This window comes from Telmatherina bonti (genome assembly GCF_933228915.1).
Source record: "Telmatherina bonti genome assembly, chromosome: 14".
Classification (NCBI taxonomy): Eukaryota; Metazoa; Chordata; class Actinopteri; order Atheriniformes; family Telmatherinidae; genus Telmatherina; species Telmatherina bonti.
The window spans coordinates 2,976,313-3,048,401 of record NC_136612.1 but is presented as its reverse complement, the minus strand read 5'-3'; the positions used below and the strand labels follow the sequence as shown (position 1 = coordinate 3,048,401).

Here is a 72,089-nt window from a genome sequence, read left to right as displayed (position 1 = left end):
ACTAGTCCTGACCTGGGGTCTACTAGTCCTGACCTGGGTCTGCCAGTCCTGACTTCTGGTCTGCTAGTCCTGACCTGGGGTCTACTAGTCCTGACTTCTGGTCTGCTAGTCCAGACCTGGGGTCAACTAGTCCAGACCTGTGGTCTACTAGTCCTGACCTGGGGTCTACTAGTCCTGACCTGGGGTTTGCTAGTCCTGACGACTGGTCTACTAGTCCTGACCTGGAGTTTAGTAGTCCTGACCTGGGGTCTGCTACTCCTGACGACTGGTCTACTAGTCCTGACCTGGGGTCTGCTAGTCCTGACGACTGGTCTACTAGTCCTGACCTGGAGTTTACTAGTCCTGACCTGGGGTCTGCTAGTCCTGATGACTGATCTACTAGTCCTGACCTCGAGTTTACTAGTCCTGACCTGGGGTCTGCTAGTCCTGACGTGGGGTCTGCAAGTCCTGACCTGGGGTCTGCTAGTCCTGACCTGGGGTGTACTAGTCCTGACCTGGGGTCTGCTAGTCCTGACGATTGGTCTACTAGTCCTGACCTGGGGTCTGCTAGTCCTGACTTCCTGTCTGCTAGTCCTGACCTGGGGTTTACTAGTCCTTACCTGGCGTCTACTAGTCCAGACCTGTGGTCTACTAGTCCTGACCTGGGTCTACTAGTCCTGACCTGGGGTCTGCTAGTCCTGACTTTTTGTCTGCTAGTCCAGACCTGGGGTCTACTAGTCCAGACTTGGGGTCTACTAGTCCTGACCTGGAGTTTACTAGTCCTGACCTGGGGTCTGCTAGTCCTGACGACTGGTCTACTAGTCCTGACCTGGAGTTTACTAGTCCTGACATCTGGTCTGCTAGTCCTTACCTGGGGTCTGCTAGTCCAGACCTGGGGTCTACTAGTCCTAACATGGGGTTTACTGGTCCTGACTTCTGGTCTGCTAGTCCAGACCTGGGGTCTACTAGTCTTGACCTGGGGTCTGCTAGTCCTGACCTGGGGTCTGCTAGTCCTGACTTCCGGTCTACTAGTCCTGACCTGGGGTTTACTAGTCCTTACCTGGCGTCTACTAGTCCAGACCTGTGGTCTACTAGTCCTGAACTGGGGTTTACTAGTCCTGAATTCTGGTCTGCTAGTCCTGACTTCTGACCTGCTAGTCCTGACCTGGGGTCTGCTAGTCCTCACGACTGATCTACTAGTCCTGACCTGGGTTCACTAGTCCTGACCTGGGGTCTGCTAGTCCTGATGACTGATTTACTAGTCCTGACCTAGGGTCTGCTAGTCCTGACCTGGGGTTTACTAGTCCTGACGACTGGTCTACTAGTCCTGACCTGGGGTCTGCTAGTCATGACCTGGGGTCTACCAGTCCTGACCTGGGGTTTACTAGTCCTGACCTGGGGTCTGCTAGTCCTGACTTCTGGTCTGCTAGTCCAGACCTGGGGTCTACTAGTCCTGACGTGGGGTCTGCTAGTCCTGACCTGGGGTCTGCTAGTCCTGACCGGGGGTCTGCTAGTCCTGACTGGTCTACTAGTCCTGACCTGGAGTTTACTAGTCCTGACCTGGGGTCTGGTAGTCCTGACCTGGGGTCTACTAGTCCAGACCTGTGGTCTACTAGTCCACACGTGTGGTCTACTAGTCTTGACGTGGTCTACTAATCCAGACCTTTGGTCTAGTAGTCCAGACGTGTGGTCTGCTAGTCCTGACCTTGGGTCTGCTAGTCCTGACGACTGGTCTACTAGTCCTGACCTGGGGTTTACTAGTCCTTACCAGGCGTATATCAGTCCTGACCTGGGGTTTACTAGTCCTGACTTCCGGTCTGCTAGTCCTGACGACTGGTCTACTAGTCCTGACCTGGGTTCACTAGTCCTAACCAGGGGTCTGCTAGTCCTGACGACTGAACTAATAGTCCTGACCTGGGTTCACTAGTCCTGACCTGGGGTCTGCTAGTCCTGACGACTGGTCTACTAGTCCTGACCTTAAGCTTACTAGTCCTGACTTTTGGTCTGCTAGTCCTGACTTCTGACCTGGTAGTACTGACCTGGGGTTTACTAGTCCTTACCTGGGGTCTGCTAGTCCTGATGACTGGTCTACTAGTCCTGACCTGAAGTCTGCTAGTCCTGACTTCTGACCTGCTAGTCCTGACCTGGGGTCTGCTAGTCCTGACGACTGGTCTACTAGTCCTGACCTGGGTTTACTAGTCCTGACTTCTGGTCTACTAGTCCTGACCTGGGGTTTACTAGTCCTGACCTGGGGTCTGCTAGTCCTGACTGGTCTACTAGTCCTGACCTGGAGTTTACTAGTCCTGACCTGGGGTCTACTAGTCCAGACCTGTGGTCTACTAGTCCAGACCTGTGGTCTACTAGTCCAGACGTGTGGTCTACTAGTCCTGACGTGGTCTACTAGTCCAGACCTGTGGTGTACTAGTCCAGACGTGTGGTCTACTAGTCCTGACCTGGGGTTTACTAGTCCTGACCTGGGGTCTGCTAGTCCTGACGACTGGTCTACTAGTCCTGACCTGGGGTCTACTAGTCCAGACCTGTGGTCTACTAGTCCTGACTGGTCTACTAGTCCTGACCTGGAGTTTACTAGTCCTGACCTGGGGTCTACTAGTCCAGACCTGTGGTCTACTAGTCCAGACCTGTGGTCTACTAGTCCAGACGTGTGGTCTACTAGTCCTGACGTGGTCTACTAGTCCAGACCTGTGGTGTACTAGTCCAGACGTGTGGTCTACTAGTCCTGACCTGGGGTTTACTAGTCCTGACCTGGGGTCTGCTAGTCCTGACGACTGGTCTACTAGTCCTGACCTGGGGTCTACTAGTCCAGACCTGTGGTCTACTAGTCCTGACGTGGTCTACTAGTCCAGACGTGTGGTCTGCTAGTCCTGACCTTGGGTCTCCTAGTCCTGACCTGTTGTCTGCTAGTCCAGACGACTGGTCTACTAGTCCTGACCTGGAGTTTACTAGTCCTGACCTGGGGTCTGCTAGTCCTGACGACTGGTCTACTAGTCTTGACCTGGGGTCTTCTAGTCCTGACGACTGGTCTACTAGTCCTGACCTGGAGTTTACTAGTCCTGACCTGGGGTCTGCTAGTCCTGACGACTGGTCTACTAGTCCTGACCTGAAGTTTACTAGTCCTGACTTCTGGTCTGGCAGTCCTGACCTGGGGTTTGCTAGTCCTGACTTCTGGTCTGCTAGTCCAGACCTGGGGTCTACTAGTCCACACCTGGGGTCTACTAGTCTTGACCTGAGGTCTACTAGTCCTGACCTGGGGTCTGCTAGTCCTGACCTGGGGTGTACTAGTCCTGACCGGGGGTCTGCTAGTCCTGACGACTGGTCTACTAGCCCTGACCTGGAGTTTACTAGTCCTGACCGAGGGTATGCTAGTCCTGACGACTGGTCTACTAGTCCTGACCTGGAGTTTACTAGTCCTGACTTCTGGTCTGCTAGTCCTGACCTGGGGTCTACTTGTCCTAACATGGGGTTTACTAGTCCTGACTTCTGGTCTGCTAGTCCAGACTTTGGGTCTACTATTCCAGACCTGGGGTCTACTAGTCCAGAACTGGGGTCTGCTAGTCCTGACGACTGGTCTACTAGTCCTGACCTGGAGTTTACTAGTCCTGACCTGGGGTCTTCTAGTCCTGACGACTGGTCTACTAGTCCAGACCTGGATTTTACTAGTCCTGACCTGGGGTCTGCTAGTCCTGACGACTGGTCTACTAGTCCTGACCTGAAGGTTACTAGTCCTGACTTCTGACCTGCTAGTCCTGACCTGGGGTTTACTAATCCTGACGTCTGATCTGCTAGTCCTGACCTGGGATCTGCTAGTCCTGACCTGGGGTGTACTAGTCCTGACCTGGGGTCTACTAGTCCTGACAACTGGTCTACTAGTCTTGACCTGGGGTCTGCTAGTCCTGACGACTGGTCTACTAGTCCTGACCTGGAGTTTACTAGTCCTGACTTCTGGTCTGCTAGTCCTGACTTCTTACTTGCTTGTCCTGACGACTGGTCTACTAGTCCTGACCTGGGTTCACTAGTCCTGACCTGGGGTCTGCTAGTCCTGACGACTGATCTAATAGTCCTGACCTGGGTTCACTAGTCCTGACCTGGGGTCTGCTAGTCCTGACGACTGATCTACTAGTCCTGACCTGGGTTTACTAGTCCTGACCTAGGGTCTGCTAGTCCTGACTTCTGGTCTGCTAGTCCTGACCTGGGGTTTACTAGTCCTGACCTGGGGTCTGCTAGTCCTGATGACTGGTCTACTAGTCCTGACCTGTGGTCTGCTAGTCCTGACGACTGATCTACTAGTCCTGACCTGGGGTCTACCAGTCCTGACTTCTGGTATGCTAGTCCAGACCTGGGGTCTACTAGTCTTGACCTGGGGTCTGCTAGTCCTGACCTGGGGTGTACTAGTCCTCACGGGGGTCTGCTAGTCCTGACCTGAAGTTTACTAGTCCTGACCAGGGGTATGCTTGTCCTGACGACTGGTCTACTAGTCCTGACCTGGAGTTTACTAGTCCTGACTTCTGGTCTGCTAGTCCTTACCTGGGGTCTGCTAGTCCTGACCTGGGGTCTACTAGTCCTAATATGGGGTTTACTAGTCCTGACTTCTGGTCTGCTAGTCCAGACCTGGGGTCTACTAGTCTTGACCTGGGGTCTACTAGTCCTGACCTGGGGTTTACTAGTCCTGACCTGGGGTTTGCTAGTCCTGACCTGGGGTCTGCTAGTCGTGACTTCCGGTCTGCTAGTCCTGACCTGGGGTTTACTAGTCCTTACCAGGCGTATGCTAGTCCAGACCTGTGGTCTACTAGTCCAGACCTGGTGTCTGCTAGTCCTAACTACTGGTCTGCTAGTCCAGACCTGGGGTATACTAGTCCAGACCTGGGGTCTACTAGTCCTGACCTGGGGTCTACTAGTCCAGATCTGTGGTCTACTAGTCCTGACCTGGGGTCTGCTAGTCCTGACGACTGGTCTACTTGTCCTGACCTGGGGTCTGCTAGTTCTGACTTCCTGTCTGCTAGTCCTGACCTGGGGTTTACTAGTCCTGACCTGGGGTGTACTAGTCCTCACGGGGGTCTGCTAGTCCTGACCTGAAGTTTACTAGTCCTGACCGGGGGTTTGCTAGTCCTGACCTGGAGTTTACTAGTCCTGACCTGTGGTTTACTAGTCCTGACTTCGGGTCTGCTAGTCCTGACTTCTGACCTGCTAGTCCTGATCGGGGGTTTACTAGTCCTGACTTCTGGTCTGCTAGTCTAGACCTGGGGTCTACTAGTCCAGACCTGGGTCCACTATTCCTGACCTGGGGTCTGCTAGTCCTGACCTGGGGTGTACTAGTCCTGACCGGGGGTCTGCTAGTCCTGACGACTGGTCCACTAGTCCAGACCTGTGGTCTACTAGTCCAGACGTGTGGTCTGCTAGTCCTTATGACTGGTTTACTAGTCCTGACCTGGGGTCTGCTAGTCCTTACGACTGGTCTACTAGTCCTGACCTGGGGTCTGCTAGTCCTGACCTGGGATCTGCTAGTCCTGACCTGGGATCTGCTAGTCCTGACCACTGGTCTACTAGTCCTGACCTGGGGTCTGCTAGTCCTGACTGGTCTACTTGTCCTGACCTGGGGTCTGCTAGTCCCGACGACTGGTCTACTAGTCCTGAACTGGGGTCTGCTAGTCCTGACGACTGATCTACTAGTCCTGACCTGGGGTCTACCAGTCCTGACTTCTGGTATGCTAGTCCTGACCTGAAGTTTACTAGTCCTGACTTCTGGTTTGCTAGTCCTGACGACTGGTCTGCTAGTCCTGACCTGGGTTCACTAGTCCTAACCTGGGGTCTGCTAGTCCTGACGACTGATCTAATAGTCCTGACCTGGGTTCACTAGTCCTGACCTGGGGTCTGCTAGTCCTGACGACTGATCTACTAGTCCTGACCTGGGTTTACTAGTCCAGACCTGGGGTCTGCTAGTCCTGACGACTGGTCTACTAGTCCTGACCTTTGGTCTTCTAGTCCTGACGACTGATCTACTAGTCCTGACCTGGGGTCTACCAGTCCTGACTTCTGGTATGCTAGTCCTGACCTGGGGTTTACTAGTCCTGACTTCTGGTCTGCTAGTCAAGACCTGGGGTCTACTAGTCTTGACCTGGGGTCTACTAGTCCAGACCTGGGGTCTACTAGTCTTGATCTGGGGTCTACTAGTCCAGACCTGGGGTCTACTAGTCTTGACCCGGGGTCTACTAGTCCTGACCTGGGGTTTACTAGTCCTGACCTGGGGTTTGCTAGTCCTTACCTGGGGTCTGCTAGTCCTGACTTCCGGTCTGCTAGTCCTGACCTGGGGTTTACTAGTCCTTACCTGGCGTATACTAGTCCAGACCTGTGGTCTACTAGTCCAGACCTGGGGTCTGCTAGTCCTGACTTCTGGTCTGCTAGTCCAGACCTGGGGTCTACTAGTCCTGACCTGGGGTGTACTAGTCCAGACCTGTGGTCTACTAGTCCTGAGCTGGGGTCTGCTAGTCCTGACGACTGGTCTACTAGTCCTGACCTGGAGTTTACTAGTCCTGACCTGGGGTCTGCTAGTCCTGACGACTGGTCTACTAGTCCTGACCTGAAGTTTACTAGTCCTAACTTCTGGTCTGCTAGTCCAGACCTGGGGTCCACTAGTCCTGACCTGGGGTCTGCTAGTCCTGACCTGGGGTGTACTAGTCCTGACCGGGGGTCTGCTAGTCCTGACGACTGGTCTACTAGTCCTGACCTAGAGTTTACTAGTCCTGACCTGGGGTCTGCTAGTCCTGACCTGAAGTTTACTAGTCCTGACCGGGGGTATGCTAGTCCTGACGACTGGTCTACTAGTCCTGACCTGGAGTTTACTAGTCCTGACTTCTCGTCTGCTAGTCCTTACCTGGGGTCTGCTAGTCCTGACCTGGGGTTTACTAGTCCTGACTTCTGGTCTGCTTGTCCAGACCTGGGGTCTGCTAGTCCAGACCTGGAGTCTACTAGTCTTGACCTGGGGTCTACTAGTCCTGACTTGGGGTCTGCTAGTCCTGACCTGGGCTTTACTAGTCCTGACCTGGGGTCTGCTAGTCCTGACTTCCGGTCTGCTAGTTCTGACTTCCGGTCTGCTAGTTCTGACCTGGGGTTTACTAGTCCTTACCTGGCGTCTACTAGTCCAGACCTGTGGTCTACTAGTCCAGACCTGGGTCCACTAGTCCTGACCTTGGGTCTGCTAGTCCTGACTTCTGGTCTGCTAGTCCAGACCTGGGGTTTACTAGTCCAGACCTTGGGTCTGCTAGTCCTGACTTCTGGTCTGCTAGTCCAGACCTGGGGTCTACTAGTCCTGACCTGGGGTCTACTAGTCTTGACTTGGGGTCTACTTGTCCAGACCTGTGGTCTACTAGTCCTGACCTGGGGTCTGCTAGTCCTGACGACTGGTCTACTAGTCCTGACCTGGGGTCTGCTAGTTCTGACGACTGGTCTACTAGTCCTGACCTGAAGTTTACTAGTCCTGACTTCTGGTCTGCTAGTCCTGACTTCTGACCTGCTAGTCCTGGCGACTGGTCTACTAGTCCTGAACTGAAGTTTACTAGTCCTGACTTCTGACCTGCTAGTCCTGACCCGGGGTCTGCTACTCCTGACCTGGGGTTTACTAGTCCTGACCTGGGGTCTGCTAGTCCTGACCTGGAGTTTACTAGTCCTTACCTGGGGTCTGCTAGTCCTGACTGGTCTACTAGTCCTGACCTGGGGTCTGCTAGTCCTGACGACTGCTCTACTAGTCCTGACCTGGAGTTTACTTGTCCTGACCTGGGGTCTGCTAGTCCTGACCTGGGTTTTACTAGTCCTGACCTGGGGTTTACTAGTCCTGACCTGGGGTCTACTAGTCCTGAGCTGGGGTCTACTAGTCCTGACCTGGGTCTGCCAGTCCTGACTTCTGACCTGGTAGTCCTGACCTGGGGTTTACTAGTCCTGACCTGGGGTCTGCTAGTCCTGACGACTGATCTACTAGTCCTGACCTGGGGTCTACCAGTCCTGACCTGGGGTTTACTAGTCCTGACCTGGGGTCTCCTAGTCCTGACTTCTGGTCTGCTAGTCCAGACCTGGGGTCTACTAGTCCTGACGTGGGGTCTGCAAGTCCTGACCTGGGGTCTGCTAGTCCTGACCTGGGGTGTACTAGTCCTGACCTGGGGTCTGCTAGTCCTGACGATTGGTCTACTAGTCCTGACCTGGGGTCTGCTAGTCCTGACTTCCTGTCTGCTAGTCCTGACCTGGGGTTTACTAGTCCTTACCTGGCGTCTACTAGTCCTGACCTGGGGTCTACTAGTCCTGACCTGGGGTCTACTAGTCCTGACCTGGGTCTACTAGTCCTAGCTTCTGGTCTGCTAGTCAAGACCTGGGGTCTACTAGTCCTAGCTTCTGGTCTGCTAGTCAAGACCTGGGGTCTACTAGTCCAGACCTGGGGTCTACTAATCTTGACCTGGGGTCTACTAGTCCAGACCTGTGGTCTACTAGTCCTGACCTGGGGTCTACTAGTCCTGACCTGGGGTTTGCTAGTCCTGACGACTGGTCTACTAGTCCTGACCTGGAGTTTAGTAGTCCTGACCTGGGGTCTGCTACTCCTGACGACTGGTCTACTAGTCCTGACCTGGGGTCTGCTAGTCCTGACGACTGGTCTACTAGTCCTGACCTGGAGTTTACTAGTCCTGACCTGGGGTCTGCTAGTCCTGATGACTGATCTACTAGTCCTGACCTGGAGTTTACTAGTCCTGACCTGGGGTCTGCTAGTCCTGACGACTGATCTACTAGTCCTGACCTGGGGTCTACCAGTCCTGACCTGGGGTTTACTAGTCCTGACCTGGGGTCTGCTAGTCCTGACTTCTGCTCTGCTAGTCCAGACCTGGGGTCTACTAGTCCTGACGTGGGGTCTGCTAGTCCTGACCTGGGGTGTACTAGTCCTGACGATTGGTCTACTAGTCCTGACCTGGGGTCTGCTAGTCCTGACTTCCTGTCTGCTAGTCCTGACCTGGGGTTTACTAGTCCTTACCTGGCGTCTACTAGTCCAGACCTGTGGTCTACTAGTCCTGACCTGGGGTTTATTAGTCCTGACCTGGGGTCTGCTAGTCCTGACTTCTGGTCTGCTAGTCCAGACCTGGGGTCTACTAGTCTTGACTTGGGGTCTGCTAGCCCTGACGACTGGTCTACTAGTCCTGACCTGAAGTTTACTAGTCCTGACTTCTGACCTGCTAGTCCTGACCTGGGGTCTGCTAGTCCTGACGACTGGTCTACTAGTCCTGACCTGGAGTTTACTAGTCCTGACCTGCCGTCTGCTAGTCCTGACCTGAAGTTTACTAGTCCTGACCGGGGGTCTGCTAGTCCTGACTTCTGGTCTACTAGTCCAGACCTGGGGTCTACTAGTCTTGACTTGGGGTCTGCTAGTCCTGACGACTGGTCTACTAGTCCTGACCTGGAGTTTACTAGTCCTGACCTGGGGTCTGCTAGCCCTGACGACTGGTCTACTAGTCCTGACCTGAAGTTTACTAGTCCTGACTTCTGACCTGCTAGTCCTGACCTGGGGTTTGCTAGTCCTGACCTGGGGTCTGCTAGTCCTGACGACTGGTCTACTAGTCCTGACCTGGAGTTTAGTAGTCCTGACATCTGTTCTGCTAGTCCTTACCTGGGGTCTGCTAGTCCAGACCTGGGGTCTACTAGTCCTAACATGGGGTTTACTAGTCCTGACTTCTGGTCTGCTAGTCCAGACCTGGGGTCTACTAGTCCAGACCTGGGGTCTACTAGTCTTGACCTGGGGTCTACTAGTCCAGACCTGGGGTCTGCTAGTCCTGACCTGGGGTCTGCTAGTCCTGACTTCCGGTCTGCTAGTCCTGACCTGGGGTTTACTAGTCCTGAATTCTGGTCTGCTAGTCCTGACTTCTGACCTGCTAGTCCTGACCTGGGGTCTGCTAGTCCTCACGACTGATCTACTAGTCCTGACCTGGGTTCACTAGTCCTGACCTGGGGTCTGCTAGTCCTGATGACTGATTTACTAGTCCTGACCTGGGGTCTGCTAGTCCTGACGACTGATCTACTAGTCATTACCTGGGGTCTGCCAGTCCTGACCTGGGGTCTGCTAGTCCTGACTTCTAGTCTGCTAGTCCAGACCTGGGGTCTACTAGTCCTGACGTGGGGTCTGCTAGTCCTGACCTGGGGTCTGCTAGTCCTGAGCGGGGGTCTGCTAGTCCTGACTGGTCTACTAGTCCTGACCTAGAGTTTACTAGTCCTGACCTGGGGTCTGGTAGTCCTGACCTGTGAACTACTAGTCCAGACCTGTGGTCTACTAGTCCACACGTGTGGTCTACTAGTCCTGACGTGGTCTACTAATCCAGACCTGTGGTCTAGTAGTCCAGACGTGTGGTCTGCTAGTCCTGACCTTGGGTCTGCTAGTCCTGACGACTGGTCTACTAGTCCTGACCTGGGGTTTACTAGTCCTTACCAGGCGTATATCAGTCCTGACCTGGGGTTTACTAGTCCTGACCTGGGGTCTGCTAGTCCAGACCTGGGGTCTACTAGTCCTGACGTGGGGTCTGCTAGTCCTGACCTCTGGTCTACTAGTCCTGACCTGGAGTTTACTAGTCCTGACCTGGGGTCTGGTAGTCCTGACCTGTGGTCTACTAGTCCAGACCTGTGGTCTACTAGTCCTGACGTGGTCTACTAATCCAGACCTGTGGTCTAGTAGTCCAGACGTGTGGTCTGCTAGTCCTGACCTTGGGTCTGCTAGTCCTGACGACTGGTCTACTAGTATTGACCTGGGGTCTGCTAGTCCTGACCTGGGGTCTGCTAGTCCTGACGACTGGTCTGCTAGTCCTGACCTTAAGTTTACTAGTCCTGACTTCTGGTCTGCTAGTCCTGACTTCTGACCTGGTAGTCCTGACCTGGGGTTTACTAGTCCTTACCTGGGGTCTGCTAGTCCTGATGACTGGTCTACTAGTCCTGACCTTAAGTTTACTAGTCCTGACTTCTGGTCTGCTAGTCTTGACTTCTGACCTGGTAGTCCTGACCTGGGGTTTACTAGTCCTGACAACTGGTCTACTAGTCCTGACCTGAAGTTTACTAGTCCTGACTTTTGGTCTGCTAGTCCTGACCTCTGACCTGGTAGTCCTGACCTGGGGTTTACTAGTCCTTACCTGGGGTCTGCTAGTCCTGACCTTGGGTCTACTAGTCCTGACCTGGGGTTTACTAGTCCTGACCTGGGGTCTGCTAGTCCTGATGACTGGTCTACTAGTCCTGACCTGAAGTCTGCTAGTCCTGACTTCTGACCTGCTAGTCCTGACCTGGGGTCTGCTAGTCCTGACGACTGGTCTACTAGTCCTGACCTGGGGTCTACTAGTCCTGACCTGGGGTTTACTAGTCCTTACCTGGGGTCTGCTAGTCCTGACGACTGGTCTACTAGTCCTGACCTGGAGTTTACTAGTCTTGACCTGGGGTCTGCTAGTCCTGACGACTGGTCTACTAGTCCTGACCTTAAGTTTACTAGTCCTGACTTTTGGTCTGCTAGTCCTGACTTCTGACCTGGTAGTCCTGACCTGGGGTTTACTAGTCCTTACCTGGGGTCTGCTAGTCCTGATGACTGGTCTACTAGTCCTGACTTCTGGTCTGCTAGTCCTGACTTCTGGTCTGCTAGTCCTGACCTGGGGTCTGCTAGTCCTGACGACTGGTCTACTAGTCCTTACCTGGAGTTTACTAGTCCTGACCTGGGGTCTACTAGTCCAGACCTGTGGTCTACTAGTCCAGACCTGTGGTCTACTAGTCCAGACGTGTGGTCTACTAGTCCAGACCTGTGGTCTACTAGTCCAGACCTGTGGTCTACTAGTCCAGACGTGTGGTCTGCTAGAACTGACGACTGGTCTACTAGTCTTGACCTGGGGTCTGCTAGTCCTGACGACTGGTCTACTAGTCCTGACCTTAAGTTTACTAGTCCTGACTTCTGGTCTGCTAGTCCTGACTTCTGACCTGGTAGTCCTGACCTAGGGTTTGCTAGTCCTGACAACTGGTCTACTAGTCCTGACCTTAAGTTTACTAGTCCTGACTTTTGACCTGGTAGTCCTGACCTGGGGTTTACTAGTCCTTACCTGGGGTCTGCTAGTCCTGATGACTGGTCTACTAGTCCTGACCTGGGGTCTGCTAGTCCTGACGACTGGTCTACTAGTCCTGACCTGGGGTCTGCTAGTCCTGACTTCTGGTCTGCTAGTCCAGACCTGGGGTCTACTAGTCCTGACGTGGGGTCTGCTAGTCCTGACCGGGGGTCTGCTAGTCCTGTCTGGTCTACTAGTCCTGACCTGGAGTTTACTAGTCCTGACCTGGGGTCTGGTAGTCCTGACCTGTGGTCTACTAGTCCAGACCTGTGGTCTACTAGTCCACACGTGTGGTCTACTAGTCCTGACGTGGTCTACTAATCCAGACCTGTGGTCTAGTAGTCCAGACGTGTGGTCTGCTAGTCCTGACCTTGGGTCTGCTAGTCCTGACGACTGGTCTACTAGTCCTGACCTGGGGTTTACTAGTCCTTACCAGGCGTATACCAATCCTGACCTGGGGTTTACTAGTCCTGACCTGGGGTCTACTAGTCTTGACCTGGGGTCTGCTAGTCCTGACGACTGGTCTACTAGTCCTGACCTGGAGTTTACTAGTCCTGACGACTGGTCTACTAGTCCTGACCTTAAGTTTACTAGTCCTGACTTCTGGTCTGCTAGTCCTGACTTCTGACCTGGTAGTCCTGACCTGGGGTTTACTAGTCCTTACCTGGGGTCTGCTAGTCCTGATGACTGGTCTACTAGTCCTGACTTTTGGTCTGCTAGTCCTGACTTCTGACCTGGTAGTCCTGACGACTGGTCTACTAGTCCTGACCTGGGTTTACTAGTCCTGAACTAGGGTCTGCTAGTCCTGACCTGGGGTCTGCTTGTCCTGACGACTGGTCTACTAGTCCTGACCTGGAGTTTACTAGTCCTGACCTGGGGTCTACTAGTCCAGACCTGTGGTCTACTAGTCCAGACGTGTGGTCTACTAGTCCTGACGTGGTCTACTAGTCCAGACCTGTGGTCTACTAGTCCAGACGTGTGGTCTGCTAGTCCTGACCTGTGGTCTGCTAGTCCTGACGACTGGTCTACTAGTCCTGACCTGGGGTCTGCTAGTCCTGACGACTGGTCTACTAGTCCTGACCTGGGGTCTACTAGTCCTGACGTGGTCTACTAGTCCAGACCTGTGGTCTACTAGTCCAGACGTGTGGTCTACTAGTCCAGACGTGTGGTCTGCTAGTCCTGACGACTGGTCTACTAGTCCTGACCTGGAGTTTACTAGTCCTGACCTGGGGTCTGCTAGTCCTGACGACTGGTCTACTAGTCTTGACCTGGGGTCTGCTAGTCCTGACGACTGGTCTACTAGTCCTGACTTCTGGTCTGCTAGTCCTGACTTCTGACCTGGTAGTCCTGACCTGGGGTTTACTAGTCCTTACCTGGGGTCTGCTAGTCCTGACGACTGGTCTACTAGTCCTGACCTGGGGTCTGCTAGTCCTGACCTGGGATCTGCTAGTCCTGACCTGGGGTCTGCTAGTCCTGACCTGGGGTGTACTAGTTCTGACCGTGTGTCTGCTAGTCCTGACGACTGGTCTACTAGTCCTGACCTGGAGTTTACTAGTCCTGACTTCTGGTCTGCTAGTCCTGACCTGGGGTCTACTAGTCCTTAACTGGCGTCTACTAGTCCAGACCTGTGGTCTACTAGTCCAGACCTGGGTCTATTAGTCCTGACCTGGGGTTTACTAGTCCTGACTTCTGACCTGCTAGTCCTGACCTGGGGTTTACTAGTCCTGACTTCTGGTCTGCTAGTCTTGACGTCTGATCTGCTAGTCCTGACCTGGGGTCTGCTAGTCCTGACCGGGTGTCTGCTAGTCCTGACGACTGGTCTACTAGTCCTGACCTGGAGTTTACTAGTCCTGACTTCTGGTCTGCTAGTCCTGACTTCTGACCTGCTAGTCCTGACCTGGGGTTTACTAGTCCTGACTTCTGGTCTGCTAGTCCTGACTTCTGACCTGCTAGTCCTGACCTGGGGTTTACTAGTCCTGACCTGGAGTTTACTAGTCCTGACTTCTGGTCTGCTAGTCCTGACCTGGGGTCTACTAGTCCTGACTTCTGGTCTGCTAGTCCAGACCTGGGGTCTACTAGTCCTGACCTGGGGTCTGCTAGTCCTGACCTGAAGTTTACTAGTCCTGACTTCTGGTCTGCTAGTCCTGACTTCTGACCTGCTAGTCCTGACCTGGGGTCTGCTAGTCCTCACGACTGGTCTACTAGTCCTGACCTGAAGTTTACTAGTCCTGACTTCTGGTCTGCTAGTCCTGACTTCTGACCTGCTAGTCCTGACCTGGGGTCTGCTAGTCCTGACCTGGGTACTGCTAGTCCTGACCTGGGATCTGCTAGTCCTGACCTGGGGTCTGCTAGTCCTGACCTGAAGTTTACTAGTCCTGACTTCTGGTCTGCTAGTCCTGACTTCTGACCTGCTAGTCCTGACCTGGGGTCTACTAGTCCTAACATGGGGTTTACTAGTCCAGACCTGGGGTTTACTAGTCCTTAACTGGCGTCTACTAGTCCAGACCTGTGGTCTACTAGTCCAGACCTGTGGTCTACTAGTCCTGACGTGGTCTACTAATCCAGACCTGTGGTCTAGTAGTCCAGACGTGTGGTCTGCTAGTCCTGACCTTGGGTCTGCTAGTCCTGACGACTGGTCTACTAGTCCTGACCTGGGGTTTACTAGTCTTTACCAGGCGTATACCTGTCCTGACCTGGGGTCTGCTAGTCCTGACGACTGGTCTACTAGTATTGACCTGGGGTCTGCTAGTCCTGACGACTGGTCTACTAGTCCTGACCTGGGGTCTGCTAGTCCTGACGACTGGTCTACTAGTCCTGACCTTAAGTTTACTAGTCCTGACTTCTGGTCTGCTAGTCCTGACTTCTGACCTGGTAGTCCTGACCTGGGGTTTACTAGTCCTTACCTGGGGTCTGCTAGTCCTGATGACTGGTCTACTAGTCCTGACCTTAAGTTTACTAGTCCTGACTTCTGGTCTGCTAGTCTTGACTTCTGACCTGGTAGTCCTGACCTGGGGTTTACTAGTCCTGACAACTGGTCTACTAGTCCTGACCTGAAGTTTACTAGTCCTGACTTTTGGTCTGCTAGTCCTGACCTCTGACCTGGTAGTCCTGACCTGGGGTTTACTAGTCCTTACCTGGGGTCTGCTAGTCCTGACCTTGGGTCTACTAGTCCTGACCTGGGGTTTACTAGTCCTGACCTGGGGTCTGCTAGTCCTGATGACTGGTCTACTAGTCCTGACCTGAAGTCTGCTAGTCCTGACTTCTGACCTGCTAGTCCTGACCTGGGGTCTGCTAGTCCTGACGACTGGTCTACTAGTCCTGACCTGGGGTCTGCTAGTCCTGACCTGGGGTTTACTAGTCCTTACCTGGGGTCTGCTAGTCCTGATGACTGGTCTACTAGTCCTGACCTGAAGTCTGCTAGTCCTGAATTCTGACCTGCTAGTCCTGACCTGGGGTCTGCTAGGCCTGACGACTGGTCTACTAGTCCTGAACTGGGGTCTGCTAGTCCTGACCTTGGGTCTACTAGTCCTGACCTGGGGTTTACTAGTCCTGACCTGGGGTCTGCTAGTCCTGACGACTGGTCTACTAGTCCTGACCTGGAGTTTACTAGTCCTGACCTGGGGTCTTCTAGTCCAGACCTGTGGTCTACTAGTCCAGACGTGTGGTCTACTAGTCCTGACGTGGTCTACTAGTCCAGACCTGTGGTCTACTAGTCCAGACGTGTGGTTTGCTAGTCCTGACCTGTGGTCTGCTAGTCCTGACGACTGGTCTACTAGTCCTGACCTGGGGTCTGCTAGTCCTGACGACTGGTCTACTAGTCCTGACCTTAAGTTTACTAGTCCTGACTTCTGGTCTGCTAGTCCTGACTTCTGACCTGGTAGTCCTGACCTGGGGTTTACTAGTCCTTACCTGGGGTCTGCTAGTCCTGATGACTGGTCTACTAGTCCTGACCTTAAGTTTACTAGTCCTGACTTCTGGTCTGCTAGTCTTGACTTCTGACCTGGTAGTCCTGACCTGGGGTTTACTAGTCCTGACAACTGGTCTACTAGTCCTGACCTGAAGTTTACTAGTCCTGACTTTTGGTCTGCTAGTCCTGACCTCTGACCTGGTAGTCCTGACCTGGGGTTTACTAGTCCTTACCTGGGGTCTGCTAGTCCTGACCTTGGGTCTACTAGTCCTGACCTGGGGTTTACTAGTCCTGACCTGGGGTCTGCTAGTCCTGATGACTGGTCTACTAGTCCTGACCTGAAGTCTGCTAGTCCTGACTTCTGACCTGCTAGTCCTGACCTGGGGTCTGCTAGTCCTGACGACTGGTCTACTAGTCCTGACCTGGGGTCTGCTAGTCCTGACCTGGGGTTTACTAGTCCTTACCTGGGGTCTGCTAGTCCTGATGACTGGTCTACTAGTCCTGACCTGAAGTCTGCTAGTCCTGAATTCTGACCTGCTAGTCCTGACCTGGGGTCTGCTAGGCCTGACGACTGGTCTACTAGTCCTGAACTGGGGTCTGCTAGTCCTGACCTTGGGTCTACTAGTCCTGACCTGGGGTTTACTAGTCCTGACCTGGGGTCTGCTAGTCCTGACGACTGGTCTACTAGTCCTGACCTGGAGTTTACTAGTCCTGACCTGGGGTCTTCTAGTCCAGACCTGTGGTCTACTAGTCCAGACGTGTGGTCTACTAGTCCTGACGTGGTCTACTAGTCCAGACCTGTGGTCTACTAGTCCAGACGTGTGGTTTGCTAGTCCTGACCTGTGGTCTGCTAGTCCTGACGACTGGTCTACTAGTCCTGACCTGGAGTTTACTAGTCTTGACCTGGGGTCTGCTAGTCCTGACGACTGGTCTACTAGTCCTGACCTTAAGTTTACTAGTCCTGACTTTTGGTCTGCTAGTCCTGACTTCTGACCTGGTAGTCCTGACCTGGGGTCTGCTAGTCCTGACGACTGGTCTACTAGTCCTGACCTGGGATTACTAGTCCTGAACTAGGGTCTGCTAGTCCTGACTTCTGGTCTGCTAGTCCTGACCTGGGGTCTGCTAGTCCTGACGACTGGTCTACTAGTCCTTACCTGGAGTTTACTAGTCCTGACCTGGGGTCTACTAGTCCAGACCTGTGGTCTACTAGTCCAGACCTGTGGTCTACTAGTGCAGACCTGTGGTCTACTAGTCCAGACGTGTGGTCTGCTAGTCCTGACGACTGGTCTACTAGTCTTGACCTGGGCTCTGCTAGTCCTGACGACTGGTTTACTAGTCCTGACTTCTGGTCTGCTAATCCTGACTTCTGACCTGGTAGTCCTGACCTAGGGTTTACTACTCCTGACCTGGGGTCTGCTAGTCCTGACAACTGGTCTACTAGTCCTGACCTTAAGTTTACTAGTCCTGACTTTTGACCTGGTAGTCCTGACCTGGGGTTTACTAGACCTTACCTGGGGTCTGCTAGTCCTGATGACTGGTCTACTAGTCCTGACCTGGGGTCTGCTAGTCCTGACGACTGGTCTACTAGTCCTGACCTGGGTTTACTAGTCCTGACCTGGGGTCTGCTAGTCCTGACTTCTGGTCTGCTAGTCCAGACCTGGGGTCTACTAGTCCTGACGTGGGGTCTGCTAGTCCTGACCGGGGGTCTGCTAGTCCTGACTGGTCTACTAGTCCTGACCTGGGGTCTGGTAGTCCTGACCTGTGGTCTACTAGTCCAGACCTGTGGTCTACTAGTCCACACGTGTTGTCTACTAGTCCTGACGTGGTCTACTAATCCAGACCTGTGGTCTAGTAGTCCAGACGTGTGGTCTGCTAGTCCTGACCTTGGGTCTGCTAGTCCTGACGACTGGTCTACTAGTCCTGACCTGGGGTTTACTAGTCCTTACCAGGCGTATACCAATCCTGACCTGGGGTTTACTAGTCCTGACCTGGGGTCTGCTAGTCCAGACCTGGGGTCTACTAGTCTTGACCTGGGGTCTGCTAGTCCTGACGACTGGTCTACTAGTCCTGACCTGGAGTTTACTAGTCCTGACGACTGGTCTACTAGTCCTGACCTTAAGTTTACTAGTCCTGACTTCTGGTCTGCTAGTCCTGACTTCTGACCTGGTAGTCCTGACCTGGGGTTTACTAGTCCTTACCTGGGGTCTGCTAGTCCTGATGACTGGTCTACTAGTCCTGACCTTAAGTTTACTAGTTCTGACTTCTGGTCTGCTAGTCCTGACTTCTGACCTGGTAATCCTGACCTGGGGTCTGCTAGTCCTGACAACTGGTCTACTAGTCCTGACTTTTGGTCTGCTAGTCCTGACTTCTGACCTGGTAGTCCTGACGACTGGTCTACTAGTCCTGACCTGGGTTTACTAGTCCTGAACTAGGGTCTGCTAGTCCTGACCTTGGGTCTAGTAGTCCTGACCTGGGGTCTGCTTGTCCTGACTTCTGGTCTGCTAGTCCTGACTTCTGACCTGCTAGTCCTGACCTGGGGTTTACTAGTCCTGACTTCTGGTCTGCTAGTCCTGACTTCTGACCTGCTAGTCCTGACCTGGGGTTTACTAGTCCTGACCTGGAGTTTACTAGTCCTGACTTCTGGTCTGCTAGTCCTGACCTGGGGTCTACTAGTCCTGACTTCTGGTCTGCTAGTCCAGACCTGGGGTCTACTAGTCCTGACCTGGGGTCTGCTAGTCCTGACCTGAAGTTTACTAGTCCTGACTTCTGGTCTGCTAGTCCTGACTTCTGACCTGCTAGTCCTGACCTGGGGTCTGCTAGTCCTGACGACTGGTCTACTAGTCCTGACCTGAAGTTTACTAGTCCTGACTTCTGGTCTGCTAGTCCTGACTTCTGACCTGCTAGTCCTGACCTGGGGTCTGCTAGTCCTGACCTGGGTACTGCTAGTCCTGACCTGGGATCTGCTAGTCCTGACCTGGGGTCTGCTAGTCCTGACCTGAAGTTTACTAGTCCTGACTTCTGGTCTGCTAGTCCTGACTTCTGACCTGCTAGTCCTGACCTGGGGTTTACTAGTCCTGACTTCTGGTCTGCTAGTCCTGACGTCTGATCTGCTAGTCCTGACCTGGGGTCTGCTAGTCCTGACCTGGGATCTGCTAGTCCTGACCTGGGGTGTACTAGTCCTGACCGGGTGTCTGCTAGTCCTGACGACTGGTCTACTAGTCCTGACCTGGAGTTTACTAGTCCTGACTTCTGGTCTGCTAGTCCTGACCTGGGGTCTACTAGTCCTAACATGGGGTTTACTAGTCCAGACCTGGGGTTTACTAGTCCTTAACTGGCGTCTACTAGTCCAGACCTGTGGTCTACTAGTCCAGACCTGGGTCTATTAGTCCTGACCTGGGGTTTACTAGTCCTGACTTCTGGTCTGCTAGTCCTGACTTCTGACCTGCTAGTCCTGACCTGGGGTTTACTAGTCCTGACTTCTGGTCTGCTAGTCCTGACTTCTGACCTGCTAGTCCTGACCTGGGGTTTACTAGTCCTGACCTGGAGTTTACTAGTCCTGACTTCTGGTCTGCTAGTCCTGACTTCTGACCTGCTAGTCCTGACCTGGGGTCTGCTAGTCCTGACCTGGGATCTGCTAGTCCTGACCTGGGGTGTACTAGTCCTGACCGGGTGTCTGCTAGTCCTGACGACTGGTCTACTAGTCCTGATCTGGAGTTTACTAGTCCTGACTTCTGGTCTGCTAGTCCTGACTTCTGACCTGCTAGTCCTGACCTGGGGTTTACTAGTCCTGACTTCTGGTCTGCTAGTCCTGACTTCTGACCTGCTAGTCCTGACCTGGGGTTTACTAGTCCTGACCTGGAGTTTACTAGTCCTGACTTCTGGTCTGCTAGTCCTGACCTGGGGTCTACTAGTCCTGACTTCTGGTCTGCTAGTCCAGACCTGGGGTCTACTAGTCCTGACCTGGGGTCTGCTAGTCCTGACCTGAAGTTTACTAGTCCTGACTTCTGGTCTGCTAGTCCTGACTTCTGACCTGCTAGTCCTGACTTCTGACCTGCTAGTCCTGACCTGGGGTCTGCTAGTCCTGACGACTGGTCTACTAGTCCTGACCTGAAGTTTACTAGTCCTGACTTCTGGTCTGCTAGTCCTGACTTCTGACCTGCTAGTCCTGACCTGGGGTCTGCTAGTCCTGACCTGGGTACTGCTAGTCCTGACCTGGGATCTGCTAGTCCTGACCTGGGGTCTGCTAGTCCTGACCTGAAGTTTACTAGTCCTGACTTCTGGTCTGCTAGTCCTGACTTCTGACCTGCTAGTCCTGACCTGGGGTCTACTAGTCCTAACATGGGGTTTACTAGTCCAGACCTGGGGTTTACTAGTCCTTAACTGGCGTCTACTAGTCCAGACCTGTGGTCTACTAGTCCAGACCTGTGGTCTACTAGTCCAGACCTGGGTCTTTTAGTCCTGACCTGGGGTTTACTAGTCCTGACTTCTGGTCTGCTAGTCCTGACTTCTGACCTGCTAGTCCTGACTTCTGGTCTGCTAGTCCTGACTTCTGACCTGCTAGTCCTGACCTGGGGTTTACTAGTCCTGACCTGGAGTTTACTAGTCCTGACTTCTGGTCTGCTAGTCCTGACCTGGGGTCTACTAGTCCTGACTTCTGGTCTGCTAGTCCAGACCTGGGGTCTACTAGTCCTGACCTGGGGTCTGCTAGTCCTGACCTGAAGTTTACTAGTCCTGACTTCTGGTCTGCTAGTCCTGACTTCTGACCTGCTAGTCCTGACCTGGGGTCTGCTAGTCCTGACGACTGGTCTACTAGTCCTGACCTGAAGTTTACTAGTCCTGACTTCTGGTCTGCTAGTCCTGACTTCTGACCTGCTAGTCCTGACCTGGGGTCTGCTAGTCCTGACCTGGGTACTGCTAGTCCTGACCTGGGATCTGCTAGTCCTGACCTGGGGTCTGCTAGTCCTGACCTGAAGTTTACTAGTCCTGACTTCTGGTCTGCTAGTCCTGACTTCTGACCTGCTAGTCCTGACCTGGGGTTTACTAGTCCTGACTTCTGGTCTGCTAGTCCTGACCTGGGGTCTGCTAGTCCTGACCTGGGATCTGCTAGTCCTGACCTGGGGTGTACTAGTCCTGACCGGGTGTCTGCTAGTCCTGACGACTGGTCTACTAGTCCTGACCTGGAGTTTACTAGTCCTGACTTCTGGTCTGCTAGTCCTGACCTGGGGTCTACTAGTCCTAACATGGGGTTTACTAGTCCAGACCTGGGGTTTACTAGTCCTTAACTGGCGTCTACTAGTCCAGACCTGTGGTCTACTAGTCCAGACCTGGGTCTATTAGTCCTGACCTGGGGTTTACTAGTCCTGACTTCTGGTCTGCTAGTCCTGACTTCTGACCTGCTAGTCCTGACCTGGGGTTTACTAGTCCTGACTTCTGGTCTGCTAGTCCTGACTTCTGACCTGCTAGTCCTGACCTGGGGTTTACTAGTCCTGACCTGGAGTTTACTAGTCCTGACTTCTGGTCTGCTAGTCCTGACCTGGGGTCTACTAGTCCTGACTTCTGGTCTGCTAGTCCAGACCTGGGGTCTACTAGTCCTGACCTGGGGTCTGCTAGTCCTGACCTGAAGTTTACTAGTCCTGACTTCTGGTCTGCTAGTCCTGACTTCTGACCTGCTAGTCCTGACCTGGGGTCTGCTAGTCCTGACGACTGGTCTACTAGTCCTGACCTGAAGTTTACTAGTCCTGACTTCTGGTCTGCTAGTCCTGACTTCTGACCTGCTAGTCCTGACCTGGGGTCTGCTAGTCCTGACCTGGGTACTGCTAGTCCTGACCTGGGATCTGCTAGTCCTGACCTGGGGTCTGCTAGTCCTGACCTGGGGTCTACTAGTCCAGACCTGTGGTCTACTAGTCCAGACGTGTGGTCTACTAGTCCTGACGTGGTCTACTAGTCCAGACGTGTGGTCTACTAGTCCAGACGTGTGGTCTGCTAGTCCTGACCTGTGGTCTGCTAGTCCTGACGACTGGTCTACTAGTCCTGACCTGGAGTTTACTAGTCCTGACCTGGGGTCTGCTAGTCCTGACGACTGGTCTACTAGTCCTGACCTGGAGTCTACTAGTCCTGACATGGTCTACTAGTCCAGACCTGTGGTCTACTAGTCCAGACGTGTGGTCTACTAGTCCAGACGTGTGGTCTGCTAGTCCTGACCTGTGGTCTGCTAGTCCTGACGACTGGTCTACTAGTCCTGACCTGGAGTTTACTAGTCCTGACCTGGGGTCTGCTAGTCCTGACGACTGGTCTACTAGTCTTGACCTGGGGTCTGCTAGTCCTGACGACTGGTCTACTAGTCCTGACTTCTGGTCTGCTAGTCCTGACTTCTGACCTGGTAGTCCTGACCTGGGGTTTACTAGTCCTGACTTCTGGTCTGCTAGTCCTGACTTCTGACCTGCTAGTCCTGACCTGGGGTTTACTAGTCCTGACTTCTGGTCTGCTAGTCCTGACGACTGGTCTACTAGTCCTGACCTGGGGTCTGCTAGTTCTGACCTGGGATCTGCTAGTCCTGACCTGGGGTCTGCTAGTCCTGACCTGGGGTGTACTAGTCCTGACCGTGTGTCTGCTAGTCCTGACGACTGGTCTACTAGTCCTGACCTGGAGTTTACTAGTCCTGACTTCTGGTCTGCTAGTCCTGACCTGGGGTCTACTAGTCCTAACATGGGGTTTACTAGTCCAGACCTGGGGTTTACTAGTCCTTAACTGGCGTCTACTAGTCCAGACCTGTGGTCTACTAGTCCAGACCTGTGGTCTACTAGTCCAGACCTGGGTCTATTAGTCCTGACCTGGGGTTTACTAGTCCTGACTTCTGGTCTGCTAGTCCTGACTTCTGACCTGCTAGTCCTGACCTGGGGTTTACTAGTCCTGACTTCTGGTCTGCTAGTCTTGACGTCTGATCTGCTAGTCCTGACCTGGGGTCTGCTAGTCCTGACCTGGGATCTGCTAGTCCTGACCTGGGGTGTACTAGTCCTGACCGGGTGTCTGCTAGTCCTGACGACTGGTCTACTAGTCCTGACCTGGAGTTTACTAGTCCTGACTTCTGGTCTGCTAGTCCTGACTTCTGACCTGCTAGTCCTGACCTGGGGTTTACTAGTCCTGACTTCTGGTCTGCTAGTCCTGACTTCTGACCTGCTAGTCCTGACCTGGGGTTTACTAGTCCTGACCTGGAGTTTACTAGTCCTGACTTCTGGTCTGCTAGTCCTGACCTGGGGTCTACTAGTCCTGACTTCTGGTCTGCTAGTCCAGACCTGGGGTCTACTAGTCCTGACCTGGGGTCTGCTAGTCCTGACCTGAAGTTTACTAGTCCTGACTTCTGGTCTGCTAGTCCTGACTTCTGACCTGCTAGTCCTGACCTGGGGTCTGCTAGTCCTGACGACTGGTCTACTAGTCCTGACCTGAAGTTTACTAGTCCTGACTTCTGGTCTGCTAGTCCTGACTTCTGACCTGCTAGTCCTGACCTGGGGTCTGCTAGTCCTGACCTGGGTACTGCTAGTCCTGACCTGGGATCTGCTAGTCCTGACCTGGGGTCTGCTAGTCCTGACCTGAAGTTTACTAGTCCTGACTTCTGGTCTGCTAGTCCTGACTTCTGACCTGCTAGTCCTGACCTGGGGTCTACTAGTCCTAACATGGGGTTTACTAGTCCAGACCTGGGGTTTACTAGTCCTTAACTGGCGTCTACTAGTCCAGACCTGTGGTCTACTAGTCCAGACCTGTGGTCTACTTGTCCAGACCTGGGTCTATTAGTCCTGACCTGGGGTTTACTAGTCCTGACTTCTGGTCTGCTAGTCCTGACTTCTGACCTGCTAGTCCTGACCTGGGGTTTACTAGTCCTGACTTCTGGTCTGCTAGTCCTGACTTCTGACCTGCTAGTCCTGACCTGGGGTTTACTAGTCCTGACCTGGAGTTTACTAGTCCTGACTTCTGGTCTGCTAGTCCTGACCTGGGGTCTACTAGTCCTAACATGGGGTTTACTAGTCCAGACCTGGGGTTTACTAGTCCTTAACTGGCGTCTACTAGTCCAGACCTGTGGTCTACTAGTCCAGACCTGTGGTCTACTAGTCCAGACCTGGGTCTATTAGTCCTGACCTGGGGTTTACTAGTCCTGACTTCTGGTCTGCTAGTCCTGACTTCTGACCTGCTAGTCCTGACCTGGGGTTTACTAGTCCTGACTTCTGGTCTGCTAGTCTTGACGTCTGATCTGCTAGTCCTGACCTGGGGTCTGCTAGTCCTGACCTGGGATCTGCTAGTCCTGACCTGGGGTGTACTAGTCCTGACCGGGTGTCTGCTAGTCCTGACGACTGGTCTACTAGTCCTGACCTGGAGTTTACTAGTCCTGACTTCTGGTCTGCTAGTCCTGACTTCTGACCTGCTAGTCCTGACCTGGGGTTTACTAGTCCTGACTTCTGGTCTGCTAGTCCTGACTTCTGACCTGCTAGTCCTGACCTGGGGTTTACTAGTCCTGACCTGGAGTTTACTAGTCCTGACTTCTGGTCTGCTAGTCCTGACCTGGGGTCTACTAGTCCTGACTTCTGGTCTGCTAGTCCAGACCTGGGGTCTACTAGTCCTGACCTGGGGTCTGCTAGTCCTGACCTGAAGTTTACTAGTCCTGACTTCTGGTCTGCTAGTCCTGACTTCTGACCTGCTAGTCCTGACCTGGGGTCTGCTAGTCCTGACGACTGGTCTACTAGTCCTGACCTGAAGTTTACTAGTCCTGACTTCTGGTCTGCTAGTCCTGACTTCTGACCTGCTAGTCCTGACCTGGGGTCTGCTAGTCCTGACCTGGGTACTGCTAGTCCTGACCTGGGATCTGCTAGTCCTGACCTGGGGTCTGCTAGTCCTGACCTGAAGTTTACTAGTCCTGACTTCTGGTCTGCTAGTCCTGACTTCTGACCTGCTAGTCCTGACCTGGGGTCTACTAGTCCTAACATGGGGTTTACTAGTCCAGACCTGGGGTTTACTAGTCCTTAACTGGCGTCTACTAGTCCAGACCTGTGGTCTACTAGTCCAGACCTGTGGTCTACTAGTCCAGACCTGGGTCTATTAGTCCTGACCTGGGGTTTACTAGTCCTGACTTCTGGTCTGCTAGTCCTGACTTCTGACCTGCTAGTCCTGACCTGGGGTTTACTAGTCCTGACTTCTGGTCTGCTAGTCCTGACTTCTGACCTGCTAGTCCTGACCTGGGGTTTACTAGTCCTGACCTGGAGTTTACTAGTCCTGACTTCTGGTCTGCTAGTCCTGACCTGGGGTCTACTAGTCCTGACTTCTGGTCTGCTAGTCCAGACCTGGGGTCTACTAGTCCTGACCTGGGGTCTGCTAGTCCTGACCTGAAGTTTACTAGTCCTGACTTCTGGTCTGCTAGTCCTGACTTCTGACCTGCTAGTCCTGACCTGGGGTCTGCTAGTCCTGACGACTGGTCTACTAGTCCTGACCTGAAGTTTACTAGTCCTGACTTCTGGTCTGCTAGTCCTGACCTGGGGTCTGCTAGTCCTGACCTGGGTACTGCTAGTCCTGACCTGGGATCTGCTAGTCCTGACCTGGGGTCTGCTAGTCCTGACTTCTGGTCTACTAGTCCTGACCTGGGGTCTGCTAGTTCTGACCTGGGATCTGCTAGTCCTGACCTGGGGTCTGCTAGTCCTGACCTGGGGTGTACTAGTCCTGACCGTGTGTCTGCTAGTCCTGACGACTGGTCTACTAGTCCTGACCTGGAGTTTACTAGTCCTGACTTCTGGTCTGCTAGTCCTGACCTGGGGTCTACTAGTCCTAACATGGGGTTTACTAGTCCAGACCTGGGGTTTACTAGTCCTTAACTGGCGTCTACTAGTCCAGACCTGTGGTCTACTAGTCCAGACCTGGGTCTATTAGTCCTGACCTGGGGTTTACTAGTCCTGACTTCTGGTCTGCTAGTCCTGACTTCTGACCTGCTAGTCCTGACCTGGGGTTTACTAGTCCTGACTTCTGGTCTGCTAGTCTTGACGTCTGATCTGCTAGTCCTGACCTGGGGTCTGCTAGTCCTGACCTGGGATCTGCTAGTCCTGACCTGGGGTGTACTAGTCCTGACCGGGTGTCTGCTAGTCCTGACGACTGGTCTACTAGTCCTGACCTGGAGTTTACTAGTCCTGACTTCTGGTCTGCTAGTCCTGACTTCTGACCTGCTAGTCCTGACCTGGGGTTTACTAGTCCTGACTTCTGGTCTGCTAGTCCTGACTTCTGACCTGCTAGTCCTGACCTGGGGTTTACTAGTCCTGACCTGGAGTTTACTAGTCCTGACTTCTGGTCTGCTAGTCCTGACCTGGGGTCTACTAGTCCTGACTTCTGGTCTGCTAGTCCAGACCTGGGGTCTACTAGTCCTGACCTGGGGTCTGCTAGTCCTGACCTGAAGTTTACTAGTCCTGACTTCTGGTCTGCTAGTCCTGACTTCTGACCTGCTAGTCCTGACCTGGGGTCTGCTAGTCCTGACGACTGGTCTACTAGTCCTGACCTGAAGTTTACTAGTCCTGACTTCTGGTCTGCTAGTCCTGACTTCTGACCTGCTAGTCCTGACCTGGGGTCTGCTAGTCCTGACCTGGGTACTGCTAGTCCTGACCTGGGATCTGCTAGTCCTGACCTGGGGTCTGCTAGTCCTGACCTGAAGTTTACTAGTCCTGACTTCTGGTCTGCTAGTCCTGACTTCTGACCTGCTAGTCCTGACCTGGGGTCTACTAGTCCTAACATGGGGTTTACTAGTCCAGACCTGGGGTTTACTAGTCCTTAACTGGCGTCTACTAGTCCAGACCTGTGGTCTACTAGTCCAGACCTGTGGTCTACTAGTCCAGACCTGGGTCTATTAGTCCTGACCTGGGGTTTACTAGTCCTGACTTCTGGTCTGCTAGTCCTGACTTCTGACCTGCTAGTCCTGACCTGGGGTTTACTAGTCCTGACTTCTGGTCTGCTAGTCCTGACTTCTGACCTGCTAGTCCTGACCTGGGGTCTACTAGTCCTGACCTGGAGTTTACTAGTCCTGACTTCTGGTCTGCTAGTCCTGACCTGGGGTCTACTAGTCCTGACTTCTGGTCTGCTAGTCCAGACCTGGGGTCTACTAGTCCTGACCTGGGGTCTGCTAGTCCTGACCTGAAGTTTACTAGTCCTGACTTCTGGTCTGCTAGTCCTGACTTCTGACCTGCTAGTCCTGACCTGGGGTCTGCTAGTCCTGACGACTGGTCTACTAGTCCTGACCTGAAGTTTACTAGTCCTGACTTCTGGTCTGCTAGTCCTGACTTCTGACCTGCTAGTCCTGACCTGGGGTCTGCTAGTCCTGACCTGGGTACTGCTAGTCCTGACCTGGGATCTGCTAGTCCTGACCTGGGGTCTGCTAGTCCTGACCTGAAGTTTACTAGTCCTGACTTCTGGTCTGCTAGTCCTGACTTCTGATCTGCTAGTCCTGACCTGGGGTCTGCTAGTCCTGACCTGGGATCTGCTAGTCCTGACCTGGGGTGTACTAGTCCTGACCGGGTGTCTGCTAGTCCTGACGACTGGTCTACTAGTCCTGACCTGGAGTTTACTAGTCCTGACTTCTGGTCTGCTAGTCCTGACCTGGGGTCTACTAGTCCTAACATGGGGTTTACTAGTCCAGACCTGGGGTTTACTAGTCCTTAACTGGCGTCTACTAGTCCAGACCTGTGGTCTACTAGTCCAGACCTGTGGTCTACTAGTCCAGACCTGGGTCTATTAGTCCTGACCTGGGGTTTACTAGTCCTGACTTCTGGTCTGCTAGTCCTGACTTCTGACCTGCTAGTCCTGACCTGGGGTTTACTAGTCCTGACCTGGAGTTTACTAGTCCTGACTTCTGGTCTGCTAGTCCTGACCTGGGGTCTACTAGTCCTGACTTCTGGTCTGCTAGTCCAGACCTGGGGTCTACTAGTCCTGACCTGGGGTCTGCTAGTCCTGACCTGAAGTTTACTAGTCCTGACTTCTGGTCTGCTAGTCCTGACTTCTGACCTGCTAGTCCTGACCTGGGGTCTGCTAGTCCTGACGACTGGTCTACTAGTCCTGACCTGAAGTTTACTAGTCCTGACTTCTGGTCTGCTAGTCCTGACTTCTGACCTGCTAGTCCTGACCTGGGGTCTGCTAGTCCTGACCTGGGTACTGCTAGTCCTGACCTGGGATCTGCTAGTCCTGACCTGGGGTCTGCTAGTCCTGACCTGGGATCTGCTAGTCCTGACCTGGGATCTGCTAGTCCTGACCTGGGGTCTGCTACTCCTGACCTGGGGTCTGCTAGTCCTGGTCATAGTCATTGTGACGGCGCTAACAGACCTGTCCTGTTGTCATGGTGACCGGCGTTAGCAGACCTGTCCTGTTGTCATGGTGACTGTCAGTCCAATCGTTTCACTCCTTCTGTCTCTGTTAGTCGGCGGCCGTGACGATGTCTGCTCTGCACTGGGAAGCGCGACGCCGTCAGAGTGTTCTGGACCGGAGGATGGTTACAGAAAAACAGCTGGTAACTAACCTACAAGACTAGTTACAATCATATGTCCCTACTTCTTCCTCCTGACTAGTTCAGTCATCATCATCATCATCATATACAAGCACAAAAACTCAGTGTTTTATTTGACACATTATGTAAACAACTTCAGACCTGCTCATGACTTCCTGACATTCCAGCGTTTCCAGGATTTGAACCCTTTGAACGGCAGTTTGATGATTCTTATTCACCATATTTAATGGAGCCAAATCAGTCCCAAAATGTTTGTTCATTTGAAAGAAATATCAGAATGTGAAAAGGAGTCGCTGTATTCAGCTTCTATGCTCCACATGTCTGGAAAAAAGTCGCAGAAAGCCTCAGATCAGCCGGAGGGTCCAGTTAGAGACCCAGCTGTTCCTGCAGCACTTCTAAATCTGTTTCTTTCAGCTGGAATAGATCAGGATCTCCCTGCTTGTTTTCATTTGAAATGCTGCTTCTTAATAATATCTGACATTCCTAATGAATTCAGATTATAAACAGATGCAGATTTTCAGACCACCTGGCGGTGGTAGGGGCGATATGTGTGAAATAATTTCATGCTAAACATGGAATAATTATCTTATGAGAAATGACTTCATGCAGCAAAACATTTGCATGATTTCATTCTTCTCATCAAGATGTGAGGAGTTTTAAAAGGCATGGAGCCAAAATGTGTGACTAGAAAATGTGCTTTCATGTGAAAACGCTGCAACTGGGATGCAAAGGAATGATCAGGAAGCTGAGCTGAAGTCTTTTAAGCACAAACTGACAGTAAAACGTGGTGAAAAGGGTTGAAAGTTGAAGTAAAACCAGAACATTTCTACAGAATTTGGACATAGCAGGACGTGTGTGTAGAACGGCCGTTTGTCTCTGAATGCTCAACGAAAGGTTGACCCTGACGTTGCCCAGTTTTCCATGCTCTCAGCCACTGCGGCGAAACGACATCCAATCAGTGTCTGCTGCTTTTCTTTGACATATCCAAGATGTGAAATGGTTTGAATTAAAATGGTCAAACGGACATTTAAATGGTTCAAATCCGAAAAAAATGATGGGATGTGTGAAAGTTTAGTGCAACTGTTCAAGGGATTGATATGACAAAGGATGGGGAAAAAAAAGATAATGATGATCAGTGCATAAAAGACGAGACGTAAATAATTATGTAAATAATAAATAATAAAATGATGTAACTAATAAGACTAAAAACAGAGTTGTTGGAAAACTGGCTGCTCGCTGTAAAACAGCCAAATAATCCCAGGTAAAATATAAACCGGAGATGTCTGAGAGTGGAGCAGGATGAGCTGAAACTGAGAAGGACATCCGACACCCCAGCAGGAGGTCAGATCTGTTTCCTGGACCGTGGATTCCAGCTCCTGACACACAAACATGTTGTCTGCTGGTTTACTGGCTGAAACTCGATCCGGAACATTTTAATCAGGAACATGTCAGCAGAGAGTGGTTCATGGAAAGGATTTCTCCATGTCTGAAGGACATCTCCGTCTCACACCCTCTCCTCTTCTCATTGTGAGTTTTCTGTCTGCAGCGGCAGCCGGGAGGTTCTGACAACGTCACCGAATCCAACTCAGAACCAGAACAACCAGGTATCTGCTCACACACATTCGCCACCAGAACCCGGCTCATGATGTTCCCGTTTCTGTGTGTGTGTGTGTGTGGGGATGGCATTTCACTTTCAGCACTTTGTTCCAGAAATGTTCATTTAGGTTCATTAGAAAGGTTCATTTATTTAGTTAATATGACTAAAAAAAACGTCACGCTCTCAGGATGTTTCACGTCACTTTCTATAAATTATCCATAAAAAGTTCCTCCAACTCAGAGATGAGGCATCTCCGTGGAAACGATGCCTCCAAGTCGTAGCTGTCTACGAGTCCCAGATTCTATCTGGCTACAACATCATCCAGAACCAGGGATCAAAACATTTGTTCATTATCCGAAGCGCTTAGTATGATTAAAGGTCAAAACAGAATTCTAGAAAAATCAGGAATCTGAAGAGATTCGTGTTGTTTTTCAGATGGAACCCATCCGACCTGGAAAGCTGAGATAAAGACCAGCGCCTGTCACAAAGCCAGGATCAGCAACAGATACTCTGTGGGTACAACACTGTTCTTGTCACATGACATCTGGATCATAGAAAGTGACCCAGTGTTGTCTTCTTCCTCTTCTGCTAGTCTCTGCACTACAGCCAGCAGTGGTGAGGAAGAGAAGGAAACATCTGCACTGTGTTGTGTGTAAAAAAGAATAAAGTTTAAGATCCTGGAGAAACGGAACTGTGTTTTAATATTAAACCTATCAGCTCCACTTGCTGGTTATCACACATCATCCCAGCATGAAGAGGAGGATCCAGTACCAGCCGGGCCCGATGAAGAGGAAGAACCGGTACCAACCAGAGTACAACCAGATCATGACTGGAGTATAACCGGATCATGACTGGAATATAACCGGATCATGACTGGAGTACAACCGGATCATGACTGGAGTACAACCGGATCATGACTGGAGTACAACCGGATCATGACTGGAATATAACCGGATCATGACTGGAGTACAACCGGATCATGACTGGAGTATAACCGGATCATGACTGGAATATAACCGGATCATGACTGGAGTACAACCGGATCATGACTGGAGTACAACCGGATCATGACTGGAATATAACCGGATCATGACTGGAGTACAACCGGATCATGACTGGAGTACAACCGGATCATGACTGGAATATAACCGGATCATGACTGGAGTATAACCGGATCATGACTGGAATATAACCGGATCATGACTGGAGTACATCCGGATCATGACTGGAGTATAACCGGATCATGACTGGAATATAAATTGATCATGACTGGAGTACAACCGGATCATGACTGGAGTACAACCGGATCATGACTGGAATATAACCGGATCATGACTGGAGTACAACCGGATCATGACTGGAATATAAATTGATCATGACTGGAGTACAACCGGATCATGACTGGAGTACAACCGGGTCATGACTGGAATATAAATTGATCATGACTGGAGTACAACCGGATCATGACTGGAATATAAATTGATCATGACTGGAGTATAACCGGATCATGACTGGAATATAACCGGATCATGACTGGAGTATAACCGGATCATGACTGGAATATAACCGGATCATGACTGGAGTATAACCGGATCATGACTGGAGTACAACCAGATCATGACTGGAGTACAACCGGATCATGACTGGAGTACAACCGGATCATGACTGGAGTACAACCAGATCATGACTGGAGTATAACCGGATCATGACTGGAGTATAACCGGATCATGACTGGAATATAACCGGATCATGACTGGAGTACAACCGGATCATGACTGGAGTATAACCGGATCATGACTGGAGTACAACCGGATCATGACTGGAGTACAACCGGATCATGACTGGAATATAACCGGATCATGACTGGAATATAACCGGATCATGACTGGAGTACAACCGGATCATGACTGGAATATAACCGGATCATGACTGGAATATAACCGGATCATGACTGGAGTATAACCGGATCATGACTGGAGTACAACCGGATCATGACTGGAGTACAACCGGATCATGACTGGAGTACAACCGGATCATGACTGGAATATAACCGGATCATGACTGGAGTATAACCGGATCATGACTGGAATATAACCGGATCATGACTGGAGTACAACCGGATCATGACTGGAATATAACCGGATCATGACTGGAGTACAACCGGATCATGACTGGAGTACAACCGGATCATGACTGGAGTACAACCGGATCATGACTGGAGTACAACCGGATCATGACTGGAATATAACCGGATCATGACTGGAGTACAACCGGATCATGACTGGAATATAACCGGATCATGACTGGAGTACAACCGGATCCTGACTGGAGTATAACCGGATCATGACTGGAGTACAACCGGATCATGACTGGAGTATAACCGGATCATGACTGGAGTACAACCGGATCATGACTGGAGTATAACCGGATCATGACTGGAATACAACCGGATCATGACTGGAATATAACCGGATCATGACTGGAGTACAACCGGATCATGACTGGAATATAACCGGATCATGACTGGAGTACAACCGGATCATGACTGGAGTATAACCGGATCATGACTGGAATATAAATTGATCATGACTGGAGTACAACCGGATCATGACTGGAGTACAACCGGATCATGACTGGAGTACAACCGGATCATGACTGGAATATAACCGGATCATGACTGGAGTACAACCGGATCATGACTGGAGTATAACCGGATCATGACTGGAATATAACCGGATCATGACTGGAGTACAACCGGATCATGACTGGAGTATAACCGGATCATGACTGGAATATAACCGGATCATGACTGGAGTACAACCGGATCATGACTGGAGTATAACCGGATCATGACTGGAATATAACCGGATCATGACTGGAGTACAACCGGATCATGACTGGAGTACAACCGGATCATGACTGGAATATAACCGGATCATGACTGGAGTATAACCGGATCATGACTGGAGTACAACCGGATCATGACTGGAATATAACCGGATCATGACTGGAGTACAACCGGATCATGACTGGAATATAACCGGATCATGACTGGAGTACAACCGGATCATGACTGGAATATAACCGGATCATGACTGGAATATAACCGGATCATGACTGGAGTACAACCGGATCATGACTGGAATATAACCGGATCATGACTGGAGTACAACCGGATCATGACTGGAATATAACCGGATCATGACTGGAGTACAACCGGATCATGACTGGAGTATAACCGGATCATGACTGGAATATAACCGGATCATGACTGGAGTACAACCGGATCATGACTGGAGTACAACCGGATCATGACTGGAATATAACCGGATCATGACTGGAGTACAACCGGATCATGACTGGAGTACAACCGGATCATGACTGGAATATAACCGGATCATGACTGGAGTATAACCGGATCATGACTGGAATATAACCGGATCATGACTGGAGTACAACCGGATCATGACTGGAGTATAACCGGATCATGACTGGAATATAAATTGATCATGACTGGAGTACAACCGGATCATGACTGGAGTACAACCGGATCATGACTGGAGTACAACCGGATCATGACTGGAATATAACCGGATCATGACTGGAGTACAACCGGATCATGACTGGAATATAAATTGATCATGACTGGAGTACAACCGGATCATGACTGGAGTACAACCGGGTCATGACTGGAATATAAATTGATCATGACTGGAGTACAACCGGATCATGACTGGAATATAAATTGATCATGACTGGAGTATAACCGGATCATGACTGGAATATAACCGGATCATGACTGGAGTATAACCGGATCATGACTGGAATATAACCGGATCATGACTGGAGTACAACCGGATCATGACTGGAGTATAACCGGATCATGACTGGAGTACAACCAGATCATGACTGGAGTATAACCGGATCATGACTGGAGTACAACCGGATCATGACTGGAGTACAACCAGATCATGACTGGAGTATAACCGGATCATGACTGGAGTATAACCGGATCATGACTGGAATATAACCGGATCATGACTGGAGTACAACCGGATCATGACTGGAGTATAACCGGATCATGACTGGAGTACAACCGGATCATGACTGGAGTATAACCGGATCATGACTGGAATATAACCGGATCATGACTGGAGTACAACCGGATCATGACTGGAATATAACCGGATCATGACTGGAATATAACCGGATCATGACTGGAGTATAACCGGATCATGACTGGAGTACAACCGGATCATGACTGGAGTACAACCGGATCATGACTGGAGTACAACCGGATCATGACTGGAGTATAACCGGATCATGACTGGAATATAACCGGATCATGACTGGAGTATAACCGGATCATGACTGGAGTACAACCGGATCATGACTGGAATATAACCGGATCATGACTGGAGTACAACCGGATCATGACTGGAGTACAACCGGATCATGACTGGAGTACAACCGGATCATGACTGGAATATAACCGGATCATGACTGGAGTACAACCGGATCATGACTGGAATATAACCGGATCATGACTGGAGTACAACCGGATCCTGACTGGAGTATAACCGGATCATGACTGGAGTACAACCGGATCATGACTGGAGTATAACCGGATCATGACTGGAGTACAACCGGATCATGACTGGAGTATAACCGGATCATGACTGGAATACAACCGGATCATGACTGGAGTATAACCGGATCATGACTGGAATACAACCGGATCATGACTGGAGTATAACCGGATCATGACTGGAATATAACCGGATCATGACTGGAGTACAACCGGATCATGACTGGAGTATAACCGGATCATGACTGGAATATAACCGGATCATGACTGGAGTATAACCGGATCATGACTGGAATATAACCGGATCATGACTGGAGTACAACCGGATCATGACTGGAGTACAACCGGATCATGACTGGAGTATAACCGGATCATGACTGGAATATAACCGGATCATGACTGGAGTACAACCGGATCATGACTGGAGTATAACCGGATCATGACTGGAATATAACCGGATCATGACTGGAGTACAACCGGATCATGACTGGAGTATAACCGGATCATGACTGGAGTATAACCGGATCATGACTGGAATATAACCGGATCATGACTGGAATACAACCGGATCATGACTGGAGTATAACCGGATCATGACTGGAATAAAACCGGATCATGACTGGAGTATAACCGGATCATGACTGGAATATAACCTGATCATGACTGGAGTACAACCGGATCATGACTGGAGTACAACCGGATCATGACTGGAATACAACCGGATCATGACTGGAGTACAACCGGATCATGACTGGAGTACAACCGGATCATGACTGGAGTATAACCGGATCATGACTGGAATACAACCGGATCATGACTGGAGTATAACCGGATCATGACTGGAATAAAACCGGATCATGACTGGAGTATAACCGGATCATGACTGGAATATAACCGGATCATGACTGGAGTACAACCGGATCATGACTGGAGTACAACCGGATCATGACTGGAATATAACCGGATCATGACTGGAGTATAACCGGATCATGACTGGAATATAACCGGATCATGACTGGAATACAACCGGATCATGACTGGAATACAACCGGATCATGACTGGAGTATAACCGGATCATGACTGGAATATAACCGGATCATGACTGGAGTATAACCGGATCTTGACTGGAATATAACCGGATCATGACTGGAGTATAACCGGATCATGACTGGAATATAACCTGATCATGACTGGAGTATAACCGGATCATGACTGGAGTACAACCGGATCATGACTGGAGTATAACCGGATCATGACTGGAATATAACCGGATCATGACTGGAGTATAACCGGATCATGACTGGAATACAACCGGATCATGACTGGAGTATAACCGGATCATGACTGGAATATAACCGGATCATGACTGGAATATAACCTGATCATGACTGGAGTACAACCGGATCATGACTGGAGTATAACCGGATCATGACTGGAATACAACCGGATCATGACTGGAGTATAACCGGATCATGACTGGAATATAACCTGATCATGACTGGAGTATAACCGGATCATGACTGGAATATAACCTGATCATGACTGGAATATAACCGGATCATGACTGGAATATAACCGGATCATGACTGGAATATAACCTGATCATGACTGGAGTACAACCGGATCATGACTGGAGTATAACCGGATCATGACTGGAATACAACCGGATCATGACTGGAATATAACCGGATCATGACTGGAGTACAACCGGATCATGACTGGAGTATAACCGGATCATGACTGGAGGACAACCGGATCATGACTGGAGTATAACCGGATCATGACTGGAATATAACCGGATCATGACTGGAATACAACCGGATCATGACTGGAATATAACCGGATCATGACTGGAGTATAACCGGATCATGACTGGAGTACAACCGGATCATGACTGGAGTATAACCGGATCATGACTGGAATATAACCGGATCATGACTGGAATACAACCGGATCATGACTGGAGTTAGACCGGATCATGACGTGAGTATAACCGGATCATGACTGGAATATAACCGGATCATGACTGGAGTATAACCGGATCATGACTGGAGTATAACCGGATCATGACTGGAAAATAACCGGATCCTGACTGGAAAATAACCGGATCCTGACTGGAGTACAACCGGATCCTGACTGGAAAACAACCGGATCATGACTGGAAAATAACCGGATCACGACTGGAATATAACCGGATCATGACTGGAGTACAACCGGATCATGACTGGAATATAACCGGATCATGACTGGAGTACAACCGGATCATGACTGGAGTACAACCGGATCATGACTGGAGTATAACCGGATCATGACTGGAATACAACCGGATCATGACTGGAGTATAACCGGATCATGACGTGAGTATAACCGGATCATGACTGGAATACAACCGGATCATGACTGGAGTATAACCGGATCATGACTGGAATATAACCTGATCATGACTGGAGTATAACCGGATCATGACTGGAATATAACCGGATCATGACTGGAATATAACCTGATCATGACTGGAGTACAACCGGATCATGACTGGAGTATAACCGGATCATGACTGGAATACAACCGGATCATGACTGGAATATAACCGGATCATGACTGGAGTACAACCGGATCATGACTGGAGTATAACCGGATCATGACTGGAGTACAACCGGATCATGACTGGAGTATAACCGGATCATGACTGGAATATAACCGGATCATGACTGGAATACAACCGGATCATGACTGGAATATAACCGGATCATGACTGGAGTATAACCGGATCATGACTGGAGTACAACCGGATCATGACTGGAGTATAACCGGATCATGACTGGAATATAACCGGATCATGACTGGAATACAACCGGATCATGACTGGAGTTCAACCGGATCATGACGTGAGTATAACCGGATCATGACTGGAATATAACCGGATCATGACTGGAGTATAACCGGATCATGACTGGAAAATAACCGGATCCTGACTGGAAAATAACCGGATCCTGACTGGAGTACAACCGGATCCTGACTGGAAAACAACCGGATCCTGACTGGAAAATAACCGGATCCTGACTGGAAAATAACCGGATCATGACTGGAATATAACCGGATCATGACTGGAGTATAACCGGATCATGACTGGAGTACAACTGGATCATGACTGGAATATAACCGGATCATGACTGGAAAATAACCGGATCATAACTGGAAAATAACCGGATCATGACTGGAAAATAACCAGATCATGACTGGAAGATGAGTATAACCGGATTATAACTGTATTAAACTACTGGCTGATGACTGACTACAGCAAGGTTCTGGAATGGGGCCGGTGATTGAAGAAACAAGAGAACTTTTCATGTTCTGGCAGAAATTTTATTTTAAAAGCTGGATGTTCCACCCTGGAATCATGACACGCTGACTTCTCAGTTGGTTTCGATCCACCTGCTGGTGAAGACAAAGCAGACCTTGGAGCTGATGAGGAGGTGCTTATGGAGAACAATCCTGAAGACCACCTCCTCCTCACATGTTGGTGCTCATCCTGGTCTGGCTGTTGGCTGGGGTCAGCTCCCCCTGACTGCCCTCTCTGGGTGGAGACTGAGGATGAGGAAGATGGTTTCAGTGGTGAAGAATGAGACCAGACCGCAGCCCAACATCAACCAAGAGTGCAGGGGTCTACCTTGACGTGGATCTGGTTCCGCAGCACGGCAGCTCGGAGGATCATGGCCTTGGCACGTCTCTGAAACTCTTTGCCCATGTGAAGGGACTTCTCAAACGTGGTGCTCCTCTGGTCCACGTCCCTCGCATACAGAATCTGCCAGGGACACCCGGTTAGTCAGGCCCCAGACAGGAATCAGGAGGACGGGGAGACGGTTCTCACCTTGCTGTGGGAGTCGATCCGAGCATTGACGAGACCCTCCAGGATGAGCTGAGTCAGCTCGTCTTCCAGAGCCACCACGGTGGTGTTGAAGGCCTGAGCCATCTTCGTCATGTCAGCTGATACATAAGGGCTGAAATACTGAACACACACACACACACACACACCTGAATAACTTCATTAAATAAACTAAAATAAACTTTCATTAAGTACGTCTTCTTGGCTTTATTCCAGCCATAGAGGATCATTATTTTCCTGCTTTTCTCATCACTTGTTGATCTTTGGCTGCTCCTGATTGGACGTTACCGTCAGTTTAAGCTCTCTGATTGGTGGAAAGTCTGACAGGAAGTGTCTTCATCATCATGTCCAGGTGGAAATAGAGGTCTCTTAGCAACATGGTAGTGATGGTGATGAAGATGTGATAAATAATGGTGGATTTACCATCTAGAGTCTCTGAATAAACACTACATGTTGTGTCTGGATTGTAAAGAAACGCTGGAAAACCTCCATAGACCAGCTGGAGGGTCACATGACCAGCTGGAGGGTCACATGACCGTCAGGACCACACTGCCAGTCCTGGTGGTGGACCACGGGAGAGCTGGAGGAGGTTTAAGGGTTAATGACTGATGACAGATGTCTCACCTGAATCAGAGCTCTGTTCCTGATCTGACTGTACAGAGTCTTGATGTGCGGGGCCAGGTACATGTCCAGCAGCAGGTTATCCTGGAACAAATACCACAGTCACCTTCATCATAATCACACAGCAGATGATCCAACATTTTAACGTTTGATGGAAGCAGAACTGATCAGCCTGGACTGCAGCAGACCAGTTCTCCTGTTCCACCATCAGGATGTGGTCCAGCTGGACCAGTTCTCCTGTTCCACCATCAGGATGTGGTCCAGCGTGGTGGAACCTACAAGGTCTTCCCTGAAAGAGACGTTGTCTGGATGGGAGCAGATGTTCCAGCATTGATGGAGCTTCCCAGATGTGGAAGCTGCCCACGCCATCGGCACTAATGCAACCCCATCCCATCAGAGATGCAGGCTGATAACAAGCTGGATGCTCCCTCTCCTCTTTAGTCTGCAGGACACGCCGTCCATGCTGTCCACAAACTATTCCACATCTTCATCCAGGTTTCCACTCAGAACATTTTAAATGAGCTTTGGTCCAGAGAAGACGGCGTGTTTCTGGATCCTCTTCACATATGATGGAGCTTTAACCTGCATGAACTGGGTTCACACTGGTTTCTGGAAGCTTCCTGAGTCCATGCACTGGTTTCCAGTAGAGAATCATGGTATAATGCAGAAGATCACCAGCATCCAGCCTTGTCCCCACCATACAGAGACTCCTCCTGATTCTTCCATCTTTAATGATATGGCGGGACATTTCTAGTCCAGTTAACCAGTTGTCTTTCTTCCAGATGTTTCTGATTCATACAAGTTACTTTTCAGACTTTTTTGGCTCCTGTTCGGACTTTTTCATGATGTTTTTCTGTTAGTTCTCAGTTTCATCGTCTGACATATTTATCCTCTACTGGGAAGAAAATGATGCAATTCTGCTTTTTTAAAATATTTTTACATTGTCAGACATCTCATAAAGCACTGGATGCTAAAAGCAGCTGAGGAGCGACTCACCTTCATCTCATCCAGCTGCTTCAGACAGGAAGCATACTTGGACTCATAGAACTTGAAGATGATGTCTCGGATCTGAGGTTCTAACTCCAGAAATAATTTAAAGGAGCTGAGGACAAAAACATATCAGAAGAATTTCTACTGGTGATAAAAGTGAATTTAAACTCATGGATAATAGAAAAGTGATCAGAAGTACTTCCTCAGTGATACTGGACCCAGTAAGATGGGATAGGTAGGAGAATAGGTTTCACCTGCTAGAGATGACATTACGTTGGAGTTCCTGTCTATCGAACGTGGCCAGAGCACACAAGCCTCCGTACACCGCCACGTTACTGGGAGATAACAGCTGGAGGGAGAACACACACTTCGTCAGGAAGGACAGTCAGACACCCCCAAACATTTTAACAGCAGAGACGAACCGTCAGGTCCAAACAGTTTTTTATCTAACGCATGCATGTTAGCTAACGCATGATAGCAGGGTTAGCTTGCTTTAGCATGCATGTTAGCTAACGCATGCTAGCAGGGTTAGCTTGCTTTAGCATGCATGTTAGCTAAAGCATGCTAGCAGGGTTAGCTTGCTTTAGCATGCATGTTAGCTAATGCATGCTAGCAGGGTTAGCTTGCTTTAGCATGCATGTTAGCTAACGCATGCTAGCAGGGTTAGCTTGCTTTAGCATGCATGTTAGCTAAAGCATGCTAGCAGGGTTAGCCTGCTTTGGCCTGGCCTCAGTCATGGGTTTAGCTTGCTCTACGCGCTCCCGGGGCGACTCTACGCGCTCCCGGGGCGACTCTAGTCATTCTGCAGTCTTACCTCTGGACAGTCACAGTGGTCAAACGACGCCTGCAGGAAACATTTGGCAGCCGGTTTGTATTTTCGGGAGGCCAACTCAGCCAGTCCTACAACCACAAGTACAATCTGATTTTTCATGTTCATCCATGCAGCTGAGGAATAATCCCCCTAGACCATACCTGTCAACTTCTGGATTTTAAAATAAGGGAAACTATCTGGCAATTGGAAAGATCGCCACGGTGATAGTCACTGGTTTCACTCCTCTTAAGGGTGGGGGTGGAGAAAGTTGTGGGTGATGGAAGTTAAATGGTTGCCTCGTGTTTATTCCCATCAGAGGCAGGAGACTTCTAACAATGCCGTAAAGGTGGGGGGGCGTAAAGGTGGGGGGCGTTAAGGTGGGGGACGTAAAGGTGGGGGACGTAAAGGTGGGGGACGTAAAGGTGGGGACGTAAAGGTGGGGACGTAAAGGTGGGGGACGTAAAGGTGGGGACGTAAAGGTGGGGACGTAAAGGTGGGGGACGTAAAGGTGGGGGCGTTAAGGTGGGGGGCGTAAAGGTGGGGGGCGTAAATGTGGGGGAGGTAAAGGTGGGGGAGGTAAAGGTGGGGACATAAAGGTGGGGGAGGTAAAGGTGGGGACATAAAGGTGGGGGAGGTAAAGGTGGGGACATACAGGTGGGGGAGGTAAAGGTGGGGGCGTTAAGGTTGGGAGGTAAAGGTGGGGGAGGTAAAGGTGGGGACATAAAGGTGGGGGAGGTAAAGGTGGGGACATAAAGGTGGGGGAGGTGAAGGTGAGGGAGGTAAAGGTGGGGACATAAAGGTGGGGGAGGTAAAGGTGGGGGCGTTAAAGGTGGGGGCGTTAAAGGTGGGGGAGGTAAAGGTGGGGGAGGTAAAGGTGGGGGCGTTAAGGTGGGGGAGGTAAAGGTGGGGGAGGTAAAGGTGGGGGCGTTAAGGTGGGGGAGGTAAAGGTGGGGGCGTTAAGGTGGGGGAGGTAAAGGTGGGGACGTTAAGGTGGGGGAGGTAAAGGTGGGGGCGTTAAGGTGGGGGAGGTAAAGGTGGGGGAGGTAAAGGTGGGGGAGGTAAAGGTGGGGGAGGTAAAGGTGGGGGCGTTAAGGTAGGGGCGTTAAGGTAGGGGCGTTAAGGTGGGGGCGTTAAGGTGGGGGCGTTAAGGTGGGGGCGTTAAGGTGGGGGAGGTTAAGGTGGGGGAGGTTAAGGTGGGGACGGTAAAGGTGGGGACGTAAAGGTGGGGGAGGTAAAGGTGGGGACAAAGGTGGGGGAGGTAAAGGTGGGGGCGTTAAGGTGGGGACATAAAGGTGGGGACGTAAAGGTGGGGACGTAAAGGTGGGGACGTAAAGGTGGGGAGGTAAAGGTGGGGAGGTAAAGGTGGGGGAGGTAAAGGTGGGGGCGTAAAGGTGGGGGCGTTAAGGTGGGGGGGTTAAGGTGGGGGAGGTTAAGGTGGGGGAGGTTAAGGTGGGGGAGGTTAAGGTGGGGGAGGTAAAGGTGGGGGAGGTAAAGGTGGGGACGTGAAGGTGGGGACGTAAAGGTGGGGACGGTAAAGGTGGGGGAGGGAAAGGTGGGGGAGGAAAAGGTGGGGGCGTTAAGGTGGGGGCGTTAAGGTGGGGGCGTTAAGGTGGGGGCGTTAAGGTGGGGGCGTTAAGGTGGGGGCGTTATGGTGGGGGCGTTATGGTGGGGGCGTTATGGTGGGGGCGTTAAGGTGGGGGCGTTAAGGTGGGGGCGTTAAGGTGGGGGCGTTAAGGTGGGGGCGTTAAGGTGGGGGCGGTAAAGGTGGGGGAGGTAAAGGTGGGGGAGGTAAAGGTGGGGGAGGTAAAGGTGGGGGCGTTAAGGTGGGGGCGTTAAGGTGGGGGAGGTAAAGGTGGGGACGTTAAGGTGGGGGAGGTAAAGGTGGGGGACGTAAAGGTGGGGGACGTAAAGGTGGGGGCGTAAAGGTGGGGACGTAAAGGTGGGGACGTAAAGGTGGGGACGTTAAGGTGGGGACGTAAAGGTGGGGACGTAAAGGTGGGGACGTAAAGGTGGGGACGTAAAGGTGGGGGAGGTAAAGGTGGGGGAGGTAAAGGTGGGGGCGTTAAGGTGGGGACGTAAAGGTGGGGAAGTAAAGGTGGGGGGGCGTAAAGGTGGGGGGCGTAAAGGTGGGGGACGTAAAGGTGGGGGACGTAAAGGTGGGGGAGGTAAAGGTGGGGACATAAAGGTGGGGGAGGTAAAGGTGGGGACATAAAGGTGGGGGAGGTAAAGGTGGGGACATAAAGGTGGGGACGTTAAGGTTGGGAGGTAAAGGTGGGGACATAAAGGTGGGGACGTAAAGGTGGGGGAGGTAAAGGTGGGGACATAAAGGTGGGGGAGGTAAAGGTGGGGACAAAGGTGGGGGAGGTAAAGGTGGGGACATAAAGGTGGGGGAGGTAAAGGTGGGGGAGGTAAAGGTGGGGACATAAAGGTGGGGGAGGTAAAGGTGGGGACATAAAGGTGGGGGAGGTAAAGGTGGGGACATAAAGGTGGGGGAGGTAAAGGTGGGGACGTAAAGGTGGGGACGTTAAGGTGGGGACGTAAAGGTGGGGACGTAAAGGTGGGGACGTAAAGGTGGGGACGTAAAGGTGGGGGAGGTAAAGGTGGGGGAGGTAAAGGTGGGGGCGTTAAGGTGGGGAAGTAAAGGTGGGGGGGCGTAAAGGTGGGGGGCGTAAAGGTGGGGGGCGTAAAGGTGGGGGACGTAAAGGTGGGGGAGGTAAAGGTGGGGACATAAAGGTGGGGGAGGTAAAGGTGGGGACATAAAGGTGGGGGAGGTAAAGGTGGGGACATAAAGGTGGGGACGTTAAGGTTGGGAGGTAAAGGTGGGGACATAAAGGTGGGGACGTAAAGGTGGGGGAGGTAAAGGTGGGGACGTAAAGGTGGGGGAGGTAAAGGTGGGGACATAAAGGTGGGGGAGGTAAAGGTGGGGACATAAAGGTGGGGGAGGTAAAGGTGGGGACATAAAGGTGGGGGAGGTAAAGGTGGGGGAGGTAAAGGTGGGGACATAAAGGTGGGGGAGGTAAAGGTGGGGACATAAAGGTGGGGGAGGTAAAGGTGGGGACATAAAGGTGGGGGAGGTAAAGGTGGGGGACGTAAAGGTGGGGGACGTAAAGGTGAGGGAGGTAAAAGTGGGGACATAAAGGTGGGGGCGTTTAGGTGGGGGAGGTAAAGGTGGGGACATAAAGGTGGGGGCGTTAAGGTGGGGGCGTTAAGGTGGGGGAGGTAAAGGTGGGGGAGGTAAAGGTGGGGGAGGTAAAGGTGGGGGCGTTAAGGTGGGGGCGTTAAGGTGGGGGCGTTAAGGTGGGGAGGTAAAGGTGGGGAGGTAAAGGTGGGGGCGTTAAGGTGGGGGCGTTAAGGTGGGGGCGTTAAGGTGGGGGCGGTAAAGGTGGGGGCGGTTAAGGTGGGGGCGGTTAAGGTGGGGGCGGTTAAGGTGGGGGCGTTAAGGTGGGGGCGTTAAGGTGGGGGCGTTAAGGTGGGGGCGTAAAGGTGGGGACGTAAAGGTGGGGGCGTAAAGGTGGGGACGTAAAGGTGGGGGCGTTAAGGTGGGGGCGTTAAGGTGGGGGCGTTAAGGTGGGGGAGGTTAAGGTGGGGGAGGTTAAGGTGGGGGAGGTTAAGGTGGGGGAGGTAAAGGTGGGGGAGGTAAAGGTGGGGGAGGTAAAGGTGGGGACGTAAAGGTGGGGACGTTAAGGTGGGGGAGGTAAAGGTGGGGGCGTTAAGGTGGGGGCGTTAAGGTGGGGGCGTTAAGGTGGGGGCGTTAAGGTGGGGGAGGTTAAGGTGGGGGAGGTAAAGGTGGGGGAGGTAAAGGTGGGGGAGGTAAAGGTGGGGGCGTTAAGGTGGGGGCGTTTAAGGTGGGGGCGTTTAAGGTGGGGGCGTTTAAGGTGGGGGCGTTTAAGGTGGGGGCGTTTAAGGTGGGGGCGTTTAAGAGGGGGGAGGTAAAGGTGGGGGCGTTAAGGTGGGGGCGTTAAGGTGGGGGCGTTAAGGTGGGGGCGTTAAGGTGGGGGCGTTAAAGGTGGGGGCGTTAAAGGTGGGGGCGTTAAAGGTGGGGGCGTTAAAGGTGGGGGCGTTAAGGTGGGGGCGTTAAGGTGGGGGCGATAAAGGTGGGGGCGATAAAGGTGGGGGCGATAAAGGTGGGGGCGGTAAAGGTGGGGGCGGTAAAGGTGGGGGCGGTAAAGGTGGGGGCGGTAAAGGTGGGGGAGGTTAAGGTGGGGGAGGTTAAGGTGGGGGAGGTTAAGGTGGGGGCGTTAAGGTGGGGGCGTTAAGGTGGGGGAGGTAAAGGTGGGGGCGTTAAGGTGGGGGCGTTAAGGTGGGGGCGTTAAGGTGGGGGAGGTTAAGGTGGGGGAGGTAAAGGTGGGGGCGGTAAAGGTGGGGGCGGTAAAGGTGGGGGCGTTAAGGTGGGGGCGTTAAGGTGGGGGCGTTAAGGTGGGGGCGTTAAGGTGGGGGCGTTAAGGTGGGGGCGTTAAGGTGGGGGCGTTAAGGTGGGGGAGGTTAAGGTGGGGGAGGTAAAGGTGGGGGAGGTTAAGGTGGGGGAGGTTAGGGTGGGGGAGGTTAAGGTGGGGGAGGTAAAGGTGGGGGAGATAAAGGTGGGGGCGGTAAAGGTGGGGGCGGTAAAGGTGGGGGCGGTAAAGGTGGGGGCGTTAAGGTGGGGGCGTTAAGGTGGGGGAGGTAAAGGTGGGGGAGGTAAAGGTGGGGGGCGTCAAGGTGGGGGAGGTTAAGGTGGGGGCGTCAAGGTGGGGGAGGTTAAGGTGGGGGCGTAAAGGTGGGGGAGGTAAAGGTGGGGGAGGTAAAGGTGGGGGAGGTAAAGGTGGGGGAGGTTAAGGTGGGGGAGGTAAAGGTGGGGGAGGTAAAGGTGGGGGAGGTAAAGGTGGGGGCGTTAAGGTGGGGGAGGTAACGGTGGGGGAGGTAACGGTGGGGGAGGTAAAGGTGGGGGAGGTTAAGGTGGGGGAGGTTAAGGTGGGGGAGGTTAAGGTGGGGGAGGTAAAGGTGGGGGAGGTAACGGTGGGGGAGGTAAAGGTGGGGGAGGTAAAGGTGGGGGCGTTAAGGTGGGGGAGGTTACGGTGGGGGAGGTTAAGGTGGGGGAGGTAACGGTGGGGGAGGTTAAGGTGGGGGAGGTAACGGTGGGGGAGGTTAAGGTGGGGGAGGTTAAGGTGGGGGAGGTAACGGTGGGGGAGGTAACGGTGGGGGAGGTTAAGGTGGGGGAGGTTACGGTGGGGGCGTTAAGGTGGGGGAGGTAAAGGTGGGGGAGGTTAAGGTGGGGGAGGTAACGGTGGGGGAGGTTACGGTGGGGGAGGTTACGGTGGGGGAGGTAAAGGTGGGGGAGGTAAAGGTGGGGGAGGTAAAGGTGGGGGCGTTAAGGTGGGGGAGGTAAAGGTGGGGGAGGTTAAGGTGGGGGAGGTAACGGTGGGGGAGGTTACGGTGGGGGAGGTAAAGGTGGGGGAGGTAAAGGTGGGGGAGGTAAAGGTGGGGGAGGTAAAGGTGGGGGAGGTAAAGGTGGGGGCGTTAAGGTGGGGGAGGTAACGGTGGGGGAGGTAACGGTGGGGGAGGTAAAGGTGGGGGAGGTAAAGGTGGGGGAGGTAAAGGTGGGGGCGTTAAGGTGGGGGAGGTAACGGTGGGGGAGGTAACGGTGGGGGAGGTAAAGGTGGGGGAGGTAAAGGTGGGGGAGGTAAAGGTGGGGGCGTTAAGGTGGGGGAGGTAAAGGTGGGGGAGGTAACGGTGGGGGAGGTAACGGTGGGGGAGGTTAAGGTGGGGGAGGTAACGGTGGGGGAGGTAACGGTGGGGGAGGTAACGGTGGGGGAGGTAACGGTGGGGGAGGTTAAGGTGGGGGAGGTTAAGGTGGGGGAGGTAACGGTGGGGGAGGTAACGGTGGGGGAGGTAACGGTGGGGGAGGTTAAGGTGGGGGAGGTAACGGTGGGGGAGGTAACGGTGGGGGAGGTAACGGTGGGGGAGGTAAAGGTGGGGGAGGTTACGGTGGGGGAGGTTACGGTGGGGGAGGTAACGGTGGGGGCGTTAAGGTGGGGGAAAGATGGAGTTTCCTGACAAAACGGGGGAGTTGACAGCTATGCCCTTGACCCCTTTCACTCCAACCCCAATCCAGGTCGCGGTTCAGTTCTGTACACACACAGCTACGTGAAGAAGGTCCACAGAGGACAAGATGTTCAGGTTTAACTGATACAAACAGTAAAATGTAAAACCAGTCAGTCCAGCTCCAGTCCTGGAGGGCCATTCTTGCAGGTTTTAGTTTTTTCTCTGCTCCAATACACCTGAACTTCTTTAAATGACTGTTACCTTCAGTCAGGTGTGAAAACCTGCAGGATAGCGACCAGTCTGAAGAAGTGTTTATCAGTGCAGTTGTGTCTGGTTTTACCTGCAGCGCACTTTAACTTGGTGAGGACGGCCTGGTTCTGGCTGTCTCGTTCCCCTCGTTGCTGCAGGCAAGACAGACATCATCAGCTGACCACGTTTCACAGAGAACATTCATAACACCTTAGAGTCTGACCTCAGAGCCTGACCTCTGACCCGTGAGTTGCTGCTTACCTCAGCTATTTCTGGTGTGGACTCTGCTTTGTTGACGTAGCTCAGAACATGGGACCAGTTCTGGAGATAAACACTGACCTGGAGGACAAGAGACAGAAAGTTATTTTCACTTGTTTCCAACCAGCTCATGTTGTCAGGAAGGAACGTTAACCTTCACACTGATGACAAACAACAGCTGGCATGAGGAGGATTGACGTGTCAACATGGAGCATCACAGTACCAGTTCACAGATCGACCCAATCCTCCCATAAGCACACCACTCCTTCTCATCTTGGCTTTCAGGATAAACACACACACACACACACACACACACACACACACACACACACACACACACACACACACACACACACACACACACACACACACACACACACACACACACACACACAGTTTCCATGTTTCCACGTCTTCCTGCTACTATCTACCTGCTGTCCTCACTGCAGCACCTCCACCTCAGCTGCATCCCAAACGTCTTCCTGGCTTTATTCCAGCCATAGAGGATCATTATTTTCCTGCTTTTCTCATCACTTGTTGATCTTTGGCTGCTCCTGATTGGACGTTACCGTCAGTTTAAGCTCTCTGATTGGTGGAAAGTCTGACAGGAAGTGTCTTCATCATCATGTCCAGGTGGAAATAGAGGTCTCTTAGCAACATGGTAGTGATGGTGATGAAGATGTGATAAATAATGGTGGATTTACCATCTAGAGTCTCTGAATAAACACTACATGTTGTGTCTGGATTGTAAAGAAACGCTGGAAAACCTCCGTAGACCAGCTGGAGGGTCACATGACCAGCTGGAGGGTCACATGACCAGCTGGAGGGTCACATGATCGTCAGTTTCACACTGCTGGTGCTGATGCCGATGATAGAAACGGGTTTTGGTCATGAGAATTTGTATGTGTATAAAATCCAACAGCAGTCAGGAAGTCTTCAGAACTCTGACCAGGTGGTTCAGAGTGGACCGGAACCAGGACAGAGCGACACCAGGATGCATATGTGTGTGTGTGTGTGTGTGTGTGTGTGTGTGTGTGATGAGTACCTTAATCACGTTCAGGCACATGTTGATAACATGTTTGGCGCTGGTGCAGTAGTCTCTGGCACGAGAGTAGCATTTCAGAGCGTTACTGAGGTCTCCACAGTCCAGGTAGTGGTCCCCCAGGTCATCGTGGCCCCTCCTGCAGGGAGAAGCAGATTCAGATCTGGACGTAGGATTTTAGTTCGTACTTTGGAAAGTAAACTAGGATAAATGTGTGTAGTTAAATACAAAACAACGTCCCAGCGGCGGCGAAACAACATACGTGTGTGTGTGTGTGTGTGTGTAAATGAATGAGTCTGTGAACTTTTCTCCAGTTCATCTCCAGTCTCTGCTGCCTGTTGATGGAACAGTGTGACTGTGGGAGAGCTGGGTCAGGACGGTCCACAGGTCCATGAGGATGGGAAACAGGGAGGGGGGGACCGGGGCCCATCGGGGCCCGTCGTGGCCCGTCGAGGCCAGCCGTGACCCGTCGAGGCCAGCCGTGACCCGTCGAGGCCAGCCGTGGCCCGTCGAGGCCCGTCGTGGCCCGTCGAGGCCCGTCGAGGCCAGCCGTGACCCGTCGAGGCCCGTCGTGGCCCGTCGTGGCCCGTCGTGGCCAGCCGAGGCCCGTTGTGGCCCGTCGTGGCCAGCCGAGGCCCGTTGTGGCCCGTCGTGGCCAGCCGAGGCCCGTTGTGGCCCGTCGGGGCCCGTCGGGGCCCGTCGTGACCCGTCGTGACCCGTCGAGGCCCGTCGTGGCCAGCCGAGGCCCGTCGTGGCCAGCCGAGGCCCGTTGTGGCCCGTCGGGGCCCGTCGTGACCCGTCGTGACCCGTCGAGGCCCGTTGTGGCCCGTCGTGACCCGTCGAGGCCCGTTGTGGCCCGTCGTGACCCGTCGGGGCCCGTTGTGGCCCGTCGGGGCCAGCCGTGACCCGTCGGGGCCCGTCGGGGCCCGTCGAGGCCCGTCGTGGCCCGTCGTGGCCCGTCGAGGCCCGTCGGGGCCCGTCGAGGCCAGCCGTGGCCCGTCGAGGCCCGTCGTGGCCCGTCGGGGCCCGTCGAGGCCAGCCGTGGCCCGTCGAGGCCCGTCGTGGCCCGTCGTGGCCCGTCGAGGCCAGCCGTGACCCGTCGAGGCCCGTTGTGGCCCGTCGTGGCCCGTCGTGACCCGTCGGGGCCCGTCGTGGCCCGTCGTGACCCGTCGGGGCCCGTCGTGGCCCGTCGAGGCCAGCCGTGACCCGTCGGGGCCCGTCGTGGCCCGTCGAGGCCCGTCGTGGCCCGTCGAGGCCAGCCGTGGCCCGTCGGGGCCCGTCGAGGCCCGTCGTGGCCCGTCGTGGCCCGTCGGGGCCCGTCGAGGCCCGCCGTGACCCGTCGGGGCCCGTCGAGGCCAGCCGTGGCCCGTCGGGGCCCGTCGAGGCCCGTCGTGGCCCGTCGAGGCCCGTCGTGGCCCGTCGAGGCCAGCCGTGACCCGTCGGGGCCCGTCGGGGCCCGTCGAGGCCCGTCGAGGCCAGCCGTGACCCGTCGGGGCCCGTCGAGGCCAGCCGTGACCCGTCGAGGCCCGTTGTGGCCCGTCGAGGCCAGCCGTGACCCGTCGGGGCCCGTCGTGGCCCGTCGAGGCCAGCCGAGGCCCGTCGAGGCCCGTCGTGGCCCGTCGGGGCCCGTCGTGGCCCGTCGTGGCCCGTCGAGGCCAGCCGTGACCCGTCGGGGCCCGTCGAGGCCAGCCGTGACCCGTCGGGGCCCGTCGTGGCCCGTCGTGGCCCGTCGAGGCCCGTCGTGGCCCGTCGAGGCCCGTCGTGGCCCGTCGAGGCCCGTCGGGGCCCGTCGTGGCCCGTCGGGGCCCGTCGTGGCCCGTCGAGGCCAGCCGTGACCCGTCGGGGCCCGTTGTGGCCCGTCGAGGCCCGTCGAGGCCCGTTGTGGCCCGTTGAGGCCAGCCGTGACCCGTCGGGGCCCGTCGTGGCCCGTCGAGGCCCGTCGTGGCCCGTCGAGGCCCGTCGAGGCCCGTCATGGCCCGTCGGGGCCAGCCGTGACCCGTCGGGGCCCGTCGTGGCCCGTTGTGGCCCGTCGAGGCCCGTCATGGCCCGTCGGGGCCCGTCGTGACCCGTCGGGGAGTCGGTACCTTATGCTCTCTTTGATAGAGTTGCCTTTGTAGTTCTTCAGATCCGTGTCCAGCTTCTCCAGTTTGAGCAGAGCCTTCTTCCTGGTGGATTCTGCCCAGGCCGAGTCCAGAGGAGGAGGAACCGCCCCGCCTTCAGGTACTGTGTCTGGCACCCCCTGCACCTCCCTACATGTGGGACAGCAGGACAATGAACCGCTTCATGAAGCTTCTGCAACCGCAAGAAACGGGGAACGGTGGAATCGGAGCGGCGCGCCCGTCCCGTCCTGTTCCAGACCGGAGCGGCGCGCCCGTCCCGTCCTGTTCCAGACCGGAGCGCGTGTTCCAGCTTGGTGTTGCTGGGACACGGAGGACGTCTCACCAGCTTCAGTTTGCGCAGAACGTGCGTCAAAAGCCAGAGATGGAAAACCTGAACTCGACGCGGGGCGTCAGCCAATCAGAGCGATCAGCTGGCAGCTCCTGGAGGATTCCTGTGGTGAACCCAGACCCGGGGCTGAGAAGCCCGACGACAGCCTTCCTCATGCGGCTCTCTGACTCCTGCCTTGCGGATCGTGAAGCAGCCGCTGGCTTTCTGAAAATGCATCTAAACAAGTCATAATGATCCTCAACGCTGCAGTTCTCTCCACTAACAAGAGCTGCAGGCTGCTTGCAGAAACTCTGCTGTCCTAACGGCCCTAACTGACCCTGTCAGGGTTGCCAGTTCTGGCTGATTTCAGCTGCAGCGAACTCCACCAAAGAGCTGCTCCGTCGGTAGCTCCGTATATATAATGAAAAAGAAACAATCACATTCTGGAGGCATTGTTGTATTTTCACCATATACTGTTGCATTAGACGCCATTACTCCGTGCAACATTTAGGAAAACCATTCCTTGCTAAAAAGCTGAATGTTACTGATCTGGCAACGTAGCAGGATACGTTGCCTAGCAACGCTTTGTTTGGGGGGGGGCTCTCTGCTGGGTGCGGCTCTTGTTGCATTAACAGTGACAATTACTGCCCTACGACGACGTCCTCTAGCTTTATTTATTAAATAAAACCATGCCGTCTGTCTACTGCACCGCCATCATTCAGACTTGTTTGAACACACCGTTAGCTTCCACCTGCAGCGTAACTATGACAACCGTTCAGACCGTACCGTGTGGCCTCGGTCAGTTTACGGTGGATCTCTTCATAGGCGTCAACATTAAAGGTCCTCTGGACGAAGGTGAGGGCCATCTTCAGGGCCTCCACCCGGAGCTGCGGACAATGCTCGGCGATGAACTGCAGCCTCTCGATGCGCATCAGGCCGCTGTAGCTGGTGGCGTACTGCTCCAGGTCCTGCAGACAGGAAACAGCGCCACCACGTTCAGGACGTCTCTGCTGCTGCACAGGGACACACAGCGGACATCCAGGCAGGAGGATCTTACCAGCGTTGGGTTCTCCACGATGTAGTTGATGTCAGGAGCGTTCTGCTGGTCCTCCTGAGGGTCTGCATCGATCTGCATGGGCTCCACAGACCCCTGAAGAACAACGCAGACATGAGTTTCCCACAGAATACAACCTGGTCCGGATCAGACCCCAGACCTGATACAGGATTTCATCATGATGATTTTAGGGTTTGTTATGAAATGAAAAATACTTTATTAATCCCCAAAGGGAAATATTATAGTATATAATAATAACTAGAGGAGGTGTTGTTCCGGAGGCTGATGGCTGCTGGCAGGAATGATCTTCTGTATCTTTCAGTCTTGCATCGGACCTGAAGAAGCCTCTCACTGAACACACTTTGTTGTTTCATCACTGTGTTGTGGAGAGGGTGTGAAGAATCCTCCATCATCTTCATCAGCTTGTGCAGCATTCTTCTTTGGACAATCAGCTCCAGCGGCTCCAGAGTTACTCCAAGCACAGAAGCAGCTTTCTGGATCAGTTTGTTGATTCTCTTCAAGTCTCTGGTTCTGATGCTACTACCCCAGCAGATGCTGCAAAGCTGACTGCACTCTCCACAACAGACTCATAGAAGATATGCAACATCTTGGTACAGACGTTAAACCATCTCAGCTTCCTTAAGAAGTACAGTCTGCTCTGACCTTTCTTGTAGATGTAGTCAGTGTTGCATTTCCAGTCCAGTTTGTTGTCCAGCTGAACTCCAAGATACTTGTATTCCTCCACCACCTCCACCTCCTCTCCCAGGATGGAAACAGTGCTTTGTTTATTCTTCTTCCTCCTGAAGTCAACAATCATCTCTTTTGTTTTGCTGCTATTTAATATGAGATGATTGTCACCGCACCATTTAACAAACTGACTGACCAGTTCTCTGTACTCTGCTTCTTGTCCATCCCTGATACACCCCACAACTGCAGAGTCATCAGAGTATTTCTGCAGATGACAGGACTCAGAGTTGTACTGGAAGTCTGAGGTGTACAGAGTGAAGAGGAATGGCCAGAGTACAGTTCCTTGTGGTGCACCAGTGCTGCTGACCTCCATCTCAGACACACAACCTTTCAGTCTCACAAACTGGGGTCTGTTTGTGAGGTAGTCATAGATCCAGGTGGTTGTGGAGGTATCCACCTGGAATTTATGGAGCTTCTCACATAACAAAGCAGGCTGAATGGTATTAAAAGCACTGAGAAATGAAAGAACATGACCCTCAGAGTGCTGCCTGAATGGTCCAGATGAGAGTGTGTTCTCTGGAGCAGGTATATGATGGCATCTTCAACCCCAAGTCCATTACGATATGCAAACTGGAATGGGTCCTGAAAGGTGTTTACTTGCTTGTTGAGGTGAGCCAGTAAGAGTCTCTCCAGGACTTTCATGATGTGAGATGTCAGGGCAGCTGGTCTGTAGTCACTTGGTTCAGCTGGTTGTGTTTTTTTTAGGCACTGGAACAAGGCAGGAGGTTTTCCACAGCACTGGGACTCTATTTCTTCTCAGACTGGTGTTGAAAAGGTGCTGGAGAATCGGACATAGTTGTTCTGAGCAGGTCTTGAGAACTCTGGGACTGACACCATCTGGACCTGCAGCCTTGTTCTGGTTCAGTTTCTCAAGTTGCTTCTTAACCTGATTGCAGGAGACAAACAAGGTGGAGGTCTCAGGATGTCCTGATGTGGAGGGAGATGAAGCTGTGTTCTGGTCCATGACTGAGCTGCAGGGTGACAGATTGGAGACGTGACAGGAAAGCAGTGGGCTTATGGAGGGTGTGTGGTCTGTTGGGCTGGAGGTAGGGGGTGAACTGAACCTGTTGAAGAATATGTTCAGCTCATTAGCTCTGTCCAGACCTCCATCAGGCTGGTCCCCCTTTAACTTGAAGCCGGTGATCTTCTTCATTCCAGACCACACATCCCTCAGGTTATTCTGCTGGAGCTGACTTTCTAACTTCTTCCTGTAGTCCTCCTTGCACTTCTTAGTTTGTGTTTTAAGTTGTTTTTGTGTTGCCCTCAATAACTCCCTGTCTCCATCCCTGAAGGCTTTCTTTTTGATGTTCAGCAGCTTTTTCAGGTCACTGGTGATCCAGGGTTTGTTATTGGGGAAGCACCTCACTGTTCTTGTTGGGACGATGCTGTCCACACAGAAGTTTATGTAATCTGTCACACACTCAGTCATGGCGTTGATGTCGTCTCCATGAGGTTCACAGAGGACGTTCCAGTCTGTAGCCTCAAAGCCTCCTCTAAGAGCATCTTCAGCTTCAGCAGACCAGATTTTGATAGTCTTTGTGATGACTGGTTGCTGCTGAACGATGGGCTTGTAGGTGGAGGTGAGAAGAACCAGATTATGGTCAGATCTTCCTAAAGGAGGCAGGGCAGAACAACTGCATACATTATTCATATTTGCATAAAATAAGTCCAACATCTTATTTTCTCTGGTGGAGCAGCTGGCAAACTGCTGGAATGTTGGTAGAGTTGCAGAGAGGGAGACGTTGTTGAAGTCTCCGGAGATCGCCATGAAGGAGTTTGGATGCTGTGCTTGTAGCCGAGCAACGACGGAGCTGATGACGTCACAGGCTGTGTCTGGTGCGGTACCAGGTATTATATAAACCGCTACCAGAATAACACAGGTAAACTCTCTGGGTAAATAATATGGACGGAAGCTCACAGCTAACAGTTCCATGTCCCTTGTGCATATCTTCTCCTTGACAGGAACATGTCCAGGATGACACCAACGCTGGTTAACCAGCACTGCAATTCCACCACCCTTTAGCTTTCCGCTGTGTTGTCTACTGCGGTCTGCACGGACCGTTTTAAAGCCCGGTACAGACACATTACAGTCAGGGATGTGTTCATGCAGCCATGTCTCGGTGAAGCATATAATACTGCACTCTCTGTATTCTTTCTGAGACCTTGTTAGCATCTCCAGCTCGTCCGTTTTGTTAGCTAGCGATCTCACATTACCCATGACGACGGTCGGGAGAAATGGTTTAAATCTCCATCGCTTTCTCCTCTGTCTGACTCCAGCTCTGCATCCTCTTCTCTTTCTTTTCAACTCCATCGGAATTTGATGTGTTGTTTCGCTGATAATCCTGATTTGGGAGAGTTTAATCAGTTGATTCCGATTGTAAACCAGTCTTTCGTTGCCAAAGATATGCAGAAAAATCTTCCTTGCAGCACACCCTCCGAACCGGCATGAAATCCTCAGGAAAAAACACGTAAGGTAATATCTTTTTTTTTTTTTAAATCAAGATAGCAAGTCAGAGCTACTACAGTTTGCTGCCATCAGATGGCGCAATCTAGAATGGAATACATTATCTATACATCATATCATATTTATATATATATATATATATATATATATATATATATATATATATATATATATATATGAAAATATTATCTGCTTCATCACGCAGACTTCAGGGTTTGTTATCTTCGTTAGTTGCGTTAACTTCGTTAGCTTCAGCTACACCTCTGATAAACAAATCATTGTAGAATTATTCCATTTGCGTTGTAAGTAGAGGACGGAAACACGATGAGTTCCTAAAGGGTTTCTTTATTTACATGACAGTTTGTGTTTTCTGGCTTACAAACGGAATATAAAGTCGTATTTAAGGCTTACCTGAAAGTTAAACACTTGCACGGGCAAAGGCATCTCAGTTCTAATGTTTCTTTTCTTTCCAACAGTATAGTTTTCTGGTCGACAGAAAGAAGAATTTATGTGTCATTAATCTGCAGCTGCTGAAAGATCAGCTTAGCTAGTAGCTGCTGGAAGAGTTTCTTCTTCTACGGTGGTTGTCACCACGGTTAAATGTGTAACACCCCCCGCCCCTTCCGTTCGGGTCGCGAACTGCAGTTTGAATTTATCTTTTTTTTTTGTTTGTTTTTTTTTTTTTTTTGAAATTATTATTATTATAATTGAAATACTGAGTTTCAAGTCAAAATAACTCACATTTTAAGTTTTATCGGCATATAGCCAATGGAAGTACAGCTGGACAAATATAATAATTTACCCAAAATATCAGGAACTGATGCTATGAGTGGATCTTCACCATTCATTTTCTATTTTCTATTCAGGCTGTGATCAGAAGGGAGTGGAATCTTCCAGTTACACATCACCAGTCCATCACTGTAACAAACCAGTACCCAGTCATGACAGGGATCTGCTGCCTAGGGAATTCTGATATATATATATATATATATATATATATATATATATATATATATATATATATATATATATATATATATATATATATATATATATATCAGAATGTGCAGAAACCTAAAACTTCATCTGAAAAACTGTAAAAAATTTAAACACATTCTGTTTGTTCTGATTCTAGGTCAAAGCATCCACCCTGGTGACGTGTACCTGCCTCCCTCCTGTTCATTCATTTTCTGAACTGCTTAATTCAATTCAGGGTTGTGGGGAAGCTGGAGCCTATCCCAGCTGGCTTTGGGTGACAGGCAGGGTACACAGAGACGAACAACCATTCACGCTCACCCTCCCACTCACTCACTCCTATGGGTAATTTAGAGTGACCAATTAACCTATCATGCATGTCTTTGGATGGTGGGAGGAAGCTGGAGAACCTGCATACACGGGGAGAACATGCAAACTCCACACAGAAAGGCCACTGACCACTGACCCACTGACCCAGCCAAGGACTGAACCAGTGACCTTTTTGCTGAGGCCACAGTGCTAACCACTGCGGCACTCCCTCCTGTTAGTTGAAATAGACTCCAGCTTCCATGTGACCCTCAATATTTCCTTATATCTACCCTTGTGTATTTATTTACTTCTCATTTTTTTGGCCAGGTTCCTAGATCTGCTATCTTTAACCTCACACCACAAGTATCTGATTTAGATTGTTGGACTAAATCAGCTCCCCCAACATTTCCCTTCCAGAAGAGATTAGTGAGGAGGATGACTAGATGCACTGATAGAGTTTAAAACATGATCCACTTTATGAGGTAATAACTATGATACATCTGCCAGTCAGGAGGGTCTATGATACAACACATCATCTACAGACATCCATCCTTTTCATTAAGTGGTACCGACATCTGGTCTGGCTCGTGGACAAAAAAAGAAATAAAGAAAAATCAAGATTTTTTGTCATTTCTGTGTACTAAATTTTGTGGGATGTTTAGTTTATATGAGGTCCCAGGTCTGTCAGGTTGAGCAGAATGAAAGTGGAGGATGGCTCACAACTCCAAACCCACACTGATAAAATGAGTTAAGACAGCAGCAGACCTGAGATCAGGTTGCAGAATTACCTGCCTCACCCTGAACACAAGTTGATGAACAGATGAAACATTCAGATACAAACAGATAAAGGAATAAAAAACAAAAGCCCAAAAAATCCTGAAAGAACAGATGAAAACATTTAAATTAAAACTAATAAACATAATGACATAAAAGTTTGGTTGAAAGCAGCAGCATTACTTCCTGTAAGAGAGAAAACAGATAAACAAGTGAATGAACAGATTGATATGTAAAAACTTAAAAAAAAAAAAATAGATGAACTTGTGAAAGATAATTGCCTCAAAATATCCTGAAAAAGAGAGAACAGGTGAACAAATTAAACATTTGTTTTTTTAGGCCTTGTCCGCACGTAGCGGGGTATCTGACAAAGCCAAGATATTGTGCTCTAATTTGGCCATGTCTGCATGTGGACATATATAACCGGGGTATTAAGTTTTGAAACGTCACCATCTGCGACAGAAAATACCACGAAGTCACTTGTGCAGCCTTTGATTTGAATAACACGGACATCCTTGAACTGTGTTGGCGTTATCCGTTGTCCAGGCGCTTTCTGTGTGTTTTTACACGCTGCCAGTACCACTCCACATAGATGACTGAAGGCCAAGGATGAGATGCAGGACAGTTATTTTCCACCGCCTAACCGGATTATGTTGAGTGTTCTGTGGAAGAGACGTCGTGAGATGGAAGGCTATTCTGATTGGAAAGAATTAGGGGTGCTGCTGACACCTAAACGGTTGATATGCTGATGAATGTGTTAACAATTCTGATATGCGGATAGGTGTGGATAGATTTGTTTTTGAAAAACAAGGTCGTGTGGACTCTTATTTTTTTCACTGGCCAGAGGGGGAAGTTGTTCGGTCGTGATGATCTCAGCGACACCAAGGCTCCGGCGCTCGCTTCAAACTCAGCAGGGTATTTTCTGAAGCAATAGTCCCTCCCAGAACTTGTCTCAGTCAAGGAAAAGCATGTGACTGATGACGTTAGAACCACTCCACAGCTTGATTCATCTAATTAGCTTGGTTCCATAGGCAGCATTGAAACATTGATGCGCTGCAAATGTATTTAAGATGAATGGAGGCAGCGCTTCCTGTCTCAGGACCATTGCTGTGTTACAATGGAGCCATCTAGGAAAAGATCGCAAGTGTGGAAACATTTTTAATTGATACCATCCAATGAAGTAAATAATTTCAGTGATTTGAGCATCATTCCAAGTAACAATTCTGGTGTATGCCAAGTAAATTTGTTAAAGTTGTACCACCACCAGAGACCAGCCCCTGATCTCAAGGTGCGAGCCTCGGCTGCCGCAGAACTGGAAATACCTGAAGAGTGATATAGACACCGGCTTGAGCATGTCCAAAGCCTAATGTTATACGTCATGTCTTCCAAACTCAGAGATGCTAAACTCCTGACTTATTTAGTCATTTAACTCGGGAACAACAAAGAACAACAACATCTCACCCTTTTGCTAAATGACTCTTTATGTCTTTTTGGAGAAGTACCAATGAGTACCACTGTTTTGACACGAAATTGATGTGCAGAACTCCAAGCCGATAAAACAACACCCATACAGAACGAGTCACTTGAAACGTGCTCTTATGAAACGGGAAACGGAATACGTGTTACAGAAGGGGTTAGCTAGACCTAGTCATAGTCCGTGGAGGTCTCCGTGTTTCGTTGAAGAAAAACTTGATAGTACCCCATGATTCATCACTGCTTACTGGAAAGTAAACTCTGTCATGACTCTGACACTTGATCTGCTCATCTACAATCTTTAAAAGAGGTGTTTGACCGCTTAGCTCAAGTGTCCCTCATATTACATCTACTAGACAAGAGCTCTGGCGGTTTTCGGGCATCGTTGGACACACAAAAAAACAAAGAAAAAACAAGAAATAAAAATGCTAAAGATACATGCACCAAAGCAAAAACAGATAAAATAGTTAAAATATAAAAGTACCAATAAACGAATTCTAAAGAAACACAATGAAGAATTTATATACAAAGAAAGGAAACCTCCCCCGGAACAACCAGGGTGAGTGACTGGACTTCAACGTTCTTCATAAAGATCTGAGCTAACATCAACATTTACAATCCATCACTTAAACTACTTTATACCAGTTACCAGTCTTCACTGCCACTTCCACCCTGCTTGCTGTCAGGTTGGCTCTCCCACAAAGAGAACCCACATATATACAAAGAGAGAACCCACTTATACACAGAGAACCCACAAATACACAGAAGATCAACATATACACAGAGAGTACCCACATATACACGGAGAGAACCCACTTATACACAGAAAACCCACAGATACACAGAGAGAACCCTCTTATACACAGAGAACCCAAAAATACACAGATAATCAACATATACACAGCAAGAACCCTCTTATAAAGAGAGAACCCACATATACACAGAAAACCCACATTTACACAGAGAGAACCAACATATACACAGAGAGAACCCACTTATACACAGAGAACCCAAATATAGACAGAGAGAACCCACATTTACACAGAGAGAACCCACTTATGCACAAAGAACCAACTTATACACAGAGAGAACCCACTTATACACAGAGAACCCACATATACACAGAAAACCCACATTTACACGAAAAGAACCCACTTATACACAGAGAACCCACAAATACACAGAGAGAACCGACTTATACACAAAAAACCAACTTATACACAGAGAGAACCCACTTATACACAGAGAACCCACATATGCACAGAGAGAACCCACATATATACAGAGAGGACCCACTTATACACAGAAAACCCACATTTACACGAAAAGAACCCACATATACACAGAGAACCCACAAATACACAGAGAAAACCCACTTATACACAGAGAACCCACAAATACATGGAGAGAACCCTCTTATACACAGAGAACCCACATTTACACAGAGAGAACCCTCTTATACACAGAGAACCCACATATACACAAAAAACCCACATTTACACAGAGAGAACCCTCTTATACACAGAGAGAACACACTTATACACAGAGAGAACCCACTTATACACAGAGAACCAACATATACACAGAGAGAACCCTCTTATACACAGAGAGAACACACGTATACACAGAGAGAACCCACTTATACACAGAGAACCAACATATACACAGAGAGAACTCACATATTCACAAAGAGAACCCACATATACACAGAGAGAACCCACTTATACACAGAGAACCAACATATACACAGAGAGAACTTACATATTCACAAAGAGAACCCACATATACACAGAGAAATCCCACTTATACACAGAGAACCCACATATACACAGAGAGAACCCTCTTATACAAGAGAACCCACATATACACAGAAAAGCCACATTTACACAGAGAGAACCCTCTTATAGACAGAGAGAACCCACTTATACACAGAGAACCAACATATACACAGAGAGAACTAATATATTCACAAAGAGAACCCACATATACACAGAGAACCCACAGATACACGGAGAGAACCCACTTATACACAGAGAACCCTCAGATACACAGAGAGAACCCACTTATACATAGAGAACCCACTTATACACAGAAAACCCTCAGATACACAGAGAGAACTCACTTATACACAGAGAACCCACTCATACACAGAGAACCCACAAATACACAGAGAGAACCCACTTATGCACAAAAAACCAACTTATACACAGAGAGAACCCACTTATACACAGAGAACCCACATATACACAGAGAGAACCTACATATATACAGAGAGAACCCACATATACACAGAGAGAACCCACATATACACTTAGAAGACTCACATATTCACAAAGATACATGGAAAGAACCCACATATACCCAGAGAGAACCCACTTATACACAGAGAAACCACAAATACACAGAGAGAACCCACTTATACACAGAGAACCTACATATACACAGAGAACCCACTTATACACAGAGAACCCACTTTTACACAGAGAACCAACATATACACAGAGATAACCCACATATACACAGAGAGAACCCACTTATGCACAAAAAACCAACTTATACACAGAGAGAACCCACTTATACACAGAGAACCTACATATACACAGAGAACCCACTTATACACAGAGAACCCACTTTTACACAGAGAACCAACATATACACAGAGATAACCCACATATACACAGAGAGAACCCACTTATACACTTATAGAACTCACATATTCACAAAAAGAACCCACATGTACACTTAGAGAACCCACGTATAAACGAAGAGAACCCACATATGCAAAGAAAGAAAACTTATACACTCAGAAAACTCACATCTAAATGGAGAGAACCAACATATACACAGAGAAAATTCACATATACACATAGAGAACCTATACATACACATAGAGAACCCACATATACTTGTAGAGAACCTATATATACACGTAGAGAACTCACATATACATGTAGTGAACCCACATACACGCCTAGAGAACTTATATTTACACAAAGAGAACCCACATATTCACTTAGAGGACCCACATGTACACTTTAGGAACCCACATATACACAGAGAACCCACAAATACACAGAGAACCCACATATACACAGAGAGAACCCACATATACACAGAGAGAACCCACATTTACACAGAGAGAACCCACTTATACACAGAAAACCCACATTTACACGAAAAGAACCCACATATACACAGAGAGAACCCACATATACACTTAGAAGACTCACATATTCACAAAGATACATGGAAAGAACCCACATATACCCAGAGAGAACCCACTTATACACAGAGAACCCACTTATACACAGAGAACCCACAAATACAATGAGAGAACCCACTTATACACAGAGAACCCACAGATACACGGAAAGAACCCACTTATACACAGAGAACCCTCAGATACACAGAGAGAACCCACTTATACATAGAGAACCCACTTACACACAGAGAACCCTCAGATACACAGAGAGAACTCACTTATACACAGAGAACCCACTCATACACAGAGAACCCACAAATACACAGAGAGAACCCACTTATGCACAAAAAACCAACTTATACACAGAGAGAACCCACTTATACACAGAGAACCCACATATACACAGAGAGAACCTACATATATACAGAGAGAACCCATATATACACAGAGAGAACCCACATATACACTTAGAAGACTCACATATTCACAAAGATACATGGAAAGAACCCACATATACCCAGAGAGAACCCACTTATACACAGAGAAACCACAAATACACAGAGAGAACCCACTTATACACAGAGAACCTACATATACACAGAGAACCCACTTATACACAGAGAACCCACTTTTACACAGAGAACCAACATATACACAGAGATAACCCACATATACAGAGAGAGAACCCACTTATACACTTAGAGAACTCACATATTCACAAAAAGAACCCACATGTACACTTAGAGAACCCACGTATAAACGAAGAGAACCCACATATGCAAAGAAAGTACTCACATATACACTCAGAGAACTCACATCTAAATGGAGAGAACCAACATATACACAGAGAAAATTCACATATACACATAGAGAACCTATACATACACATAGAGAACCCACATATACTTGTAGAGAACCTATATATACACGTAGTGAACTCACATATACATGTAGTGAACCCACATACACGCCTAGAGAACTTATATTTACACAAAGAGAACCCACATATTCACTTAGAGGACCCACATGTACACTTTAGGAACCCACATATACACAGAGAACCCACAAATACACAGAGAACCCACTTATGCACAGAAAACCAACATATACACAGAGAGAACCTACATATACACAAAGAACCAACATATACACGGAGAGAACCCTCAAATACAAAGAGAACCCACATGTACTCGGAGAAAACCCACTTATGCACAGAGAAAACCCACAAATACAAAGAGAACCTACATATACACAGAGAGAACCCACTTATACACAAAGAGAACCCACATTTGCACAGAGAACTAACATATACACACACAGAGAACCCACTTATATACAAAGAGAACCCATGTATGCACAGAGAGAACCCACATATACACAGAGAGAACCCACATTTGCACAGAGAACTAACATATACACACACAGAGAACCCACTTATATACAAAGAGAACCCATGTATGCACAGAGAGAACCCACATATACACAGAGAGAACCCACATATACACAGAGAGAACCAACTTATACACAGAGAAAACCCACATATACAAAGAGAACCTACATATACACAGAGAGAACCCACTTATACACAAAGAGAACCCACTTATGCACAGAGAACTAACATATACACACACAAAGAACCCACTTATATACAAAGAGAACCCATGTATGCACAAAGAGAACCCACGTGTACACAGAGAAAACCAACTTATGCACAGAGAGAACCCACATATACACAGAGAGAACCCACTTATACACAGAGAAAACCCACATATACAAAGAGAACCTACATATACACAGAGAGAACCCACTTATACACAGAGAACCCACAAATACACACACAGAGAACCCACTTATACACAAAGAGAACCCACGTATGCACAGAGAGAACCCACATATACACAGAGAGAACCCACAAATTCAAAGAGAACCAACATGTACACAGAGATAACCCACATATACACAGAGAGAACCCACATATACACAGAGAGAACCCACTTATACACAGAGAACCCACAAATACACGGAGAGAACCCACTTATACACAGAGAACCCACAAATACACGGAGAGAACCCACTTATACACAGAGAACCCACAGATACACGGAAAGAACCCACTTATACACAGAGAACCCACTTATACACAGACAACCCTCAGATACACAGAGAGAACCCACATATACACAGAGAACCCACTTATACACAGAGAACCCACATTTACACAGAGAGAACCCACTTCTGCACAAAAAACCAACTTATACACAGAGAAAACCCACTTATACACAGAGAACCCACATATGCACAGAGAGAACCCACATATATACAGAGAGGACCCACTTATACACAGAGAACCCACATTTACACGAAAAGAACCAACTTATACACAGAGAACCCACAAATACACAGAGAGAACCCACTTATACACAGAGAACCCACAAATACATGGAGAGAACCCTCTTATACACAGAGAACCCACATTGACACAGAGAACCCTCTTATACACAGAGAACCCACATATACACAGAAAACCCACATTTACACAGAGAGAACCCTGTTATACACAGAGAGAACCCACATATACACAGAGAGAACCCACTTATACACAGAGAACCCACAAATACACGGAGAGAACCCACTTATACACAGAGAACCCACAGATACACGGAGAGAACCCACTTATACACAAAGAACCCTCAGATACACAGAGAGAACCCACTTATACACAGAGAACCCACTTATACACAGAGAACCCTCAGATACACATAGAGAACTCACTTATACACAGAGAACCCACTTATACACAGAAAACCCACAAATACATGGAGAGAACCCACTTATACACAGAGAACCCACATATACACAGAGAGAACCCACATTTACACAGAGAGAACCCACATTTACACAGAGAGAACCCACTTATGCACAAAAAACCAACTTATACACAGAGAGAACCCACTTATACACTTAGAAGACTCACATATTCACAAAGATACATGGAAAGAACCCAGATATACCCAGAGAGAACCCACTTATACACAGAGAACCCACTTATACACAGAGAACCCACATTTACACAGAGAGAACCCACTTATGCACAAAAAACCAACTTATTCACAGAGAGAACCCACTTATACACAGAGAACCCACATATGCACAGAGAGAACCCACATATATACAGAGAGGACCCACTTATACACAGAAAACCCACATTTACACGAAAAGAACCAACTTATACACAGAGAACCCACAAATACACAGAGAGAACCCGCTTATACACAGAGAACCCACAAATACATGGAGAGAACCCTCTTATACACAGAGAACCCACATTTACACAGAGAGAACCCTCTCATACACAGAGAACCCACATATACACAGAAAACCCACATTTACACAGAGAGAACCCTCTTATACACAGAGAGAACACACTTATACACAGAGAGAACCCACTTATACACAGAGAACCCACAAATACACGGAGAAAACCCACAAATACAAAGAGAACCTACATATACACAGAGAGAACCCACTTATACACAAAGAGAACCCACATTTGCACAGAGAACTAACATATACACACACAGAGAACCCACTTATATACAAAGAGAACCCATGTATGCACAGAGAGAACCCACATATACACAGAGAGAACCCACATTTGCACAGAGAACTAACATATACACACACAGAGAACCCACTTATATACAAAGAGAACCCATGTATGCACAGAGAGAACCCACATATACACAGAGAGAACCCACATATACACAGAGAGAACCAACTTATACACAGAGAAAACCCACATATACAAAGAGAACCTACATATACACAGAGAGAACCCACTTATACACAAAGAGAACCCACTTATGCACAGAGAACTAACATATACACACACAAAGAACCCACTTATATACAAAGAGAACCCATGTATGCACAAAGAGAACCCACGTGTACACAGAGAAAACCAACTTATGCACAGAGAGAACCCACATATACACAGAGAGAACCCACTTATACACAGAGAAAACCCACATATACAAAGAGAACCTACATATACACAGAGAGAACCCACTTATACACAGAGAACCCACAAATACACACACAGAGAACCCACTTATACACAAAGAGAACCCACGTATGCACAGAGAGAACCCACATATACACAGAGAGAACCCACAAATTCAAAGAGAACCAACATGTACACAGAGATAACCCACATATACACAGAGAGAACCCACATATACACAGAGAGAACCCACTTATACACAGAGAACCCACAAATACACGGAGAGAACCCACTTATACACAGAGAACCCACAAATACACGGAGAGAACCCACTTATACACAGAGAACCCACAGATACACGGAAAGAACCCACTTATACACAGAGAACCCACTTATACACAGACAACCCTCAGATACACAGAGAGAACCCACATATACACAGAGAACCCACTTATACACAGAGAACCCACATTTACACAGAGAGAACCCACTTCTGCACAAAAAACCAACTTATACACAGAGAAAACCCACTTATACACAGAGAACCCACATATGCACAGAGAGAACCCACATATATACAGAGAGGACCCACTTATACACAGAGAACCCACATTTACACGAAAAGAACCAACTTATACACAGAGAACCCACAAATACACAGAGAGAACCCACTTATACACAGAGAACCCACAAATACATGGAGAGAACCCTCTTATACACAGAGAACCCACATTGACACAGAGAACCCTCTTATACACAGAGAACCCACATATACACAGAAAACCCACATTTACACAGAGAGAACCCTGTTATACACAGAGAGAACCCACATATACACAGAGAGAACCCACTTATACACAGAGAACCCACAAATACACGGAGAGAACCCACTTATACACAGAGAACCCACAGATACACGGAGAGAACCCACTTATACACAAAGAACCCTCAGATACACAGAGAGAACCCACTTATACACAGAGAACCCACTTATACACAGAGAACCCTCAGATACACATAGAGAACTCACTTATACACAGAGAACCCACTTATACACAGAAAACCCACAAATACATGGAGAGAACCCACTTATACACAGAGAACCCACATATACACAGAGAGAACCCACATTTACACAGAGAGAACCCACATTTACACAGAGAGAACCCACTTATGCACAAAAAACCAACTTATACACAGAGAGAACCCACTTATACACTTAGAAGACTCACATATTCACAAAGATACATGGAAAGAACCCAGATATACCCAGAGAGAACCCACTTATACACAGAGAACCCACTTATACACAGAGAACCCACATTTACACAGAGAGAACCCACTTATGCACAAAAAACCAACTTATTCACAGAGAGAACCCACTTATACACAGAGAACCCACATATGCACAGAGAGAACCCACATATATACAGAGAGGACCCACTTATACACAGAAAACCCACATTTACACGAAAAGAACCAACTTATACACAGAGAACCCACAAATACACAGAGAGAACCCGCTTATACACAGAGAACCCACAAATACATGGAGAGAACCCTCTTATACACAGAGAACCCACATTTACACAGAGAGAACCCTCTCATACACAGAGAACCCACATATACACAGAAAACCCACATTTACACAGAGAGAACCCTCTTATACACAGAGAGAACACACTTATACACAGAGAGAACCCACTTATACACAGAGAACCCACAAATACACGGAGAGAACCCACTTATACACAGAGAACCCACAAATACACGGAGAGAACCCACTTATACACAGAGAACCCACAGATACACGGAAAGAACCCACTTATACACAGAGAACCCACTTATACACAGAGAACCCTCAGATAGACAGAGAGAACCCACATATACACAGAGAACCCACATTTACACAGAGAGAACCCACTTATGCACAAAAAACCAACTTATACACAGAGAGAACCCACTTATACACAGAGAACCCACATATGCACAGAGAGAACCCACATATATACAGAGAGGACCCACTTATACACAGAAAACCCACATTTACACGAAAAGAACCCACTTATACACAGAGAACCCACAAATACACAGAGAGAACCCACTTATACACAGAGAACCCACAAATACATGGAGAGAACCCTCTTATACACAGAGAACCAACATATACATTGAGAGAACCCTCTTATACACAGAGAGAACACACGTATACACAGAGAGAACCCACATATACACAGAGAACCAACATATACACAGAGAGAACTCACATATTCACAAAGAGAACCCACATATACACAGAGAAATCCCACTTATACACAGAGAACCCACATATACACAGAGAGAACCCTCTTATACAAGAGAACCCACATATACACAGAAAACCCACATTTACACAGAGAGAACCCTCTTATAGACAGAGAGAACCCACTTATACACAGAGAACCAACATACACACAGAGAGAACTAATATATTCAAAAAGAGAACCCACATATACACAGAGAACCCACAAATACAAGGAGAGAACCCACTTATACACAAAGAACCCTCAGATACACATAGAGAACTCACTTATACACAGAGAACCCACTTATACACAGAGAACCCACAAATACACAGAGAGAACCCACTTATACACAGAGAACCCACTTATACACAGAGAACCCTCAGATACACATAGAGAACTCACTTATACACACAGAACCCACTTATACACAGAGAACCCACAAATACACAGAGAGAACCCACTTATACACAGAGAGAACTCACTTATACACAGAGAACCCACTCATACACAGAGAACCCACATATACACAGAGAGAACCCACTTATGCACAAAAAACCAACTTATACACAGAGAGAACCCACTTATACACAGAGAACCCTCAGATACACATAGAGAACTCACTTATACACAGAGAACCCACTTATACACAGAGAACCCACAAATACACAGAGAGAACCCACTTATACACAGAGAGAACTCACTTATACACAGAGAACCCACTCATACACAGAGAACCCACATATACACAGAGAGAACCCACTTATGCACAAAAAACCAACTTATACACAGAGAGAACCCACTTATACACAGAGAACCCACATTTACACAGAGAGAACCCACTTATGCACAAAAAACCAACTCATACACAGAGAGAACCCACTTATACACAGAGAACCCACATATGCACAGAGAGAACCCACATATATACAGAGAGGACCCACTTATACACAGAAAACCCACATTTACACGAAAAGAACCAACTTATACACAGAGAACCCACAAATACACAGAGAGAACCCGCTTATACACAGAGAACCCACAAATACATGGAGAGAACCCTCTTATACACAGAGAACCCACATTTACACAGAGAGAACCCTCTCATACACAGAGAACCCACATATACACAGAAAACCCACATTTACACAGAGAGAACCCTCTTATACACAGAGAGAACACACTTATACACAGAGAGAACCCACTTATACACAGAGAACCCACAAATACACGGAGAGAACCCACTTATACACAGAGAACCCACAAATACACGGAGAGAACCCACTTATACACAGAGAACCCACAGATACACGGAAAGAACCCACTTATACACAGAGAACCCACTTATACACAGAGAACCCTCAGATAGACAGAGAGAACCCACATATACACAGAGAACCCACATTTACACAGAGAGAACCCACTTATGCACAAAAAACCAACTTATACACAGAGAGAACCCACTTATACACAGAGAACCCACATATGCACAGAGAGAACCCACATATATACAGAGAGGACCCACTTATACACAGAAAACCCACATTTACACGAAAAGAACCCACTTATACACAGAGAACCCACAAATACACAGAGAGAACCCACTTATACACAGAGAACCCACAAATACATGGAGAGAACCCTCTTATACACAGAGAACCAACATATACATTGAGAGAACCCTCTTATACACAGAGAGAACACACGTATACACAGAGAGAACCCACATATACACAGAGAACCAACATATACACAGAGAGAACTCACATATTCACAAAGAGAACCCACATATACACAGAGAAATCCCACTTATACACAGAGAACCCACATATACACAGAGAGAACCCTCTTATACAAGAGAACCCACATATACACAGAAAACCCACATTTACACAGAGAGAACCCTCTTATAGACAGAGAGAACCCACTTATACACAGAGAACCAACATATACACAGAGAGAACTAATATATTCAAAAAGAGAACCCACATATACACAGAGAACCCACAAATACAAGGAGAGAACCCACTTATACACAAAGAACCCTCAGATACACATAGAGAACTCACTTATACACAGAGAACCCACTTATACACAGAGAACCCACAAATACACAGAGAGAACCCACTTATACACAGAGAACCCACTTATACACAGAGAACCCACAAATACACAGAGAGAACCCACTTATACACAGAGAGAACTCACTTATACACAGAGAACCCACTCATACACAGAGAACCCACATTTACACAGAGAGAACCCACTTATGCACAAAAAACCAACTTATACACAGAGAGAACCCACTTATACACAGAGAACCCACATATACACAGAGAGAACCTACATATATACAGAGAGAACCCACTTATACACAGAAAACCCACATTTACACGAAACGACACCACATATACACTTAGAAGACTCACATATTGACAAAGATACATGGAAAGAACCCACATATTCCCAGAGAGAACCCACTTATACACAGAGAACCCACAAATACACAGAGAGAACCCACATATACACAGAGAAAACCCACATATACACAGAGAACCTACATATACACAGAGAACCCACTTATACACAGAGAACCCACTTATACACAGAGAACCAAAATATACACAGAGATAACCCACATATACACAGAGAGAACCCACATATACACTTAGAGAACTCACATATTCACAAAAAGAACCCACATGTACACTTAGAGAACCCACGTATAAACGAAGAGAACCCACATATACACAGAAAGTACTCACATATACACTCAGAGAACTCACATCTAAATGGAGAGAACCAACATATACACAGAGAAAATTCACATATACACATAGAGAACCTATACATACACATAGAGAACCCACATATACTTGTAGAGAACCTATATATACACGTAGAGAACTCACATATACATGTAGTGAACCCACATACACGCCTAGAGAACTTATATTTACACAAAGAGGACCCACATATTCACTTAGAGGACCCACATGTACACTTTAGGAACCCACATATACACAGAGAACCCACTTATGCACAGAAAACCAACATATACACAGAGAGAACCCACATATACACAAAGAACCAACATATACATGGAGAGAACCCTCAAATACAAAGAGAACCCACATGTACACAGAGAAAACCCACTTATGCACAGAGAAAACCCACAAATACAAAGAGAACCTACATATACACAGAGAGAACCCACTTATACACAAAGAGAACCCACATTTGCACAGAGAACTAACATATACACACACAGAGAACCCACTTATATACAAAGAGAACCCATGTATGCACAGAGAGAACCCACATATACACAGAGAGAACCCACTTATGCACAGAGAACTAACATATACACAGAGAGAACCCACATATACACAGAGAGAACCCACATATACACAGAGAGAACCCACTTATACACAGAGAAAACCCACCTATACAAAGAGAACCTACATATACACAGAGAGAACCCACTTATACACAAAGAGAACCCACTTACGCACAGAGAACTAACATATACACACACAGAGAACCCACTTATATACAAAGAGAACCCATGTATGCACAAAGAGAACCCACATGTACACAGAGAAAACCCACTTATGCACAGAGAGAACCCACATATACACAGAGAGAACCCACTTATACACAGAGAAAACCCACTTATACAAAGAGAACCTACATATACACAGAGAGAACCCACTTATACACAAAGAGAACCCACTTATACACAAAGAGAACCCACTTATGCACAGAGAACTAACATATACACACACACAGAGAACCCACTTATACACAAAGAGAA

General features: G+C 49.6%; 1 protein-coding gene across 1 annotated transcript; it reads right to left on the bottom strand.

The window, feature by feature from the left end:
- Positions 1-38,046: 38,046 nt before the first annotated feature.
- Positions 38,047-55,807, bottom strand: gps1 (G protein pathway suppressor 1). The gene is made up of 14 exons (XM_079252193.1): positions 55,666-55,807; positions 52,047-52,139; positions 51,776-51,957; positions 50,647-50,811; positions 48,566-48,701; positions 47,524-47,601; positions 47,354-47,414; positions 40,999-41,084; positions 40,439-40,533; positions 40,191-40,296; positions 39,198-39,278; positions 38,559-38,696; positions 38,358-38,492; positions 38,047-38,275 (listed from the first exon to the last, which is right to left on the bottom strand). Exons 1-14 carry the CDS (start codon positions 55,696-55,698, stop codon positions 38,201-38,203), a joined length of 1,464 nt encoding a protein of 487 aa, XP_079108319.1. The 5' UTR covers positions 55,699-55,807; the 3' UTR covers positions 38,047-38,200.
- Between the last annotated feature and the right edge of the window lie 16,282 nt (positions 55,808-72,089).

What these genes read in the sequence shown, in the direction of transcription:
- gps1 (XM_079252193.1), bottom strand. Translation starts at nt 55,698, where the DNA reads ATGCCTTTGCCCGTGCAAGTGTTTAACTTTCAG. An exon ending in TGCAAGTGTTTAACTTTCAG is followed by an intron (nt 52,140 to 55,665) that starts GTAAGCCTTAAA and finishes GTTGTTCTTCAG; the next exon opens with GGGTCTGTGGAGCCCATGCA. An exon ending in CCACACCAGAAATAGCTGAG is followed by an intron (nt 47,415 to 47,523) that starts GTAAGCAGCAAC and finishes TCTTGCCTGCAG; the next exon opens with CAACGAGGGGAACGAGACAG.